Below are 62,389 nucleotides of genomic sequence, written 5' to 3'. Positions count from 1 at the left end.
TCAAGATTCAGAAAGCCACTTAAGTCTTACGTTTTGCAGCAACTGTGGTTTTCTTTGATAACAACAACAACAACAACAACAACAACAACAACAACAACAACAACAACAACAACAACAACAACAACAACAACAACAACAACAATAATAATAATAATAATAATAATAATAATAATAATAAATTTATTTATATATCGCCAACATATTCCGCAGCACTGTACATTTTGTAGGGTTCAAATACAGACAGATACATAACAAAGAACGTCATTTCACACAATGGGACTGAGGGCCCTGCTCACAAGAGCTTACTATCTATGAGGTAGAGGGGGGGTGACACAAGAGGTAGGAGGGGCGGCATTGCTTATACAGGGGTCAGACACTTTTGTAATAGAGGTTACTGTCATTACACAAACAAAACTTTATGAGCCATCACTAGTGGTGTCCTGTAACATGTGGATGGAGCTTGGACAAATAAAGTTATCTGGAAAAAGACATCATATCATGTGGGGTAATGTGGGAGCGGGGACAGAGGAGGGTTAAATTTTGGGGATTCTAATTGGTTAAATTTTGGGATTCTAATTATAGCACGGAAGGGTTTACGTTAGAAATTGTGATAGGCCTGTCTGAAAAGATGTGTCGTTAGTTGCATTTGGAACTGTAGAAATTGGGAGTTAATCTTATTGTCCAGGGTAGAGCATTCCAGAGAAGTGATGCAGCTCGGGAGAAGTCTTGTATACGAGCGTGGGAGGTTCTGATAATAGGGATGTAAGTGTTAGGCCATTGAGTGAACGGAGAGCACGGGTTGGGCAGTAGACGGAGATGAGGGAGGAAATGTAGGGAGGTGCGGCATTATGGAGAGCCTTGTGGAGGAGGATGATAACTTTATATTTTATTCTATAATGAATAGGCAGCCAGTGTAGCAACTGGCACAGACCCGAGGCATCGCTGTAGTGTCTAGCCTGATAGATGAGCCTGGCCGCTGCATTCAGAATAGATTGTAGAGGGGAGAGTTTAGTGAGGGGAAGACCGATTAGTAAGGCGTTACAGTAGTCAAGGCGAGAATGAATCAGAGAGACAATAAGTGTCTTTAGTGTTTCTCTGTGAGGAAAGGGCGTATTCTGGAGATGTTTTTGAGGAGGAGGTGACATGAACGTGCGAGTGATTCAATATGCGGGGTGAAGGAAAGGTCTGCGTCAAACATGACCCCGAGGCAGGCAGGCATGCTGCCTAGGAGTTATAGTAAGGCCTGACACTGCAATGGATATATCAGGGACAGATCTGTTAGATGGTGGAAACAGTAGTAGTTCAGTCTTAGAGAGATTTAGTTTCAGATAGAGCGAGGACATGATATTAGAGACAGCAGAAAGACAGTCACTAGTGTTCTGTATGAGTGCAGGGGTGATGTCACGGGAAGATGTGTATAATTGGGTGTCATCAGCATAAAGATGGTACCTGAAGCCAAATCTGGCGATGGTTTGTCCAATGGGGGCTGTGTAGAGAGAAAAGAGCAGGGGGCCTAGGACCGAGCCCTGAGGACCCCAACAGCAAGGGAAAGAGGGGAAGAAATAGAGCCCGCAAATGATACACTGGAAGTGCGGTCTGAGAGATAAGAGGGGAACCAGGAGAGCGCAGTGGCGTTGAGGCCGACTGAGCGGAGCATAGTGAGGAGGAGAAGATGATGATCAATAGTGTCAAAAGCTGCAGAGAGGTCCAGAAGAATAAGAAGAGAGAAGTCACCATTGGATTTAGCCATTAGGAGATCATTGGAGACTTTTGCGAGAGCCATTTCAGTAGAGTGCAGAGATTGTAAGGGGTCAAGCAGAGAGTTAGCAGAGAGATAGCGGTTTAAACGAGAATAGACCAGGCGTTCCAAAAGTTTAGAGATGAAGGGCGGGTTAGAGATGGGTCGATAGTTAGCAGCACAGGGTGGGGTTTTTCAATAGCGGAGTTATAACAGCATGCTTGAAGGAGGATGGAGAGAGAGAGAGAAAGAGAAAGAGAAGAGAAAGAGAAAGAGAAGAGAAAGAGAAAGGAAAGAGAAGAGAAGAGAGAGAGAGGAAGAGAGAGAGAGAAGAGAGAGAAGGAGAGAGAGAGAGAGAGAGGAGAGAGAGAGAGAGAGAGAGAGAGAGAGAGAGAGAGAGAGAGAGAGAGAGAGAGAGAGAGAGAGAGAGAGAGAGAGAGAGAGATTAAATATTTTAGTAAGGCAAGTCGTGACAGCAGGCGACAGAGGTTGGAGAAGGTGCGAGGGGAAGGGGTCACTACTGCAGGTTGTAGGGCGAGATGAAGAAAGTAGCTGAGAGACTTCCTCTTCTGTAACAGGTTGAAAAGATGAGAAAAGACAGTCTGAAGTGCGGTTGGTGAGGGGATCAGTACTATGGTAGGTGATGGGATCAATGCCACCTGGGGCTTTGGCAGTTATTTCCTGATGGATCTTATCAATTTTATCATGGAAATACGTGGCCAGGTCATCAGCACTAAGGACTGTGAATGGCGTCTGCACCTTGGCTGTGAGTAAGGAGTGAAAAGTTTCAAAAATCCTTTTAGGGTTGCTGGAGAGAGAGAGATGAGGGCGGTGAAGTAGAGTAGAGAACAATCGATGTAATCTTTGTGCAGGGCCAGCTGAGACGTAGTGAGGTCATTATGAGATTTAATTGAAGGATATGCGCTTTCTAGAGTAGAGACTCGACTGTCTATATGATGAAGTTCTGCTCTAATATCCTCAAGTTGCTGAAGAACTGGGTCTAGGGCGGCTGACAGAGCTTGTTGTAGAAATGTTCTTAAGAAGGTGCTATCCTCCAGGCGGTCCTGGTCAATATTACTCTCAGCATCCGAGTCATCACCTGTGTCAGGCTCCCTATTGTGGTCAGGCGCCATTTTCAGCGATCCGGCGGGAGATTGTCGATTTTTCTTTCTAAGATACTTTTGCAAGTCACTTTGGAGTTTAGTTTGATTGGGAGTACCAGCGAGGTCTGTGCCTTTGTCTTTATTTGGTTTAACCATCTTGATGGATGCAATATAAGTGAGGGAGAGGGACGAGGTCAAGACTATAACATCTAGCAAACAGAGAGCATCAGTCTAAATGACAACATAGACAAGAGTGTTCTTGGAGATTCACTTAGGTACAGGGAGGGGAGAGGTCCCCAAATATCAATAGGTAAGGTTGACAATCTCAGCGTCTAGGCAGACAGTCGTCCTCTGCAAGCGAGGTATCAGGTATAATTGGGTTCTACGTCTCTTAGTGCAGTAGTGGGGATGATATTCCTGTAGGTAAGACAGCCTTTCCCAATCTTAACTGCTACGACTAATCCACAGGGGAGGTTCGGATGAGACCCTGTTAGAGAAGGCGGCAGGGGGCTGCAGGGGAGGGCAAGAAAGCCCAGGTGTGGGAGTGCGGAAAGAATGTAGAATAACTCTAGCCGAGGACCGTAGATATCGAGGGTCAGGGACACCACTTATGGGATATGAATGTAAAACTTTCCGGAGAGGAGATATAGGGGAGGAGGGTAGCAGAAGGGTTTATTAAAGCAGACAAGGCCGGAGGACCTGATGGTATAAGCGCAAGAGTTCTTAAAATGTGCAGTGACCAGCTGTGTGGTATTATTACACACATGTACAATACGAGTCTAAAGCTGGGAGTGGTACCTCGACTGTGGAAAACATCTTGTGTGGTGCCAGTCCCAAAGATACCCAACCCGGTGGGCTACAATGACTACCGACCCGTAGCACTGACATCTCACCTGATGAAGGTCCCAGAGAGACTGGTCCTGACACACCTACACCCCCTAGTGAGCTCCGCTCTGGACCCCCTCCAGTTTGCCTATCGGCCGGGCATTGGGGTAGATGACGCCATCATCCACCTTCTTCATAGAGTTCTCTCTCACCTAGAGAAACCCGGGAACACTGTGAGAATATTGTTCTTTGACTTCTCCAGTGCGTTCAACACCATTCAGCAAGGGCTACTGAGGGAAAAGCTGAACCTTGGTGGAGTGGACCATCACCTGTCCAACTGGACCCTAGACTACCTGACAACCCGCCCTCAGTATGTGAGAGCCCGGGACTGTGTGTCTGACACTGTGATCTGTAGTACGGGGGCACCACAAGGTCCAGTTCTTGCCCCATTTCTCTTCACACTGTACACTGCTGACTTCAGGCACAACTCATCCAGCTGTTACTTACAGAAGTACTCCGATGACTCTGCTATAGTCGGCCTTATCACTGATGGCGACGATAGGGAATACAGAGACTTAAACCTGGACTTTGTTGAATGGTGCCAGCGGAACCAGCTCAGTATTAATGCTGGGAAGATCAAGGAGATGGTGGTGGACTTTAGTAAACGGAGAGGTGCTCCGACCCCGGTGGAGATCCAGGGAATATGTATTGAGATAGTCAGGACCTGTAAGTACCTGGGCGTGCTCCTCACTAATAAACTAGACTGGGCTGATCACCTGGAGGCGCTGCACAGAAAGGGCCACAGCAGACTCTACCTGCTCAGGTGGCTGAGGGCCTTCGGAGTCCAGGGGACACTTCTTAGGGCCTTCTTCAACTCTGTGGTTGCCTCAGCCATCTTTTTCGGTGTGGCCTGCTGGGGGTGCAGTCCATCAACCAGGGACAGAAACAGACGTGACAGGCTGATCAGGAGGGCCAGCTCTGTCCTGGGGAGCCCCCTGGACCCAGTACAGGTGGTGGGTGACAGAAGGATACTGTCTGTGGTGACCTCCATGCGGGAGAAGAAATCCCACCCCATGTATGGGACCTTGATGGGACTTGGCAGCACTGTAAGTGACCGTCTGCTTCACCCCAAGTGTGAGAAGAAGCTATCGCAGGTCCTTCCTTCCAACCGCGACCGGGCTGTATAATTTACATCAGACCAAGCGAAGACACTCCGCACAGACAACTAAATGACTATGACGATGACCATGAAGTCTTCCTTCTTTCTCTTCCGTTCCTTAGCTGCCATGGACTCCTAGTATATCTTCTCTTCTCAGCATATGTGTGTCTGCGTCTGTATTATATTACTGTGTATTATCCTGTATTACTAGGCTGCTGTAACATGCTGGAATTTCCCCAATGTAGGACTATTAAAGGATTATCTTATCTTATCATAGGTCCTCAAGTGCAGATTAATGTGGCCTGCTACTGTTTCCAACTCCAGGGGAAGGGAGAAATGCAGATTCGGCTCACCTCCATGTCAGGATACGAGTGGGTTAAACTGAAGGGCAGCTGCAGGCGTCTCAGTGTAGTTGGTCTGTAGCTGCTGCTTCATGCAGAGAGGCAGGCTGCGCTCCAAGATGGGTAGGTCTGGAGCTGGGCGCAAATCACAGCCGGATAGCTGTCCGGCAAGTCACACCCCTTCTTCCGGATCTGGGTTCTGCGTAGAAGTCACATCAGGGGCCGGCCCTTACACTTTAGGCTAGGGATCCTAGTGAGGCCTACTCAAAATGGCTGCCGGGTCTGGGAGAAGAGATCCAGAATCTGAGGTTCCGTACCTCGAAATACCTCCTCTCCAGGCTGCTCCAGAACCAGAAGCAGCTGTGATGTCGCGGGAGATGTCTCCTGCGCTCCGCAGGCCGTGGTGACTCCAGAAGAAGGCAGGCCGCAAAAAAAACAAAATGGCGGTCGTGACTCCTATGATCAGCTGCCCGGTAAAGTAAGAGAGCTGGATGAAGGCAGTAAGTGGCTGGAACGCGCCAGAGGTCCTCTCCTGGGTCGGATGAGCGGTCCAGAGCTGCGAGGGACTACGCCGGGAGCTGGAACAAGTCGGCAGCAGGTAAGTCCAAAAACAAGATGGCGGCCGGGTCCTGTGGGACAGAAGGCCGCAACAGTTTATATCCTCAGGAGCGCTGTAAAAGTGTGAAATAACACCCCAAAATAGCAGACAGAGGCTTGGAGGAGAGCCTCGGGGTTGTTATCTGTATGGATGGCTGAGATCACCGCCGGTAAGAAACGGATGAAAGTGTCCAAGTCAGGAGCTCACAGCAGACGCGACCGCTCTGGTTGCCGGCTAGCCATGCCCCCTCCCCCTCCCACAGTATATCTATCCCTGTCTCACAGTCACATAGTTCACAGTCTCATATGAACCGAATCTGAAATCCCCCATTCATATGAAGCGGAGGTCACCTGATTCAGCCAGCCAATTACTTTTTCTGACTTTTTTTTTTTTTTTCGATGCCGCGGTTGTCGTAGTTCCTGTCCCACCTCCCCTGCACAGTTATTGGTGCAAAAAAAAAAAAAAAAAAAAAAAAAAAAAAAAAAGAAAGAAAAAGCGCCAGGGAAGGTGGGAGGGGATACAAATTTTTAGTGCGTTTGCCGCGTGGTATTCAATTGGAATGGAATATCTTGAGCAGCCTGAATACCAATTCGATGGAACGCTGTTGGCTCATCTCTAATCCCTACTGATCCCTTAGACTGTTAGGACCCCACAGATCAACTGTTTCTCGGAGCAGGCAAATCCCATTATTGTTTAAATGTGGGGCGCTGCTTATTCGCTGTGTTCTTACAACCGCAGTTGTGGGTACTGTAGTTGTACCCTGTTCAAGTGTATGAGATGCCGCTGCAGCACCCATAACCATTTCAAACAAGAATATGTTGTAGGGAGGGGCCCCAGTCAGTAGAACATCCCGTCAGAGGGCCCCCGCATAATATAGTGCCATTCTTAAGTGATATGCAGGTTATTTGGGAGCCACCGCCAAAGGACTGCGAGACAGCACCTGGAATTTGGGACTGTTCTGCTGTATTCAGGAGGGCCGAGAGGGCTCCCTCGCTGCCATAGGGTACAGTTCGGGTTCACTAGTTGTCCTATATTTAAAGTAGTTCTGTGCACAATCCTTTTGGGTGATGTTATTCAGCTCCTGCATATGATGTACAGCATTACCTAGAATCGAACAGGAGGGCTGGTGGAGGATGGAGCAATTGGGGAATATATCATTGCCTGTCAGCCATTGCCTGTTGGAATAATCCAATCGGTATTGGCCTAATGGTCATCAGTCTTTGGGGACGGCATTATGTGGTGCGGAACAGGTCTGTGTAAAATGTAGAGGGGTGCAGCATAAGGCGCGGGGCGCCGTACCAGGCGAGACGACGTAGCAGCATACTGCACTATTTTGCCTTTTCTTTTTTTTTTTTTTTTTCTCCCCTTATTCTGCAGATGACACCTTCTGTACGTAAACCTGAGCTGTAAAGCCGGAGGAGATATAGGCAGTGACGGTGACGGCTCCTACAGGTTTATGTTTGTGTAAAGACAGTCACCACTATTACAATATTGTCTGACCCCTGTATAAGCAATGCCGCCCCTGCTACCTCTTGTGCCACCCCCTTTACCTCACAGATTGTAAGCTCTTGCGAGCAGGGCCCTCAGTCCCATTGTGTGACGTGACTATTTCTTTGTAATGCATTTTTCTCTCTGTATTTGAACCCTACAAGTTGTACAGCGCTGCAGAATACGTTGGCACTATAAAAATAAAATGTATTATTCTATTATTATTCATCATCTGTTTTCCCTTAGTCCTAACAACAGCACAAGCTCCTTTTAGTTCATTCTGTTCATGCCCCTCTTCATGGGGCGTGTAGCACAGCGTCGGATGAGTACGCAAGGCAGAGTGTCAGGAGATGAATATGAAGAGGGGCGTGAAGAGAATTAAGAACTAAGGGGCGGCGAGAGGTTATGACGTGGGGGTGCTCGGAGCAAGAGGGGCAATCCCCCTGAGTTCCATGAGCGGGATTTGCATACTGCAATAAACAGATTTTGACAGAAACAGCAAAGAGGAGAAGAAGAGACTGGAAGGTGGGAGTAGAATGGCCTTTTTAACCCCTTCCCGACATGCGCCGTAATAGTACGGCGCATGTCGGGTCTGTAACTATGGCGACCGCTCGGGAGCCGGGCGGCCGCCATAGCCGCCGGGTGTCTACTGCTTTAAGGCATTAACCCCTGCGGCGCCACGGTCAAAGGCGCCGGAGGCGCCATTTTTCCGGCGACGCATGGGCGCCGCCATTTTGCCGGTGGTCGCCTGCTCCTGGAGCATGCTCCAGGGCCGACGTCACGTTGGCATGACAGCCGGGAGCCTTTACAAGGCTCCCAGGCTTGTCTGCAAATGCTCTCTTTTGCAGGCTGGTCTATGCAGCCTGCAAAAGAAAGGATGATTTTTTGCTTTAGCATTGCAATGCATTAGTGATCAGACCCCCTGGGGTTCAACGCCCGTAGGGGGTCTAATAAATGGGAAAAAAAATCAAATAAATAAAGTTAAAATAAAAATAAAATAATAATAATAAAACATAAAAAGAATTACAAATTCAAATCACTCCCCTTTCCCTAGAACACATATAAAAGTAGTTAAAAACTGTGAAACACATACATGTTAGGTATCCCCGCGTCCAAAATTGCCCGCTCTAAAAATCTATAAAAATATCTTTCCTGTTCGGTAAACGCTGTAGCGGGAAAAATAGTCAAAAGTGCCAAAGTGCCGTTTTTTTTTTTTTTTTTTTTCAGTGTTTTGATTCTGATATAAATTGGAATAAAAAGTGATCAAAGCAATAACATTTCCCGAAAATGGTAGAACTAAAGAGTACACCCGACCCCGCAAAAAAAGACGCCATACACATCTCTGTACACGGACGTATAAAAAAGTTACGGCTGTCGGAATATGGCGACTTTTAGAAAAAAACAAAACAAAACAGTTTTGGAATTTTTTTTAAGGGGTCGAAATTTAAATAAAACCATAGAAATGTGGTATCCCTGGAACCGTACCGAAACACAGAATACAGGGGACATGTCATTTTGGCTGCACAGTGAACGCCGTAAAACCAAAGCCTGTAAGAATGTCGCAGAAATGCATTTTTTTCTTCAAATCCACCCCATTCTGATGGTTTTTCCTGCTTCCCAGTACATTATATAGAATAATTAATGGTGGCATCAGGAAGAAAAATTTGTCCCGCAAAAATTAAGACCTCATATGGCTCTGGGAGCGGAGAAATAAAAAAGTTATGGGGCTTAGAAGGAGGGGAGTAAAAAACGAAACAAAAAAAAAAAAAAAAAATGCCATTGCCGGGAAAGGGTTAAAGACGATCGTCTAACGACAGAATTAGAGCCCCGGTAACCGTCCTATGTAGTATCTGTGCGCCACCTGCTGGCTGGGATCCGTATATACAGGGTCTTTCGAGCTGTGCCGTTTGTTCCCCGCGCCCCCATCTGGATCAGCGTGGAACTGCACAGCCCGCACCCGGGGTTCACTATAACTGCAGCCTCGCGGCGATTACACAAGGATGCCCATAGGGGGCAGAGAGGAGATACCGCAGCCGGGAGAAGAATTAGATCCGGGGAGGAGGGGGTGCGGCTCCGGAATGCAATAGTCCTATTGACAGAGAAGAAGGTCTGGAGCAGTGAGAACAGCGCCCTGCATGTTATCTAGTAGGCCGGCTAGAAGGAGCCGCTGACCGCTGACCCTCGGCAATGGGAGAATGAGCGGGAAATTCAAAGTGATCCATTGTCTTATGTCAGCCAATCAGCGCGAGACAGAGGAGGGGCTTGTAGGAGTCACGCCGAAGAATTACGTCATCAATGCAGGGTTCTCCTTCTGGTCCGACCACTCTCTATATAAAAAGGCGGCTGTGCGGAGGGACGCTTGTTCTAGTCTGTCAGCAGCAGCAGCACAGAAGATGTCTGGTCGCGGTAAAGGAGGGAAAGGTCTCGGCAAGGGCGGTGCCAAGCGGCACAGGAAGGTGCTCCGGGATAACATCCAGGGCATCACCAAGCCTGCCATCCGCCGTCTGGCTCGCAGAGGAGGCGTCAAGCGCATCTCCGGTCTCATCTATGAGGAAACTCGCGGTGTCCTGAAAGTCTTCCTGGAGAACGTCATCCGTGACGCCGTCACCTACACCGAGCACGCCAAGAGGAAGACCGTCACCGCCATGGACGTGGTGTACGCGCTCAAGCGTCAGGGCCGCACTCTCTACGGCTTCGGAGGCTAATTCCGCCGCTCCCCGACTCTCTACTTCATAACCCAAAGGCTCTTCTCAGAGCCGCCACATCCTCCTGAGAACAGAGCTGTCCCCGCCACCCACCTCTCCTCTGCCTTGTAGGTCTGGGGCTGCAGACGCCTCCTGTAGGCTGTAATGTCATCACTGCTGGAATACTGGAGAGAGTAGAAGAAGAAAACGGTCCAAACCTTCGGAATCTAAGCTTTGTGAACAGGTCCCTAGAAGTAGTCCTACTGCGGCTCTGCAGTGTAACCCCCGTGCCGGCAGCTCGGGCCGATAAGTAGCAGCTTAGTTTAACCCTCCAATCGCAGGTGCGTGCAGAGAGCACTGCACCTCGTAGAGATGTCAATGTAGCAAGCCGGAGATTAGAGCTTCTCTTTGGGTGTATAGTAAGTCTAGCAAGTACAAGAAAATAGCTGGAAAGATAGGTTCTGGGTAGAAACACGTGCAGCAGCAGCAGCAGCAAGAAGCCAGAAATGGAGGGCTCAGCAGCTCTAGTGTGGAAGGTGTGGGGGGCTCTTAGAAGAGCCTTTGGGGTGATAGTACAGAGCAGGTGATGGAGCCGATTACTTGGCGCTGGTGTACTTGGTGACGGCCTTGGTGCCCTCGGACACGGCGTGCTTGGCCAACTCTCCGGGCAGCAGCAGGCGCACGGCGGTCTGGATCTCCCGGGAGGTGATGGTGGAGCGCTTGTTGTAGTGAGCCAGGCGGGAGGCTTCTCCTGCGATGCGCTCGAAGATGTCGTTGACGAAGGAATTCATGACGACCATGGCCTTGGAGGAGATACCGGTGTCGGGGTGGACCTGCTTCAGCACCTTGTACACGTAGATGGCATAGCTCTCCTTCCTGGCCCTCTTACGCTTCTTGCCGTCCTTCTTCTGGGCCTTGGTCACGGCTTTCTTGGAGCCCTTCTTGGGCGCTGGGGCAGACTTGGCGGGATCAGGCATGGTATAACACGGAGATCTCTTTCACACGAGAATGAGAGAAAGTAATGTCTGTGCTCCTCCCAGCGCAGCCCTATTTATAGGCGGGCTATGCAAATGAGCGCCGCTGTCTGTGCGCTGTTCTACTGGACCAGCAAACCATGTGACTTTTGCAAGCCCCGCCTGCTGAAGCGGATTGGTGGTTCCACAAATCTGGCCTCTATTGGCGGCTTGAGATGTGTCCAATGAGAGTTGCAGGAGGGCGGGGCAGAACTATATATATAAGGCAGGAGGAGCCGGTACAGGGCAGGATATTCTGTGTTCCATTACAGTAACTGACGATCCACGAACCATGTCTGGACGCGGCAAGCAAGGAGGCAAAGCTCGTGCTAAGGCCAAGACCCGCTCATCCCGGGCGGGACTTCAGTTCCCCGTCGGTCGTGTGCACAGGCTTCTCCGCAAGGGCAACTACGCCGAGAGGGTTGGTGCTGGTGCTCCCGTCTACCTGGCGGCCGTACTGGAGTATCTGACCGCTGAGATCCTGGAGTTGGCTGGTAATGCTGCACGGGACAACAAGAAGACCCGCATCATCCCCCGTCACCTGCAGCTGGCCGTGCGCAATGACGAGGAGCTGAACAAACTGCTGGGTGGCGTGACCATCGCCCAGGGAGGCGTCCTGCCCAACATCCAGGCCGTGCTGCTGCCCAAGAAGACCGAGAGCAGCAAGCCCAGCAAGAGCAAGTGAGCGCCGCTCCCACCCCATCCGTCTATACAAGCAAAGGCTCTTCTAAGAGCCACCACCTTGTCTACAGCAGAGCTGCCTCCTGTCTACAATACGGGCTGTCCGTCTATTCTGAAGCCAACTCCTGGCCCGACCGGCGGCCCTTACAGGGAAGCACCGTGGGGTGACTGAGCGGGAGGAGGATTCACTCTGTAGGGAGATGTGGTGCGGGCGCGGGGTTTTGTGTCAGGTCGGGCTGGTGGTAATCTGCTAATGCTCTCTTCCCAGGCAGGTAGTATAAGCGGAGCTTAGATATAACGAACGGGCGGGCGGGCGGGCGGGCGCGCGCTGATACAAAGCCGAGGTGAGCGCCGGCTCCTCCGGGTGACGCTTTGTCTTTTCTCCCCGCTCACACGGTTGGTGGTTTTGAAATTCCCGCTCAGTCGCAGTGACCGTTACAATCCGCGCGAGAGCCGGCAGCGTCACGTGGCGCAGAGAGAAGGGGCGCGAATTTCAAAACCTCCCCAGAGCTGAGCCCTCTCCCACTGAAGAAGATTCAGCAGCGGACTGGGGCGGCCCTCAGGTTATTGTAGAAGGATGTGCGGAGTAGGCATATACTAGGTACGGAGAGGAGGGAGGGAGATGTGGTTGCGGGCGCAGGGTCTTGTCAGTTAGGGATAGTAATGGCTGTGCTCATCCTAATCCTCTCTCCCCGCCAGGGCACAGCCCACGGTGGCAGGCTTACAAGTGCCGATGAAACGGGCGTTAAAGGGCTGATCCGGGTGAACCTTTGTCTATCTCCCCGCTCACACGGTTGGTGGTTTTGCAATTCCCATTCAGTGACCGTTACAACCCGCGCGAGAGCCGGCAGCGTCACGTGGTGCAGAGAGAATGGGCGCGAATTTCAAACCCTCCCCAACTGAAGAAGATTCAGCGGCGCTCAGGTCATTGTAGAAGGCGCTAGGGAGAGATGCGCGGAGTAGGCACATACTAGCGACGGAGAGGAGGGAGGGAGGGAGATGTGGTGCGGGCGCAGGGTCAGTTAGGGATAGCAATGGCTGTGCTCATCCTAATCCTCTCTCCCCGCCAGGGCACAGCCCACGGTGGCAGGTTTAGAAGTGCCGATGAAACGGGCGTTAAAGGGCTGATCCGGGCGAACCTTTGTCTATCTTCCCGCTCAATCGTAGATTCCCATTCATTCAGTGACCGTTACAACCCGCGCGAGAACCGGCAGCGTCAGGTGGTGCAAAGGGAGAAAGGACGCGAATTTCAAGCCTCCGCCTGTCTATTACATCCTCCGCTGCTGCTGCTGCTGCGAAGTAAGATTGAGTCAGCAGTCAGTGGGGGCGGCGTTCAGGTTACTGTAGAGGGCGCTGCAGTTACATATGTGCCTGTTATACATACAAAGGAGGGAGACGAGATATCGCTAACTCAGTGACTGTAAGGGAAAGGGTAACCTCTCTATTAGCAGCCAGTGAAGGCTTCTCTTCTCCCCTCCCGAGAGGAGAAAGACAACGGCTACAGCTCGTCTGAGGGAGGATTTGGTGGCTCTGAGAAGAGCCTTTGTGTTGTCAGACGGTGCCTGGGCAGATTTAAGCCCTCTCCCCACGAATCCTGCGGGCCAGCTGGATGTCTTTGGGCATGATGGTGACCCTCTTGGCGTGGATGGCGCACAGGTTGGTGTCCTCAAAGAGCCCGACCAGGTAAGCTTCGCTAGCTTCCTGCAGGGCCATGACGGCGGAGCTCTGGAAGCGGAGATCCGTCTTGAAGTCCTGGGCGATCTCTCGAACCAGGCGCTGGAAGGGAAGCTTACGGATCAGCAGCTCGGTGGACTTCTGGTAGCGGCGGATTTCACGCAGAGCGACTGTACCAGGGCGGTAGCGGTGAGGCTTCTTCACTCCGCCGGTGGCGGGAGCGCTCTTCCTGGCGGCCTTAGTGGCCAGCTGCTTGCGGGGAGCTTTCCCTCCGGTGGATTTGCGGGCGGTCTGCTTGGTTCTTGCCATCGCTTCAGTATAGACGTTACTACACAGCGGTGATATGAGCTGAGGAGCGGAAAGAGCGACATATTTATACAGCCGGGGCTCGTCCTCATTGGCTCATGGAAAGCCCGCCCCCTCCATCTCATTGGTTTATTTCTACAGTCCAGCATTAGCGCTCATGCCCCTCCCCCAGACCCCGTGCAGCACGGCGCTGTACAGCCCCCGCCGGCATGCATCAGGCTACACAGGGGACAATCTGTGGCGTTCCCCCCCGCAACATAACGAGGCGATTAGAACCTGTAAACCTGAGGAGAGAAACGGAGGGAAATTCAAACCTGGTGGAAGCGCCAATCAGCTGCGGAGGGCGGGGATTATGATGCTGGCACTGGTCACATGACTTGCTGGTCCAGTAGAACAGCGCGCAGACAGCGGCGCTCATTTGCATAGCCCGCCTATAAATAGGGCTGCGCTGGGAGGAGCACAGACATTATTTTCTCTCATTCTCGTGTGGGAAAAGATCGCCGTGCTACCATGCCTGATCCCGCCAAGTCTGCCCCAGCGCCCAAGAAGGGCTCCAAGAAAGCCGTGACCAAGGCCCAGAAGAAGGACGGCAAGAAGCGTAAGAGGGCCAGGAGGGAGAGCTATGCCATCTACGTGTACAAGGTGCTGAAGCAGGTCCACCCCGACACCGGCATTTCTTCCAAGGCCATGAGCATCATGAATTCCTTCGTCAACGACGTCTTTGAGCGCATCGCAGGAGAAGCCTCCCGCCTGGCTCACTATAACAAGCGCTCCACCATCACCTCCCGGGAGATCCAGACCTCCGTGCGCCTGCTGCTGCCCGGAGAGTTGGCCAAGCACGCCGTGTCCGAGGGCACCAAGGCCGTCACCAAGTACACCAGCGCCAAGTAATCGGCTCCATCACCTGCTCTGTACTATCACCCCAAAGGCTCTTCTAAGAGCCCCCCCACCCCTTCCACACTAGAGCTGCTGAGCCCTTCATTTCTGGCGTTTATTCCCCGGACCAGAGGCTTTATTTATCCCGATCCGTTTTGTCATTGTATTTATGGACGTTACACCGCACTGTTTGTATTATCCTCAAGGCGAAGGAACTTATCCGCCTGATAACCTCGTATCTATCGCGTGTATCTACATCTGCGCACACTGGCAAAGTAAAGGAGAAACTTTAGGCAGTGCACACTGTACAGCGACAGGAACGCTCTTAAGATTTATGCATTTGTTCACACGTTCCCTGAAGCTTAAGAGCGTTTATCTCCACGCTCTCCGGTATTCCTACAGTAGCCGCAGCGACAGCTCCAGCCCTAGAGGGCAGAGGAGAGGTGGGTGGCGGGGACAGCTCTGTTCTCAGGAGGATGTGGCGGCTCTGAGAAGAGCCTTTGGGTTATGTAGTAGAGAGTCGGGGAGCGGCGGAATTAACCTCCGAAGCCGTAGAGAGTGCGGCCCTGGCGCTTGAGCGCGTACACCACGTCCATGGCGGTGACGGTCTTCCTCTTGGCGTGCTCGGTGTAGGTGACGGCGTCACGGATGACGTTCTCCAGGAAGACTTTCAGGACACCGCGAGTCTCCTCATAGATGAGACCGGAGATGCGCTTGACGCCTCCTCTGCGAGCTAGACGGCGGATGGCAGGCTTGGTGATGCCCTGGATGTTATCCCGGAGCACCTTCCTGTGCCGCTTGGCACCGCCCTTGCCGAGACCTTTCCCTCCTTTACCGCGACCGGACATCTTCTGTGCTGCTGCTGACAGACTAGAATAAGCGTCCCTCCGCACAGCCGCCTTTTTATATAGAGAGTGGTCGGGACCAGAAGGAGAACCCTGCTATGATGACGCAATTATTGGGGCGTGTCCTGAAGCCACTCCCCCCCCTCCCCCTGCTTTCCTCCTCTGATTGGCAGAACTTTCACCCGTTAGTGATTCGGAGCTTTCCCGCTCATATCCTACAGTTCTCGCCGCCTCTCCCTGTCCCTGCTGCCGCTCTCAGCTCGGCCCCGGAGACAATGGACGTCTGCCGGCTTTCTCCACCCGCCCCAGTGTCATCACAAACCTACTGCTGGGAGCCGGAGCTCCCCCAGACAAGTCATTCAGCTGCAGCACAGACAGTGCGTTATAAATACAAGAGAACACGCTGAACAGGAGGCAGCAAAGATCCGAGTTTCTGGGTCCAGAAGTGACCCCGAAATAACGGTGTGCGCTCTCAGGGGAGAACGAGCCTGGACGCCGGGAGGTTGTACTGGGGGAGAAGGGGATGAGGCTGGGTGACAAGAGCTCTCAGGGGAGCCCCCTCCTCAGCCTGTGTAGGAACGAGTAGTGTCAGGCGGGGGCTCCCCTGAGAGCGCTTGTCACCCAGCCTCATCCCCCTTCTCCCCCAGTACAACCTCCCGGGCGTCCAGGCTCGTTCCCCGCTGATCTGATACAGACCTGGGAGTATGTATCGTTTGTCCCCCTACCACAAGCACGCACACAGCCGCCCGCCGTACACCGCAGCGACCCCCGGCATCAGGCTGCATTCGGGACTGCAGGGATTGTGTAGCTCAGACATACTGACAATTCCTCCTCCTCCTCCTCCTCCCCCTTTATCCAGACAGAGGCCCCCGCCAGTAACGAGGAGGATGCGCGGCCAATCTACTGGATTACTGCCCCTATAAACCCTCAGCGGCCTCAGCTTTTAGTCCTCATTACTACCCCGCTGGACCGGTCACCTGGAGAAACCTGCGGGGATGTTACCCTGTAGTGACCGCTCATGTGTCGGTGCGGATACGGGAATGGAGCCCTGGTCATAGGATTGCCGTTAATATGACGCCCCCGCCCCCCCGCTGGCTGGGGAGATAGCGATCATACAGCTCTGCCGGGACAAGGTGGTGGCTCTGAGAAGAGCCTTTGTGGGACAAGTACAGGGCGGCTCGGGCTTATTTCTTAGCCGCGGGCTTCTTGGCTTTAGCAGCCTTCTTAGCCGGACTCTTGGCAGCTTTGGGCTTGGCAGCCTTCTTAGCTGGGCTCTTGGCAGCTTTGGGCTTAGCCGCCTTCTTAGCCGGGCTCTTCGTCACCTTCTTGGCTTTAGGAGCCGCCTTCGGCTTCTTGGGGCTCTTGGCCGCCTTCTTGGCGGCCGCGGCAGGCTTCTTGGCTTTCTTCGGGCTCTTGGCCGCGGTCGGCGCCTTCTTAGGAGACTTAGCCGCGGGCTTCTTGGCGGCAGCTTTCTTGGGCTTGGCCGCTGCAGGCTTCTTCTTGGCCGCCTTGTCCTTACTCTCCGCCTGCTTCTTGTTCAGCTTGAAGGAGCCGGAGGCGCCGCTGCCTTTCACCTGGATCAGGGTTCCCTTGGTCACCAGAGCCTTAAGGCCCAGCTTGACACGGCTGCGGTTCTTGTCTGTATCGTAGCCGCCAGCAGCCAGCACCTTCTTCAGGGCGGCCACAGACACCCCACTGCGCTCCTTGGAGGCGGACACGGCTTTGACGATCAGCTCGGACACGGTGGGACCGGAGGATTTCTTGCTCTTCTTGGCGCCCCCTGCGGCTGCTTTCTTCGGCTGCTTCTTGGATTTGGCGGCCGGTTCGGCGGGAGGGGGAGCAGCGGCAGCGGCGGGCGCGGTTTCTGCCATGATACGAATCGAGCTCTAATTCCTTTCCTAGACGGGAAAACACTGGGGCCGAAGCAGCCGCCGCCTCTTATATGCACAGCGGTGCGCACTGATTGGCTGCTGAGCGGCCTCGGCCTCACCTCCTATTGGCTGTCACTCAGCACAGGGCCAGAGTCAAGCTCCGCTCTCCCCGTGTGCTTCCCTGCCCGGGATCAGAGCCCATTACCGGCTAGAACCGGACAGGAGAGCTTCCATTCTTCGTGTCTCCCCACTCCCCGACATCCTCCCTAACAGTCCCTGGCCGTCACTGGCGGAGGTGCGGGGGTGGTGCGGAGAGGAGGCCCCGGGATTTCCGCCATAGCACCCCCACATCTGTCCATCACTATCTATGCAGGAAGATGAAACCGCTGCGGGAGCTGCCCCCTTCTATTCCCGGCGCTTGTCACCATCCCCGGGATCTTTACCACAAGCTCTATGCTACAGGAAGCTGATTGTACGATGCGGGGACAAGCTGGAGCTGCTGAGAGCCGGGGAGGGTAACACAGGCGGCGGCTCCGCTCACTGCCGGCTCCCTGTCCTCACATCAGATAGATATATATACTGCAGACAGGGGGGCCGCTTCTCATGGGGCTCTGCCCTGCAGCAATGTCTATACACCGGGCAGAATAGAAAAGCGGGGACATTGTGTATATACAGCTGTCTGCACAGAGGCGTGTAGGATGGGATGATGGCTGGAGGTGATTTCAGTCTCCTGCAGTTACACGTATTATATAGGATGGGATGCATACAAGGTGATAGTGATCCAAACCTGACAATCACTACCATCATGAACTATTGAAAAGTTTGTCTTTGCTTCAATGTGTCAGTTTAGACCCTGTGCGATCTGTATGGCAATTACAATCCACAACCAACAGCACAGTAAGACACATTACAGATAGACACACGGCCATACAGCAAGTCGTTGTGTGGGGATTGCAGTCAGAAGTAGCAGCTCCAGGTGTCAGTGTGAAAGCGTGACTGCCCAAAAACTGGAAATAAAATATGATGACATCAATGACATTTCCGCCATATTTATGTTTTTATGACCATCCAGACGCCAGCAGATGATCCAGAAACCCTAACTATGTAGGAACCCTAAAATATGCTGGATATTGGCCAAGTGTCCCCAAGGGTTGCATCTGGGAATGGAGTATCATTGAAGCTGCAGGTCTGGCGTACCCCGACTTCTCAAAGCATTTGGGATCTCTTGTTAGGCACATTACACCGATATGTTTTATTCCCGGGAGTTATGGCGTATTCACAAAAGATGTATGATCAGATGGATCGGAGGGGCGGCTTATTAGCCTGTAGATCGATAGAACTACATCCTGCTGACAACCTCTGCCAGGCTAGAAAAAGGTCTGATTGATTTTATTTCCATATTCAGACAGATATGATCTTTGCTCCTGTCTATCTTATTGTGCCACATGTGGTCACAGCTCCCACCACTGCCCCTACTCAGCCAGACATGCCCTGAAACTAGTGGACATAAAACAGTGACAGCAGGTCCGCCAATAGGCCAGTACTACTGCTACTGGTGTCAGGGGCCCGGCCAGAGGACGCAGATCTGAGTTGAGCACATACGCGGCTGAAGCGAGGAGCTGACACAGGTCAGCTCCTCGCTTCGCCGCTGCCGCCTGTCTCGCTGACACATATGCGGCTGAAGAGAGGAGCTGACCTGTGTCAGCTCCTGACTTCGCCGCTGCCGCCTCTCTCGCTGACACATATGCGGCTGAGCCGGTGTCAGCTCCTCACTTCGCCGCTGCCGCCTCTCTCGGTGACACATATGCGGCTGAGCCGGAACCCGGCTCAGCCGCATATGTGTCAGCGAGAGAGACACCCAGCGGCGAAGCGTGGAGCTGACCCGTGTCAGCTCCTTCCTTCAGCCGCATGTGTCAACGAGAGAGACGCGCAGAGAGCGGCGAGGGAGCGGAGGAGAAGGTAAGTTTAATGTGGAGGTGGAACGTGAATCTGGGGGCAGATGAAGAAGAGGACGGCATGACACTGTGGGGACATGAATCTGGGGACAGATGAAAGAGAGGACGGAATGACACTGGGGCAGATGAAGGAGGGGACGGCATGACACTGTGGGGACATGAATCTGGGGGCAGAGATGGGGACATGAATCTGGGGGCAGAGATGGAGGGGACATGAAACTGGGGGCAGAGATGTGGGGACATGAATCCCTGGGCAGAGATGGAAGGGGGACATGAAACTGGGGGCAGATGAAGGGTGTATATGAAACTGGGGGAGAGATAGAGGGGGGACATATAATTTACGGGTGACTGTAGGAGGATTATACTGTGTGTGGGCACATGAAAAATTAATGAGTGGGCGGAGTCAACACAAAAGTGGGTGGGGCTAAATTTGTTGCGGCGCGCTAAGCGCGCCACACATTTTGTCCCTCTTTTAGCTCTTCAAAAGTTGGGAGGTATGGAGATGGGGGGACATGAATCTGGGGGCAGAGATGGAGGGACATGAATCTGTGGGCAGAAATGTGGGGACATGAATCGGGGGGCAGAGATGGAGGGGACATGAATCTGGGGGCAGAGATGGAGGGGACATGAATCTGGGGGCAGAGATGGAGGGGACATGAATCTGAGGGCAGATGAAGGGTGTATATGAAGCTAGGGGAGAGACGGAGGGGGACATATAATTTACGGGTGACTGTAGGAGGATTATACAGTGTGCGGGCAAATGGGAAATTAATGAGTAGGCGGAGTCAACATAACAGTGGGTGGGGCTAAATTTCTCGCGGCGCGCAAAGCAAAAATGGCAGGGGGGGGGGGGCAGACACTTAGGCTTTATGGGGCCCCAAAATTCCTGATGGCGGCCCTGAGTGACAGGATGTATCATTCGCAGTGGCAGGGCTGTTGGGTACCATCACATGGTGCAGGAGGATTCAATGGTATGGGCTGTATTCTGTGATACTCCTTAGGATATGTGATATTCTCTACATAGTTCATACCATCACCAATAGACAGATAAGCCAATGTGGACAGCAAGAGCCCCGGGGCCAGGCACCAATTCCAACATGGCAGCAGACTAGTGGTTATAAGCCAAGTTGCTCATCTGAAGAGTCTGACTTTCCCTATGCCTATCCCGAAACACGCCATCAGGTATATTCTGTTACCCTAGACCATCCAGACTTCAGGGCTACTGGGTGTCAGATTAGCAGAACGCACTGTACTGTCATTTATGTGAGGCTTGTACTAGAACTAGAACAGTCATAGCGACTAGAGATGAGCGAACAGTGTTCTATCGAACACATGTTCGATCGGATATCAGGCTGTTCGATGTGTTCGATTCGAATCGAACATCACGTGGCAAACTCCAAAAAAAATTGATTCCCCTCCCACCTTCCCTGGCGCATTTTTTTGCACCAATAACAGCGCAGGGGAGGTGGGACAGGAACTACGACAACGGGGGCATTGAAAAAAATCGGAAAAAGTCATTGGCTGCCGAAATCAGGTGACCTCCATTTTAGACGAATAGTGGATTTCAAATCCGGGTCATATGAGAATGTGAACTGTGTGAGTAAGAGACAGGGATAGCTGTACAGGCAGGGATAGCTAGGGATAACCTTTATTTAGGTAGGAATGTTATTAAAAATAACTTTTTGGGGCTCTATCGGGTGTGTAATTGTGATTTTTGTGAGATAAACCTTTTCCCATAGGAATGCATTGGACAGCGCTGATTGGCCAGAGTACGGAATTTGACCAATCAGCGCTGGCTCTGCTGGAGGAGGAGGAGTCTAAGATCACTCCACACCAGTCTCCATTCTGGTCCGACCTTAGACTCCGCCTCCTCCAGCAGAGCCAGCGCTGATTGGTCGAATTCCGTACTCTGGCCAATCTGCGCTGGCCAATGCATTCTATTAGCCTGATGAAGTAGAGCTGAATGTGTGTGCTTAGCTCAACTACGCTGGTGGAGTAGTTGAGCTAAGCACACACATTCAGCTCTGCTTCATCAGGCTTATAGAATGCATTGGCCAATCAGCGCTGGCCAATGCATTCTATTAGCGTGAGCTGAGTGTGCACAAGGGTTCTAGTGCACCCTCGGCTCTGTTACATCTGATGGGCTGACCAGCACACGGTGTAGTTGAGCAGAACTGGCTCAACACAGCTGAGTCTCTGCATACCCATAGGAATGCATTGGCCAGCCTTCGGCCAATCAGTGCTGGCTCTGCCGAAGGAGGCGGAGTCTAAGGTCGGACCTGAATGGAATACGGAATTCGACCAATCAGCGCTGTCCAATGCATTCCTATGGGAAAAAGTTAGCTTGCGAAAACCGCAAGCTGACAGGGATTTCCATGAAATAAAGTGACTTTTATGCCCCTAGACATGCTGTCCCAGTGTCATTTCAAGGTGTTGGTATCATTTCCTGGGGTGTCATAGTGGACTTGGTGACCCTCCAGACACGGATTTGGGTTTCCCCCTTAACGAGTATATGTTCCCCATAGCCTATAATGGGGTTTGAAACCCGTTCGAACACTCGAACAGTGAGCGGCTGTTCGAATCGGATTTCGAACCTCGAACATTTTAGTGTTCGCTCATCTCTAATAGCGACCCCTCGCTCCACCTTACTTAAGTCTATGTAAAGGAAACGGATACCTCCTGGGAGCTAAAGAGGAAATGAAGGTGGAGAAGTCAGGACTGCAAAAGTGTTATAACCTGAGCTGTGCCTACCAGGCAATAAGGCAATCTTTAGAAATCATGACAGATAAAGATTTATGACCGGAGCAGCCATTGACACAGGCAAGCCAAATACATAGTCCTCTCTCCTCGTAGGATTTTATAACTAGCCCACGAAAAATGAAGAATAGTGGTCGCCTTAGGCAAGGGTGATGTCATCAGGATTCGGCGCAATCAGTTCTTCTTCATCCGTCTCGGGTTTCTAAAAGATAGCAATTGTATGTAAGGTTATCGTACCATGACAGAGATATCCAATACATGGAAGCCCAGGCACAGGGCGGACAAGTCACATTTCCAGGCATAAGTCACGGTTGGGCGGACAAGTCACATTTCCAGGCATAAGTCACGGTTGGGCGGACAAGTCACATTTGCCGGCATAAGTCACAGTTGGGCGGACAAGTCACATTTGCCAGCATAAGTCACGGTTGGGCGGACAAGTCACATTTGCCAGCATAAGTCACAGTTGGGCGGACAAGTCACATTTGCCAGCATAAGTCACGGTTGGGCGGACAAGTCACATTTGCCAGCATAAGTCACATTTGCCAGCATAAGTCACATTTGCCAGCATAAGTCACATTTGCCAGCATAAGTCACATTTGCCAGCATAAGTCACATTTGCCAGCATAAGTCACATTTCCCGGCATAAGTCACATTTCCCGGCATAAGTCACGGTTGGGCTTAATAGTCGGGCCCAGAGAGATTACCATGAGTGCTATCTCTGGCAGTGGGCTTAATAGTCGGCCCCGGAGGGTCGGCGGTGGGGCTTAATAGTCGGGCCCGGAGAGAGTTCCAGGGATGGCTGTTTGTCAGGGGGCTTAATGGTGGGGTCCGATCCGCCTCCCGTGGAAGCCTGCCTGGGGGAGCGGTGAGGACTCTCGAGGGCCAGCGGAAGGAAGAGGTAGTGCTGTTTTTGACTCCGGCGGAAAGTGCCGGGAGATGTGGAGTTGGAGGGTTGCCCCGAGGCGAGGTCTGCAGGGAGAACCGGGTTCCGGACCGGGCGGGCCTAGGGGAGGCAAGTCGGGCCGGGGCTCACCCTCCTGGGCAGGGTCCGAGGGGAGCTTCCCCCTGAGAGAACTTCCACTTCCGCAGACACTTTGAAAAAAAATCGGAGCCCCCGAGGAGGCCTTCCTGCAGCGAGCGCCAGACCGGGATGGGGCTCACCCTCCTGGGCAGGGCCGAGGGGAGCTTCCCCCTGAGAGAATTTCCACTTCCGTAGACACTTTGTCAAAATTTCAACTTTCAAAATACTTCCGCGGGCCAGATTTCACTCCGGCGATCGGCGGCGTCATGCCTGCGGCGGTGCACCTCGGGCGGTACAAGTCTACCTTGTCTGCTTTAATCCTCTTGATTTCCCGGCACACCAGAGACTCCTTGAGGATCAGACATTCGGATTGCAATTTACTGCAAAGCCTCATTAGCACAAGATTCAGAAAGCCACTTAAGTCTTACGTTTTGCAGCAACTGTGGTTTTCTTTGATAATAATAATAATAATAACAACAACAACAACAACAACAACAACAACAACAACAACAACAACAACAACAACAACAATAATAATAATAATAATAATAATAATAATAATAATAATAAATTTATTTATATATCGCCAACATATTCCGCAGCACTGTACATTTTGTAGGGTTCAAATACAGACAGATACATAACAAAGAACGTCATTTCACACAATGGGACTGAGGGCCCTGCTCACAAGAGCTTACTATCTATGAGGTAGAGGGGGGGTGACACAAGAGGTAGGAGGGGCGGCATTGCTTATACAGGGGTCAGACACTTTTGTAATAGAGGTTACTGTCATTACACAAACAAAACTTTATGAGCCATCACTAGTGGTGTCCTGTAACATGTGGATGGAGCTTGGACAAATAAAGTTATCTGGAAAAGACATCATATCATGTGGGGTAATGTGGGAGCGGGGACAGAGGAGGGTTAAATTTTGGGGATTCTAATTATAGCATGGAAGGGTTTACGTTAGAAATTGTGATAGGCCTGTCTGAAAAGATGTGTCGTTAGTTTGCATTTGGAACTGTAGAAATTGGGAGTTAATCTTATTGTCCAGGGTAGAGCATTCCAGAGAAGTGATGCAGCTCGGGAGAAGTCTTGTATACGAGCGTGGGAGGTTCTGATAATAGGGGATGTAAGTGTTAGGCCATTGAGTGAACGGAGAGCACGGGTTGGGCAGTAGACGGAGATGAGGGAGGAAATGTAGGGAGGTGCGGCATTATGGAGAGCCTTGTGGAGGAGGATGATAACTTTATATTTTATTCTATAATGAATAGGCAGCCAGTGTAGCAACTGGCACAGACCCGAGGCATCGCTGTAGTGTCTAGCCTGATAGATGAGCCTGGCCGCTGCATTCAGAATAGATTGTAGAGGGGAGAGTTTAGTGAGGGGAAGACCGATTAGTAAGGCGTTACAGTAGTCAAGGCGAGAATGAATCAGAGAGACAATAAGTGTCTTTAGTGTTTCTCTGGTGAGGAAAGGGCGTATTCTGGAGATGTTTTTGAGGAGGAGGTGACATGAACGTGCGAGTGATTCAATATGCGGGGTGAAGGAAAGGTCTGCGTCAAACATGACCCCGAGGCAGCAGGCATGCTGCCTAGGAGTTATAGTAAGGCCTGACACTGCAATGGATATATCAGGGACAGATCTGTTAGATGGTGGAAACAGTAGTAGTTCAGTCTTAGAGAGATTTAGTTTCAGATAGAGCGAGGACATGATATTAGAGACAGCAGAAAGACAGTCACTAGTGTTCTGTATGAGTGCAGGGGTGATGTCACGGGAAGATGTGTATAATTGGGTGTCATCAGCATAAAGATGGTACCTGAAGCCAAATCTGGCGATGGTTTGTCCAATGGGGGCTGTGTAGAGAGAAAAGAGCAGGGGGCCTAGGACCGAGCCCTGAGGAACCCCAACAGCAAGGGAAAGAGGGGAAGAAACAGAGCCCGCAAATGATACACTGGAAGTGCGGTCTGAGAGATAAGAGGGGAACCAGGAGAGCGCAGTGGCGTTGAGGCCGACTGAGCGGAGCATAGTGAGGAGGAGAAGATGATGATCAATAGTGTCAAAAGCTGCAGAGAGGTCCAGAAGAATAAGAAGAGAGAAGTCACCATTGGATTTAGCCATTAGGAGATCATTGGAGACTTTTGCGAGAGCCATTTCAGTAGAGTGCAGAGATTGTAAGGGGTCAAGCAGAGAGTTAGCAGAGAGATAGCGGTTTAAACGAGAATAGACCAGGCGTTCCAAAAGTTTAGAGATGAAGGGCGGGTTAGAGATGGGTCGATAGTTAGCAGCACAGGGTGGGGTTTTTCCAATAGCGGAGTTATAACAGCATGCTTGAAGGAGGATGGAGAGAGAGAGAGAGAAAGAGAGAGAGAAAGAGAAAGAGAAAGAGAAAGAGAAAGAGAAAGAGAGAGAGAGAGAGAGAGAGAGAGAGAGAGAGAGAGAGAGAGAGAGAGAGAGAGAGAGAGAGAGAGAGAGAGAGAGAGAGAGAGAGAGAGATTAAATATTTTAGTAAGGCAAGTCGTGACAGCAGGCGACAGAGGTTGGAGAAGGTGCGAGGGGAAGGGGTCACTACTGCAGGTTGTAGGGCGAGATGAAGAAAGTAGCTGAGAGACTTCCTCTTCTGTAACAGGTTGAAAAGATGAGAAAAGACAGTCTGAAGTGCGGTTGGTGAGGGGATCAGTACTATGGTAGGTGATGGGATCAATGCCACCTGGGGCTTTGGCAGTTATTTCCTGATGGATCTTATCAATTTTATCATGGAAATACGTGGCCAGGTCATCAGCACTAAGGACTGTGAATGGCGTCTGCACCTTGGCTGTGAGTAAGGAGTGAAAAGTTTCAAAAATCCTTTTAGGGTTGCTGGAGAGAGAAGAGATGAGGGCGGTGAAGTAGAGTAAGAGAACAATCGATGTAATCTTTGTGCAGGGCCAGCTGAGACGTAGTGAGGTCATTATGAGATTTAATTGAAGGATATGCGCTTTCTAGAGTAGAGACTCGACTGTCTATATGATGAAGTTCCGCTCTAATATCCTCAAGTTGCTGAAGAACTGGGTCTAGGGCGGCTGACAGAGCTTGTTGTAGAAATGTTCTTAAGAAGGTGCTATCCTCCAGGCGGTCCTGGTCAATATTACTCTCAGCATCCGAGTCATCACCTGTGTCAGGCTCCCTATTGTGGTCAGGCGCCATTTTCAGCGATCCGGCGGGAGATTGTCGATTTTTCTTTCTAAGATACTTTTGCAAGTCACTTTGGAGTTTAGTTTGATTGGGAGTACCAGCGAGGTCTGTGCCTTTGTCTTTATTTGGTTTAACCATCTTGATGGATGCAATATAAGTGAGGGAGAGGGACGAGGTCAAGACTATAACATCTAGCAAACAGAGAGCATCAGTCTAAATGACAACATAGACAAGAGTGTTCTTGGAGATTCACTTAGGTACAGGGAGGGGAGAGGTCCCCAAATATCAATAGGTAAGGTTGACAATCTCAGCGTCTAGGCAGACAGTCGTCCTCTGCAAGCGAGGTATCAGGTATAATTGGGTTCTACGTCTCTTAGTGCAGTAGTGGGGATGATATTCCTGTAGGTAAGACAGCCTTTCCCAATCTTAACTGCTACGACTAATCCACAGGGGAGGTTCGGATGAGACCCTGTTAGAGAAGGCGGCAGGGGGCTGCAGGGGAGGGCAAGAAAGCCCAGGTGTGGGAGTGCGGAAAGAATGTAGAATAACTCTAGCCGAGGACCGTAGATATCGAGGGTCAGGGACACCACTTATGGGATATGAATGTAAAACTTTCCGGAGAGGAGATATAGGGGAGGAGGGTAGCAGAAGGGTTTATTAAAGCAGACAAGGCCGGAGGACCTGATGGTATAAGCGCAAGAGTTCTTAAAATGTGCAGTGACCAGCTGTGTGGTATTATTACACACATGTACAATACGAGTCTAAAGCTGGGAGTGGTACCTCGACTGTGGAAAACATCTTGTGTGGTGCCAGTCCCAAAGATACCCAACCCGGTGGGCTACAATGACTACCGACCCGTAGCACTGACATCTCACCTGATGAAGGTCCCAGAGAGACTGGTCCTGACACACCTACACCCCCTAGTGAGCTCCGCTCTGGACCCCCTCCAGTTTGCCTATCGGCCGGGCATTGGGGTAGATGACGCCATCATCCACCTTCTTCATAGAGTTCTCTCTCACCTAGAGAAACCCGGGAACACTGTGAGAATATTGTTCTTTGACTTCTCCAGTGCGTTCAACACCATTCAGCAAGGGCTACTGAGGGAAAAGCTGAACCTTGGTGGAGTGGACCATCACCTGTCCAACTGGACCCTAGACTACCTGACAACCCGCCCTCAGTATGTGAGAGCCCGGGACTGTGTGTCTGACACTGTGATCTGTAGTACGGGGGCACCACAAGGTCCAGTTCTTGCCCCATTTCTCTTCACACTGTACACTGCTGACTTCAGGCACAACTCATCCAGCTGTTACTTACAGAAGTCCTCCGATGACTCTGCTATAGTCGGCCTTATCACTGATGGCGACGATAGGGAATACAGAGACTTAAACCTGGACTTTGTTGAATGGTGCCAGCGGAACCAGCTCAGTATTAATGCTGGGAAGATCAAGGAGATGGTGGTGGACTTTAGTAAACGGAGAGGTGCTCCGACCCCGGTGGAGATCCAGGGAATATGTATTGAGATAGTCAGGACCTGTAAGTACCTGGGCGTGCTCCTCACTAATAAACTAGACTGGGCTGATCACCTGGAGGCGCTGCACAGAAAGGGCCACAGCAGACTCTACCTGCTCAGGTGGCTGAGGGCCTTCGGAGTCCAGGGGACACTTCTTAGGGCCTTCTTCAACTCTGTGGTTGCCTCAGCCATCTTTTTCGGTGTGGCCTGCTGGGGGTGCAGTCCATCAACCAGGGACAGAAACAGACGTGACAGGCTGATCAGGAGGGCCAGCTCTGTCCTGGGGAGCCCCCTGGACCCAGTACAGGTGGTGGGTGACAGAAGGATACTGTCTGTGGTGACCTCCATGCGGGAGAAGAAATCCCACCCCATGTATGGGACCTTGATGGGACTTGGCAGCACTGTAAGTGACCGTCTGCTTCACCCCAAGTGTGAGAAGAAGCTATCGCAGGTCCTTCCTTCCAACCGCGACCGGGCTGTATAATTTACATCAGACCAAGCGAAGACACTCCGCACAGACAACTAAATGACTATGACGATGACCATGAAGTCTTCCTTCTTTCTCTTCCGTTCCTTAGCTGCCATGGACTCCTAGTATATCTTCTCTTCTCAGCATATGTGTGTCTGCGTCTGTATTATATTACTGTGTATTATCCTGTATTACTAGGCTGCTGTAACATGCTGGAATTTCCCCAATGTAGGACTATTAAAGGATTATCTTATCTTATCATAGGTCCTCAAGTGCAGATTAATGTGGCCTGCTACTGTTTCCAACTCCAGGGGAAGGGAGAAATGCAGATTCGGCTCACCTCCATGTCAGGATACGAGTGGGTTAAACTGAAGGGCAGCTGCAGGCGTCTCAGTGTAGTTGGTCTGTAGCTGCTGCTTCATGCAGAGAGGCAGGCTGCGCTCCAAGATGGGTAGGTCTGGAGCTGGGCGCAAATCACAGCCGGATAGCTGTCCGGCAAGTCACACCCCTTCTTCCGGATCTGGGTTCTGCGTAGAAGTCACATCAGGGGCCGGCCCTTACACTTTAGGCTAGGGATCCTAGTGAGGCCTACTCAAAATGGCTGCCGGGTCTGGGAGAAGAGATCCAGAATCTGAGGTTCCGTACCTCGAAATACCTCCTCTCCAGGCTGCTCCAGAACCAGAAGCAGCTGTGATGTCGCGGGAGATGTCTCCTGCGCTCCGCAGGCCGTGGTGACTCCAGAAGAAGGCAGGCCGCAAAAAAAACAAAATGGCGGTCGTGACTCCTATGATCAGCTGCCCGGTAAAGTAAGAGAGCTGGATGAAGGCAGTAAGTGGCTGGAACGCGCCAGAGGTCCTCTCCTGGGTCGGATGAGCGGTCCAGAGCTGCGAGGGACTACGCCGGGAGCTGGAACAAGTCGGCAGCAGGTAAGTCCAAAAACAAGATGGCGGCCGGGTCCTGTGGGACAGAAGGCCGCAACAGTTTATATCCTCAGGAGCGCTGTAAAAGTGTGAAATAACACCCCAAAATAGCAGACAGAGGCTTGGAGGAGAGCCTCGGGGTTGTTATCTGTATGGATGGCTGAGATCACCGCCGGTAAGAAACGGATGAAAGTGTCCAAGTCAGGAGCTCACAGCAGACGCGACCGCTCTGGTTGCCGGCTAGCCATGCCCCCTCCCCCTCCCACAGTATATCTATCCCTGTCTCACAGTCACATAGTTCACAGTCTCATATGAACCGAATCTGAAATCCCCCATTCATATGAAGCGGAGGTCACCTGATTCAGCCAGCCAATTACTTTTTCTGACTTTTTTTTTTTCGATGCCGCCGTTGTCGTAGTTCCTGTCCCACCTCCCCTGCACAGTTATTGGTGCAAAAAAAAAAAAAGAAAGAAAGAAAGAAAAAGCGCCAGGGAAGGTGGGAGGGGATACAAATATTTAGTGCGTTTGCCGCGTGGTATTCAATTGGAATGGAATATCTTGAGCAGCCTGAATACCAATTCGATGGAACGCTGTTGGCTCATCTCTAATCCCTACTGATCCCTTAGACTGTTAGGACCCCACAGATCAACTGTTTCTCGGAGCAGGCAAATCCCATTATTGTTTAAATGTGGGGGAAAAATGAAGAATAGTGGTCGCCTTAGGCAAGGGTGATGTCATCAGGATTCGGCACAATCAGTTCTTCTTCATCCGTCTCGGGTTTCTAAAAGATAGCAATTGTATGTAAGGTTATCGTACCATGACAGAGATATCCAATACATGGAAGCCCAGGCACAGGGCGGACAAGTCACATTTCCAGGCATAAGTCACGGTTGGGCGGACAAGTCACATTTGCCGGCATAAGTCACAGTTGGGCGGACAAGTCACATTTGCCAGCATAAGTCACGGTTGGGCGGACAAGTCACATTTGCCAGCATAAGTCACATTTGCCAGCATAAGTCACATTTGCCAGCATAAGTCACATTTCCCGGCATAAGTCACATTTCCCGGCATAAGTCACGGTTGGGCTTAATAGTCGGGCCCAGAGAGATTACCATGAGTGCTATCTCTGGCAGTGGGCTTAATAGTCGGCCCCGGAGGGTCGGCGGTGGGGCTTAATAGTCGGGCCCGGAGAGAGTTCCAGGGACGGCTGTTTGTCAGGGGGCTTAATGGTGGGGTCCGATCCGCCTCCCGTGGAAGCCTGCCTGGGGGAGCGGTGAGGACTCTTGAGGGCCAGCGGAAGGAAGAGGTAGTGCTGTTTTTGACTCCGGCGGAAAGTGCCGGGAGATGTGGAGTTGGAGGGTTGCCCCGAGGCGAGGTCTGCAGGGAGAACCGGGTTCCGGACCGGGCGGGCCTAGGGGAGGCAAGTCGGGCCGGGGCTCACCCTCCTGGGCAGGGTCCGAGGGGAGCTTCCCCCTGAGAGAACTTCCACTTCCGCAGACACTTTGAAAAAAAATCGGAGCCCCCGGGGAGGCCTTCCTGCGGCGAGCGCCAGGCCGGGCTGGGGCTCACCCTCCTGGGCAGGGCCGAGGGGAGCTTCCCCCTGAGAGAATTTCCACTTCCGTAGACACTTTGTCAAAATTTCTACTTTCAAAATACTTCCGCGGGCCAGATTTCACTCCGGCGATCGGCGGCGTCATGCCTGCGGCGGTGCACCTCGGGCGGTACAAGTCTACCTTGTCTGCTTTAATCCTCTTGATTTCCCGGCACACCAGAGACTCCTTGAGGATCAGACATTCGGATTGCAATTTACTGCAAAGCCTCATTAGCACAAGATTCAGAAAGCCACTTAAGTCTTACGTTTTGCAGCAACTGTGGTTTTCTTTGATAATAACAACAACAACAACAACAACAACAACAACAACAACAACAACAACAACAACAACAACAACAACAACAACAACAACAATAATAATAATAATAATAATAATAATAATAATAAATTTATTTATATATCGCCAACATATTCCGCAGCACTGTACATTTTGTAGGGTTCAAATACAGACAGATACATAACAAAGAACGTCATTTCACACAATGGGACTGAGGGCCCTGCTCACAAGAGCTTACTATCTATGAGGTAGAGGGGGGGTGACACAAGAGGTAGGAGGGGCGGCATTGCTTATACAGGGGTCAGACACTTTTGTAATAGAGGTTACTGTCATTACACAAACAAAACTTTATGAGCCATCACTAGTGGTGTCCTGTAACATGTGGATGGAGCTTGGACAAATAAAGTTATCTGGAAAAGACATCATATCATGTGGGGTAATGTGGGAGCGGGGACAGAGGAGGGTTAAATTTGGGGGATTCTAATTATAGCACGGAAGGGTTTACGTTAGAAATTGTGATAGGCCTGTCTGAAAAGATGTGTCGTTAGTTTGCATTTGGAACTGTAGAAATTGGGAGTTAATCTTATTGTCCAGGGTAGAGCATTCCAGAGAAGTGATGCAGCTCGGGAGAAGTCTTGTATACGAGCGTGGGAGGTTCTGATAATAGGGGATGTAAGTGTTAGGCCATTGAGTGAACGGAGAGCACGGGTTGGGCAGTAGACGGAGATGAGGGAGGAAATGTAGGGAGGTGCGGCATTATGGAGAGCCTTGTGGAGGAGGATGATAACTTTATATTTTATTCTATAATGAATAGGCAGCCAGTGTAGCAACTGGCACAGACCCGAGGCATCGCTGTAGTGTCTAGCCTGATAGATGAGCCTGGCCGCTGCATTCAGAATAGATTGTAGAGGGGAGAGTTTAGTGAGGGGAAGACCGATTAGTAAGGCGTTACAGTAGTCAAGGCGAGAATGAATCAGAGAGACAATAAGTGTCTTTAGTGTTTCTCTGGTGAGGAAAGGGCGTATTCTGGAGATGTTTTTGAGGAGGAGGTGACATGAACGTGCGAGTGATTCAATATGCGGGGTGAAGGAAAGGTCTGCGTCAAACATGACCCCGAGGCAGCAGGCATGCTGCCTAGGAGTTATAGTAAGGCCTGACACTGCAATGGATATATCAGGGACAGATCTGTTAGATGGTGGAAACAGTAGTAGTTCAGTCTTAGAGAGATTTAGTTTCAGATAGAGCGAGGACATGATATTAGAGACAGCAGAAAGACAGTCACTAGTGTTCTGTATGAGTGCAGGGGTGATGTCACGGGAAGATGTGTATAATTGGGTGTCATCAGCATAAAGATGGTACCTGAAGCCAAATCTGGCGATGGTTTGTCCAATGGGGGCTGTGTAGAGAGAAAAGAGCAGGGGGCCTAGGACCGAGCCCTGAGGAACCCCAACAGCAAGGGAAAGAGGGGAAGAAACAGAGCCCGCAAATGATACACTGGAAGTGCGGTCTGAGAGATAAGAGGGGAACCAGGAGAGCGCAGTGGCGTTGAGGCCGACTGAGCGGAGCATAGTGAGGAGGAGAAGATGATGATCAATAGTGTCAAAAGCTGCAGAGAGGTCCAGAAGAATAAGAAGAGAGAAGTCACCATTGGATTTAGCCATTAGGAGATCATTGGAGACTTTTGCGAGAGCCATTTCAGTAGAGTGCAGAGATTGTAAGGGGTCAAGCAGAGAGTTAGCAGAGAGATAGCGGTTTAAACGAGAATAGACCAGGCGTTCCAAAAGTTTAGAGATGAAGGGCGGGTTAGAGATGGGTCGATAGTTAGCAGCACAGGGTGGGGTTTTTCCAATAGCGGAGTTATAACAGCATGCTTGAAGGAGGATGGAGAGAGAGAGAGAAAGAGAAAGAGAAAGAGAAAGAGAAAGAGAAAGAGAAAGAGAAAGAGAAAGAGAAGAGAGAGAGAGAGAGAGAGAGAGAGAGAGAGAGAGAGAGAGAGAGAGAGAGAGAGAGAGAGAGAGAGAGAGAGAGAGAGAGAGAGAGAGAGAGAGAGAGAGAGAGAGAGAGAGAGAGAGAGAGAGATTAAATATTTTAGTAAGGCAAGTCGTGACAGCAGGCGACAGAGGTTGGAGAAGGTGCGAGGGGAAGGGGTCACTACTGCAGGTTGTAGGGCGAGATGAAGAAAGTAGCTGAGAGACTTCCTCTTCTGTAACAGGTTGAAAAGATGAGAAAAGACAGTCTGAAGTGCGGTTGGTGAGGGGATCAGTACTATGGTAGGTGATGGGATCAATGCCACCTGGGGCTTTGGCAGTTATTTCCTGATGGATCTTATCAATTTTATCATGGAAATACGTGGCCAGGTCATCAGCACTAAGGACTGTGAATGGCGTCTGCACCTTGGCTGTGAGTAAGGAGTGAAAAGTTTCAAAAATCCTTTTAGGGTTGCTGGAGAGAGAAGAGATGAGGGCGGTGAAGTAGAGTAAGAGAACAATTGATGTAATCTTTGTGCAGGGCCAGCTGAGACGTAGTGAGGTCATTATGAGATTTAATTGAAGGATATGCGCTTTCTAGAGTAGAGACTCGACTGTCTATATGATGAAGTTCCGCTCTAATATCCTCAAGTTGCTGAAGAACTGGGTCTAGGGCGGCTGACAGAGCTTGTTGTAGAAATGTTCTTAAGAAGGTGCTATCCTCCAGGCGGTCCTGGTCAATATTACTCTCAGCATCCGAGTCATCACCTGTGTCAGGCTCCCTATTGTGGTCAGGCGCCATTTTCAGCGATCCGGCGGGAGATTGTCAATTTTTCTTTCTAAGATACTTTTGCAAGTCACTTTGGAGTTTAGTTTGATTGGGAGTACCAGCGAGGTCTGTGCCTTTGTCTTTATTTGGTTTAACCATCTTGATGGATGCAATATAAGTGAGGGAGAGGGACGAGGTCAAGACTATAACATCTAGCAAACAGAGAGCATCAGTCTAAATGACAACATAGACAAGAGTGTTCTTGGAGATTCACTTAGGTACAGGGAGGGGAGAGGTCCCCAAATATCAATAGGTAAGGTTGACAATCTCAGCGTCTAGGCAGACAGTCGTCCTCTGCAAGCGAGGTATCAGGTATAATTGGGTTCTACGTCTCTTAGTGCAGTAGTGGGGATGATATTCCTGTAGGTAAGACAGCCTTTCCCAATCTTAACTGCTACGACTAATCCACAGGGGAGGTTCGGATGAGACCCTGTTAGAGAAGGCGGCAGGGGGCTGCAGGGGAGGGCAAGAAAGCCCAGGTGTGGGAGTGCGGAAAGAATGTAGAATAACTCTAGCCGAGGACCGTAGATATCGAGGGTCAGGGACACCACTTATGGGATATGAATGTAAAACTTTCCGGAGAGGAGATATAGGGGAGGAGGGTAGCAGAAGGGTTTATTAAAGCAGACAAGGCCGGAGGACCTGATGGTATAAGCGCAAGAGTTCTTAAAATGTGCAGTGACCAGCTGTGTGGTATTATTACACACATGTACAATACGAGTCTAAAGCTGGGAGTGGTACCTCGACTGTGGAAAACATCTTGTGTGGTGCCAGTCCCAAAGATACCCAACCCGGTGGGCTACAATGACTACCGACCCGTAGCACTGACATCTCACCTGATGAAGGTCCCAGAGAGACTGGTCCTGACACACCTACACCCCCTAGTGAGCTCCGCTCTGGACCCCCTCCAGTTTGCCTATCGGCCGGGCATTGGGGTAGATGACGCCATCATCCACCTTCTTCATAGAGTTCTCTCTCACCTAGAGAAACCCGGGAACACTGTGAGAATATTGTTCTTTGACTTCTCCAGTGCGTTCAACACCATTCAGCAAGGGCTACTGAGGGAAAAGCTGAACCTTGGTGGAGTGGACCATCACCTGTCCAACTGGACCCTAGACTACCTGACAACCCGCCCTCAGTATGTGAGAGCCCGGGACTGTGTGTCTGACACTGTGATCTGTAGTACGGGGGCACCACAAGGTCCAGTTCTTGCCCCATTTCTCTTCACACTGTACACTGCTGACTTCAGGCACAACTCATCCAGCTGTTACTTACAGAAGTCCTCCGATGACTCTGCTATAGTCGGCCTTATCACTGATGGCGACGATAGGGAATACAGAGACTTAAACCTGGACTTTGTTGAATGGTGCCAGCGGAACCAGCTCAGTATTAATGCTGGGAAGATCAAGGAGATGGTGGTGGACTTTAGTAAACGGAGAGGTGCTCCGACCCCGGTGGAGATCCAGGGAATATGTATTGAGATAGTCAGGACCTGTAAGTACCTGGGCGTGCTCCTCACTAATAAACTAGACTGGGCTGATCACCTGGAGGCGCTGCACAGAAAGGGCCACAGCAGACTCTACCTGCTCAGGTGGCTGAGGGCCTTCGGAGTCCAGGGGACACTTCTTAGGGCCTTCTTCAACTCTGTGGTTGCCTCAGCCATCTTTTTCGGTGTGGCCTGCTGGGGGTGCAGTCCATCAACCAGGGACAGAAACAGACGTGACAGGCTGATCAGGAGGGCCAGCTCTGTCCTGGGGAGCCCCCTGGACCCAGTACAGGTGGTGGGTGACAGAAGGATACTGTCTGTGGTGACCTCCATGCGGGAGAAGAAATCCCACCCCATGTATGGGACCTTGATGGGACTTGGCAGCACTGTAAGTGACCGTCTGCTTCACCCCAAGTGTGAGAAGAAGCTATCGCAGGTCCTTCCTTCCAACCGCGACCGGGCTGTATAATTTACATCAGACCAAGCGAAGACACTCCGCACAGACAACTAAATGACTATGACGATGACCATGAAGTCTTCCTTCTTTCTCTTCCGTTCCTTAGCTGCCATGGACTCCTAGTATATCTTCTCTTCTCAGCATATGTGTGTCTGCGTCTGTATTATATTACTGTGTATTATCCTGTATTACTAGGCTGCTGTAACATGCTGGAATTTCCCCAATGTAGGACTATTAAAGGATTATCTTATCTTATCATAGGTCCTCAAGTGCAGATTAATGTGGCCTGCTACTGTTTCCAACTCCAGGGGAAGGGAGAAATGCAGATTCGGCTCACCTCCATGTCAGGATACGAGTGGGTTAAACTGAAGGGCAGCTGCAGGCGTCTCAGTGTAGTTGGTCTGTAGCTGCTGCTTCATGCAGAGAGGCAGGCTGCGCTCCAAGATGGGTAGGTCTGGAGCTGGGCGCAAATCACAGCCGGATAGCTGTCCGGCAAGTCACACCCCTTCTTCCGGATCTGGGTTCTGCGTAGAAGTCACATCAGGGGCCGGCCCTTACACTTTAGGCTAGGGATCCTAGTGAGGCCTACTCAAAATGGCTGCCGGGTCTGGGAGAAGAGATCCAGAATCTGAGGTTCCGTACCTCGAAATACCTCCTCTCCAGGCTGCTCCAGAACCAGAAGCAGCTGTGATGTCGCGGGAGATGTCTCCTGCGCTCCGCAGGCCGTGGTGACTCCAGAAGAAGGCAGGCCGCAAAAAAAACAAAATGGCGGTCGTGACTCCTATGATCAGCTGCCCGGTAAAGTAAGAGAGCTGGATGAAGGCAGTAAGTGGCTGGAACGCGCCAGAGGTCCTCTCCTGGGTCGGATGAGCGGTCCAGAGCTGCGAGGGACTACGCCGGGAGCTGGAACAAGTCGGCAGCAGGTAAGTCCAAAAACAAGATGGCGGCCGGGTCCTGTGGGACAGAAGGCCGCAACAGTTTATATCCTCAGGAGCGCTGTAAAAGTGTGAAATAACACCCCAAAATAGCAGACAGAGGCTTGGAGGAGAGCCTCGGGGTTGTTATCTGTATGGATGGCTGAGATCACCGCCGGTAAGAAACGGATGAAAGTGTCCAAGTCAGGAGCTCACAGCAGATGCGACCGCTCTGGTTGCCGGCTAGCCATGCCCCCTCCCCCTCCCACAGTATATCTATCCCTGTCTCACAGTCACATAGTTCACAGTCTCATATGAACCGAATCTGAAATCCCCCATTCATATGAAGCGGAGGTCACCTGATTCAGCCAGCCAATTACTTTTTCTGACTTTTTTTTTTTTTTTCGATGCCGCGGTTGTCGTAGTTCCTGTCCCACCTCCCCTGCACAGTTATTGGTGCAAAAAAAAAAAAAAAAAAAAAAAAAAAAAGAAAGAAAAAGCGCCAGGGAAGGTGGGAGGGGATACAAATTTTTAGTGCGTTTGCCGCGTGGTATTCAATTGGAATGGAATATCTTGAGCAGCCTGAATACCAATTCGATGGAACGCTGTTGGCTCATCTCTAATCCCTACTGATCCCTTAGACTGTTAGGACCCCACAGATCAACTGTTTCTCGGAGCAGGCAAATCCCATTATTGTTTAAATGTGGGGCGCTGCTTATTCGCTGTGTTCTTACAACCGCAGTTGTGGGTACTGTAGTTGTACCCTGTTCAAGTGTATGAGATGCCGCTGCAGCACCCATAACCATTTCAAACAAGAATATGTTGTAGGGAGGGGCCCCAGTCAGTAGAACATCCCGTCAGAGGGCCCCCGCATAATATAGTGCCATTCTTAAGTGATATGCAGGTTATTTGGGAGCCACCGCCAAAGGACTGCGAGACAGCACCTGGAATTTGGGACTGTTCTGCTGTATTCAGGAGGGCCGAGAGGGCTCCCTCGCTGCCATAGGGTACAGTTCGGGTTCACTAGTTGTCCTATATTTAAAGTAGTTCTGTGCACAATCCTTTTGGGTGATGTTATTCAGCTCCTGCATATGATGTACAGCATTACCTAGAATCGAACAGGAGGGCTGGTGGAGGATGGAGCAATTGGGGAATATATCATTGCCTGTCAGCCATTGCCTGTTGGAATAATCCAATCGGTATTGGCCTAATGGTCATCAGTCTTTGGGGACGGCATTATGTGGTGCGGAACAGGTCTGTGTAAAATGTAGAGGGGTGCAGCATAAGGCGCGGGGCGCCGTACCAGGCGAGACGACGTAGCAGCATACTGCACTATTTTGCCTTTTCTTTTTTTTTTTTTTTTTTCTCCCCTTATTCTGCAGATGACACCTTCTGTACGTAAACCTGAGCTGTAAAGCCGGAGGAGATATAGGCAGTGACGGTGACGGCTCCTACAGGTTTATGTTTGTGTAAAGACAGTCACCACTATTACAATATTGTCTGACCCCTGTATAAGCAATGCCGCCCCTGCTACCTCTTGTGCCACCCCCTTTACCTCACAGATTGTAAGCTCTTGCGAGCAGGGCCCTCAGTCCCATTGTGTGACGTGACTATTTCTTTGTAATGCATTTTTCTCTCTGTATTTGAACCCTACAAGTTGTACAGCGCTGCAGAATACGTTGGCACTATAAAAATAAAATGTATTATTCTATTATTATTCATCATCTGTTTTCCCTTAGTCCTAACAACAGCACAAGCTCCTTTTAGTTCATTCTGTTCATGCCCCTCTTCATGGGGCGTGTAGCACAGCGTCGGATGAGTACGCAAGGCAGAGTGTCAGGAGATGAATATGAAGAGGGGCGTGAAGAGAATTAAGAACTAAGGGGCGGCGAGAGGTTATGACGTGGGGGTGCTCGGAGCAAGAGGGGCAATCCCCCTGAGTTCCATGAGCGGGATTTGCATACTGCAATAAACAGATTTTGACAGAAACAGCAAAGAGGAGAAGAAGAGACTGGAAGGTGGGAGTAGAATGGCCTTTTTAACCCCTTCCCGACATGCGCCGTAATAGTACGGCGCATGTCGGGTCTGTAACTATGGCGACCGCTCGGGAGCCGGGCGGCCGCCATAGCCGCCGGGTGTCTACTGCTTTAAGGCATTAACCCCTGCGGCGCCACGGTCAAAGGCGCCGGAGGCGCCATTTTTCCGGCGACGCATGGGCGCCGCCATTTTGCCGGTGGTCGCCTGCTCCTGGAGCATGCTCCAGGGCCGACGTCACGTTGGCATGACAGCCGGGAGCCTTTACAAGGCTCCCAGGCTTGTCTGCAAATGCTCTCTTTTGCAGGCTGGTCTATGCAGCCTGCAAAAGAAAGGATGATTTTTTGCTTTAGCATTGCAATGCATTAGTGATCAGACCCCCTGGGGTTCAACGCCCGTAGGGGGTCTAATAAATGGGAAAAAAAATCAAATAAATAAAGTTAAAATAAAAATAAAATAATAATAATAAAACATAAAAAGAATTACAAATTCAAATCACTCCCCTTTCCCTAGAACACATATAAAAGTAGTTAAAAACTGTGAAACACATACATGTTAGGTATCCCCGCGTCCAAAATTGCCCGCTCTAAAAATCTATAAAAATATCTTTCCTGTTCGGTAAACGCTGTAGCGGGAAAAATAGTCAAAAGTGCCAAAGTGCCGTTTTTTTTTTTTTTTTTTTTTCAGTGTTTTGATTCTGATATAAATTGGAATAAAAAGTGATCAAAGCAATAACATTTCCCGAAAATGGTAGAACTAAAGAGTACACCCGACCCCGCAAAAAAAGACGCCATACACATCTCTGTACACGGACGTATAAAAAAGTTACGGCTGTCGGAATATGGCGACTTTTAGAAAAAAACAAAACAAAACAGTTTTGGAATTTTTTTTAAGGGGTCGAAATTTAAATAAAACCATAGAAATGTGGTATCCCTGGAACCGTACCGAAACACAGAATACAGGGGACATGTCATTTTGGCTGCACAGTGAACGCCGTAAAACCAAAGCCTGTAAGAATGTCGCAGAAATGCATTTTTTTCTTCAAATCCACCCCATTCTGATGGTTTTTCCTGCTTCCCAGTACATTATATAGAATAATTAATGGTGGCATCAGGAAGAAAAATTTGTCCCGCAAAAATTAAGACCTCATATGGCTCTGGGAGCGGAGAAATAAAAAAGTTATGGGGCTTAGAAGGAGGGGAGTAAAAAACGAAACAAAAAAAAAAAAAAAAAAATGCCATTGCCGGGAAAGGGTTAAAGACGATCGTCTAACGACAGAATTAGAGCCCCGGTAACCGTCCTATGTAGTATCTGTGCGCCACCTGCTGGCTGGGATCCGTATATACAGGGTCTTTCGAGCTGTGCCGTTTGTTCCCCGCGCCCCCATCTGGATCAGCGTGGAACTGCACAGCCCGCACCCGGGGTTCACTATAACTGCAGCCTCGCGGCGATTACACAAGGATGCCCATAGGGGGCAGAGAGGAGATCCCGCAGCCGGGAGAAGAATTAGATCCGGGGAGGAGGGGGTGCGGCTCCGGAATGCAATAGTCCTATTGACAGAGAAGAAGGTCTGGAGCAGTGAGAACAGCGCCCTGCATGTTATCTAGTAGGCCGGCTAGAAGGAGCCGCTGACCGCTGACCCTCGGCAATGGGAGAATGAGCGGGAAATTCAAAGTGATCCATTGTCTTATGTCAGCCAATCAGCGCGAGACAGAGGAGGGGCTTGTAGGAGTCACGCCGAAGAATTACGTCATCAATGCAGGGTTCTCCTTCTGGTCCGACCACTCTCTATATAAAAAGGCGGCTGTGCGGAGGGACGCTTGTTCTAGTCTGTCAGCAGCAGCAGCACAGAAGATGTCTGGTCGCGGTAAAGGAGGGAAAGGTCTCGGCAAGGGCGGTGCCAAGCGGCACAGGAAGGTGCTCCGGGATAACATCCAGGGCATCACCAAGCCTGCCATCCGCCGTCTGGCTCGCAGAGGAGGCGTCAAGCGCATCTCCGGTCTCATCTATGAGGAAACTCGCGGTGTCCTGAAAGTCTTCCTGGAGAACGTCATCCGTGACGCCGTCACCTACACCGAGCACGCCAAGAGGAAGACCGTCACCGCCATGGACGTGGTGTACGCGCTCAAGCGTCAGGGCCGCACTCTCTACGGCTTCGGAGGCTAATTCCGCCGCTCCCCGACTCTCTACTTCATAACCCAAAGGCTCTTCTCAGAGCCGCCACATCCTCCTGAGAACAGAGCTGTCCCCGCCACCCACCTCTCCTCTGCCTTGTAGGTCTGGGGCTGCAGACGCCTCCTGTAGGCTGTAATGTCATCACTGCTGGAATACTGGAGAGAGTAGAAGAAGAAAACGGTCCAAACCTTCGGAATCTAAGCTTTGTGAACAGGTCCCTAGAAGTAGTCCTACTGCGGCTCTGCAGTGTAACCCCCGTGCCGGCAGCTCGGGCCGATAAGTAGCAGCTTAGTTTAACCCTCCAATCGCAGGTGCGTGCAGAGAGCACTGCACCTCGTAGAGATGTCAATGTAGCAAGCCGGAGATTAGAGCTTCTCTTTGGGTGTATAGTAAGTCTAGCAAGTACAAGAAAATAGCTGGAAAGAAAGGTTCTGGGTAGAAACACGTGCAGCAGCAGCAGCAAGAAGCCAGAAATGGAGGGCTCAGCAGCTCTAGTGTGGAAGGTGTGGGGGGCTCTTAGAAGAGCCTTTGGGGTGATAGTACAGAGCAGGTGATGGAGCCGATTACTTGGCGCTGGTGTACTTGGTGACGGCCTTGGTGCCCTCGGACACGGCGTGCTTGGCCAACTCTCCGGGCAGCAGCAGGCGCACGGCGGTCTGGATCTCCCGGGAGGTGATGGTGGAGCGCTTGTTGTAGTGAGCCAGGCGGGAGGCTTCTCCTGCGATGCGCTCGAAGATGTCGTTGACGAAGGAATTCATGACGACCATGGCCTTGGAGGAGATACCGGTGTCGGGGTGGACCTGCTTCAGCACCTTGTACACGTAGATGGCATAGCTCTCCTTCCTGGCCCTCTTACGCTTCTTGCCGTCCTTCTTCTGGGCCTTGGTCACGGCTTTCTTGGAGCCCTTCTTGGGCGCTGGGGCAGACTTGGCGGGATCAGGCATGGTATAACACGGAGATCTCTTTCACACGAGAATGAGAGAAAGTAATGTCTGTGCTCCTCCCAGCGCAGCCCTATTTATAGGCGGGCTATGCAAATGAGCGCCGCTGTCTGTGCGCTGTTCTACTGGACCAGCAAACCATGTGACTTTTGCAAGCCCCGCCTGCTGAAGCGGATTGGTGGTTCCACAAATCTGGCCTCTATTGGCTGCTTGAGATGTGTCCAATGAGAGTTGCAGGAGGGCGGGGCAGAACTATATATATAAGGCAGGAGGAGCCGGTACAGGGCAGGATATTCTGTGTTCCATTACAGTAACTGACGATCCACGAACCATGTCTGGACGCGGCAAGCAAGGAGGCAAAGCTCGTGCTAAGGCCAAGACCCGCTCATCCCGGGCGGGACTTCAGTTCCCCGTCGGTCGTGTGCACAGGCTTCTCCGCAAGGGCAACTACGCTGAGAGGGTTGGTGCTGGTGCTCCCGTCTACCTGGCGGCCGTACTGGAGTATCTGACCGCTGAGATCCTGGAGTTGGCTGGTAATGCTGCACGGGACAACAAGAAGACCCGCATCATCCCCCGTCACCTGCAGCTGGCCGTGCGCAATGACGAGGAGCTGAACAAACTGCTGGGTGGCGTGACCATCGCCCAGGGAGGCGTCCTGCCCAACATCCAGGCCGTGCTGCTGCCCAAGAAGACCGAGAGCAGCAAGCCCAGCAAGAGCAAGTGAGCGCCGCTCCCACCCCATCCGTCTATACAAGCAAAGGCTCTTCTAAGAGCCACCACCTTGTCTACAGCAGAGCTGCCTCCTGTCTACAATACGGGCTGTCCGTCTATTCTGAAGCCAACTCCTGGCCCGACCGGCGGCCCTTACAGGGAAGCACCGTGGGGTGACTGAGCGGGAGGAGGATTCACTCTGTAGGGAGATGTGGTGCGGGCGCGGGGTTTTGTGTCAGGTCGGGCTGGTGGTAATCTGCTAATGCTCTCTTCCCAGGCAGGTAGTATAAGCGGAGCTTAGATATAACGGGCGGGCGGGCGCGCGCTGATACAAAGCCGAGGTGAGCGCCGGCTCCTCCGGGTGACGCTTTGTCTTTTCTCCCCGCTCACACGGTTGGTGGTTTTGAAATTCCCGCTCAGTCGCAGTGACCGTTACAATCCGCGCGAGAGCCGGCAGCGTCACGTGGCGCAGAGAGAAGGGGCGCGAATTTCAAAACCTCCCCAGAGCTGAGCCCTCTCCCACTGAAGAAGATTCAGCAGCGGACTGGGGCGGCCCTCAGGTTATTGTAGAAGGATGTGCGGAGTAGGCATATACTAGGTACGGAGAGGAGGGAGGGAGATGTGGTTGCGGGCGCAGGGTCTTGTCAGTTAGGGATAGTAATGGCTGTGCTCATCCTAATCCTCTCTCCCCGCCAGGGCACAGCCCACGGTGGCAGGCTTACAAGTGCCGATGAAACGGGCGTTAAAGGGCTGATCCGGGTGAACCTTTGTCTATCTCCCCGCTCACACGGTTGGTGGTTTTGCAATTCCCATTCAGTGACCGTTACAACCCGCGCGAGAGCCGGCAGCGTCACGTGGTGCAGAGAGAATGGGCGCGAATTTCAAACCCTCCCCAACTGAAGAAGATTCAGCGGCGCTCAGGTCATTGTAGAAGGCGCTAGGGAGAGATGCGCGGAGTAGGCACATACTAGCGACGGAGAGGAGGGAGGGAGGGAGATGTGGTGCGGGCGCAGGGTCAGTTAGGGATAGCAATGGCTGTGCTCATCCTAATCCTCTCTCCCCGCCAGGGCACAGCCCACGGTGGCAGGTTTAGAAGTGCCGATGAAACGGGCGTTAAAGGGCTGATCCGGGCGAACCTTTGTCTATCTTCCCGCTCAATCGTAGATTCCCATTCATTCAGTGACCGTTACAACCCGCGCGAGAACCGGCAGCGTCAGGTGGTGCAAAGGGAGAAAGGACGCGAATTTCAAGCCTCCGCCTGTCTATTACATCCTCCGCTGCTGCTGCTGCTGCGAAGTAAGATTGAGTCAGCAGTCAGTGGGGGCGGCGCTCAGGTTACTGTAGAGGGCGCTGCAGTTACATATGTGCCTGTTATACATACAAAGGAGGGAGACGAGATATCGCTAACTCAGTGACTGTAAGGGAAAGGGTAACCTCTCTATTAGCAGCCAGTGAAGGCTTCTCTTCTCCCCTCCCGAGAGGAGAAAGACAACGGCTACAGCTCGTCTGAGGGAGGATTTGGTGGCTCTGAGAAGAGCCTTTGTGTTGTCAGACGGTGCCTGGGCAGATTTAAGCCCTCTCCCCACGAATCCTGCGGGCCAGCTGGATGTCTTTGGGCATGATGGTGACCCTCTTGGCGTGGATGGCGCACAGGTTGGTGTCCTCAAAGAGCCCGACCAGGTAAGCTTCGCTAGCTTCCTGCAGGGCCATGACGGCGGAGCTCTGGAAGCGGAGATCCGTCTTGAAGTCCTGGGCGATCTCTCGAACCAGGCGCTGGAAGGGAAGCTTACGGATCAGCAGCTCGGTGGACTTCTGGTAGCGGCGGATTTCACGCAGAGCGACTGTACCAGGGCGGTAGCGGTGAGGCTTCTTCACTCCGCCGGTGGCGGGAGCGCTCTTCCTGGCGGCCTTAGTGGCCAGCTGCTTGCGGGGAGCTTTCCCTCCGGTGGATTTGCGGGCGGTCTGCTTGGTTCTTGCCATCGCTTCAGTATAGACGTTACACAGCGGTGATATGAGCTGAGGAGCGGAAAGAGCGACATATTTATACAGCCGGGGCTCGTCCTCATTGGCTCATGGAAAGCCCGCCCCCTCCATCTCATTGGTTTATTTCTACAGTCCAGCATTAGCGCTCATGCCCCTCCCCCAGACCCCGTGCAGCACGGCGCTGTACAGCCCCCGCCGGCATGCATCAGGCTACACAGGGGACAATCTGTGGCGTTCCCCCCCGCAACATAACGAGGCGATTAGAACCTGTAAACCTGAGGAGAGAAACGGAGGGAAATTCAAACCTGGTGGAAGCGCCAATCAGCTGCGGAGGGCGGGGATTATGATGCTGGCACTGGTCACATGACTTGCTGGTCCAGTAGAACAGCGCGCAGACAGCGGCGCTCATTTGCATAGCCCGCCTATAAATAGGGCTGCGCTGGGAGGAGCACAGACATTATTTTCTCTCATTCTCGTGTGGGAAAAGATCGCCGTGCTACCATGCCTGATCCCGCCAAGTCTGCCCCAGCGCCCAAGAAGGGCTCCAAGAAAGCCGTGACCAAGGCCCAGAAGAAGGACGGCAAGAAGCGTAAGAGGGCCAGGAGGGAGAGCTATGCCATCTACGTGTACAAGGTGCTGAAGCAGGTCCACCCCGACACCGGCATTTCTTCCAAGGCCATGAGCATCATGAATTCCTTCGTCAACGACGTCTTTGAGCGCATCGCAGGAGAAGCCTCCCGCCTGGCTCACTATAACAAGCGCTCCACCATCACCTCCCGGGAGATCCAGACCTCCGTGCGCCTGCTGCTGCCCGGAGAGTTGGCCAAGCACGCCGTGTCCGAGGGCACCAAGGCCGTCACCAAGTACACCAGCGCCAAGTAATCGGCTCCATCACCTGCTCTGTACTATCACCCCAAAGGCTCTTCTAAGAGCCCCCCCACCCCTTCCACACTAGAGCTGCTGAGCCCTTCATTTCTGGTGTTTATTCCCCGGACCAGAGGCTTTATTTATCCCGATCCGTTTTGTCATTGTATTTATGGACGTTACACCGCACTGTTTGTATTATCCTCAAGGCGAAGGAACTTATCCGCCTGATAACCTCGTATCTATCGCGTGTATCTACATCTGCGCACACTGGCAAAGTAAAGGAGAAACTTTAGGCAGTGCACACTGTACAGCGACAGGAACGCTCTTAAGATTTATGCATTTGTTCACACGTTCCCTGAAGCTTAAGAGCGTTTATCTCCACGCTCTCCGGTATTCCTACAGTAGCCGCAGCGACAGCTCCAGCCCTAGAGGGCAGAGGAGAGGTGGGTGGCGGGGACAGCTCTGTTCTCAGGAGGATGTGGCGGCTCTGAGAAGAGCCTTTGGATTATGTAGTAGAGAGTCGGGGAGCGGCGGAATTAACCTCCGAAGCCGTAGAGAGTGCGGCCCTGGCGCTTGAGCGCGTACACCACGTCCATGGCGGTGACGGTCTTCCTCTTGGCGTGCTCGGTGTAGGTGACGGCGTCACGGATGACGTTCTCCAGGAAGACTTTCAGGACACCGCGAGTCTCCTCATAGATGAGACCGGAGATGCGCTTGACGCCTCCTCTGCGAGCTAGACGGCGGATGGCAGGCTTGGTGATGCCCTGGATGTTATCCCGGAGCACCTTCCTGTGCCGCTTGGCACCGCCCTTGCCGAGACCTTTCCCTCCTTTACCGCGACCGGACATCTTCTGTGCTGCTGCTGACAGACTAGAATAAGCGTCCCTCCGCACAGCCGCCTTTTTATATAGAGAGTGGTCGGACCAGAAGGAGAACCCTGCTATGATGACGCAATTATGGGGCGTGTCCTGAAGCCACTCCCCCCCTCCCCTGCTTTCCTCCTCTGATTGGCAGAACTTTCACCCGTTAGTGATTCGGAGCTTTCCCGCTCATATCCTACAGTTCTCGCCGCCTCTCCCTGTCCCTGCTGCCGCTCTCAGCTCGGCCCCGGAGACAATGGACGTCTGCCGGCTTTCTCCACCCGCCCCAGTGTCATCACAAACCTACTGCTGGGAGCCGGAGCTCCCCCAGACAAGTCATTCAGCTGCAGCACAGACAGTGCGTTATAAATACAAGAGAACACGCTGAACAGGAGGCAGCAAAGATCCGAGTTTCTGGGTCCAGAAGTGACCCCGAAATAACGGTGTGCGCTCTCAGGGGAGAACGAGCCTGGACGCCGGGAGGTTGTACTGGGGGAGAAGGGGATGAGGCTGGGTGACAAGAGCTCTCAGGGGAGCCCCCTCCTCAGCCTGTGTAGGAACGAGTAGTGTCAGGCGGGGGCTCCCCTGAGAGCGCTTGTCACCCAGCCTCATCCCCCTTCTCCCCCAGTACAACCTCCCGGGCGTCCAGGCTCGTTCCCCGCTGATCTGATACAGACCTGGGAGTATGTATCGTTTGTCCCCCTACCACAAGCACGCACACAGCCGCCCGCCGTACACCGCAGCGACCCCCGGCATCAGGCTGCATTCGGGACTGCAGGGATTGTGTAGCTCAGACATACTGACAATTCCTCCTCCTCCTCCTCCTCCCCCTTTATCCAGACAGAGGCCCCCGCCAGTAACGAGGAGGATGCGCGGCCAATCTACTGGATTACTGCCCCTATAAACCCTCAGCGGCCTCAGCTTTTAGTCCTCATTACTACCCCGCTGGACCGGTCACCTGGAGAAACCTGCGGGGATGTTACCCTGTAGTGACCGCTCATGTGTCGGTGCGGATACGGGAATGGAGCCCTGGTCATAGGATTGCCGTTAATATGACGCCCCCGCCCCCCGCTGGCTGGGGAGATAGCGATCATACAGTTCTGCCGGGACAAGGTGGTGGCTCTGAGAAGAGCCTTTGTGGGACAAGTACAGGGCGGCTCGGGCTTATTTCTTAGCCGCGGGCTTCTTGGCTTTAGCAGCCTTCTTAGCCGGACTCTTGGCAGCTTTGGGCTTGGCAGCCTTCTTAGCTGGGCTCTTGGCAGCTTTGGGCTTAGCCGCCTTCTTAGCCGGGCTCTTCGTCACCTTCTTGGCTTTAGGAGCCGCCTTCGGCTTCTTGGGGCTCTTGGCCGCCTTCTTGGCGGCCGCTGCAGGCTTCTTGGCTTTCTTCGGGCTCTTGGCCGCGGTCGGCGCCTTCTTAGGAGACTTAGCCGCGGGCTTCTTGGCGGCAGCTTTCTTGGGCTTGGCCGCTGCAGGCTTCTTCTTGGCCGCCTTGTCCTTACTCTCCGCCTGCTTCTTGTTCAGCTTGAAGGAGCCGGAGGCGCCGCTGCCTTTCACCTGGATCAGGGTTCCCTTGGTCACCAGAACCTTAAGGCCCAGCTTGACACGGCTGCGGTTCTTGTCTGTATCGTAGCCGCCAGCAGCCAGCACCTTCTTCAGGGCGGCCACAGACACCCCACTGCGCTCCTTGGAGGCGGACACGGCTTTGACGATCAGCTCGGACACGGTGGGACCGGAGGATTTCTTGCTCTTCTTGGCGCCCCCTGCGGCTGCTTTCTTCGGCTGCTTCTTGGATTTGGCGGCCGGTTCGGCGGGAGGGGGAGCAGCGGCAGCGGCGGGCGCGGTTTCTGCCATGATACGAATCGAGCTCTAATTCCTTTCCTAGACGGGAAAACACTGGGGCCGAAGCAGCCGCCGCCTCTTATATGCACAGCGGTGCGCACTGATTGGCTGCTGAGCGGCCTCGGCCTCACCTCCTATTGGCTGTCACTCAGCACAGGGCCAGAGTCAAGCTCCGCTCTCCCCGTGTGCTTCCCTGCCCGGGATCAGAGCCCATTACCGGCTAGAACCGGACAGGAGAGCTTCCATTCTTCGTGTCTCCCCACTCCCCGACATCCTCCCTAACAGTCCCTGGCCGTCACTGGCGGAGGTGCGGGGGTGGTGCGGAGAGGAGGCCCCGGGATTTCCGCCATAGCACCCCCACATCTGTCCATCACTATCTATGCAGGAAGATGAAACCGCTGCGGGAGCTGCCCCCTTCTATTCCCGGCGCTTGTCACCATCCCCGGGATCTTTACCACAAGCTCTATGCTACAGGAAGCTGATTGTACGATGCGGGGACAAGCTGGAGCTGCTGAGAGCCGGGGAGGGTAACACAGGCGGCGGCTCCGCTCACTGCCGGCTCCCTGTCCTCACATCAGATAGATATATATACTGCAGACAGGGGGGCCGCTTCTCATGGGGCTCTGCCCTGCAGCAATGTCTATACACCGGGCAGAATAGAAAAGCGGGGACATTGTGTATATACAGCTGTCTGCACAGAGGCGTGTAGGATGGGATGATGGCTGGAGGTGATTTCAGTCTCCTGCAGTTACACGTATTATATAGGATGGGATGCATACAAGGTGATAGTGATCCAAACCTGACAATCACTACCATCATGAACTATTGAAAAGTTTGTCTTTGCTTCAATGTGTCAGTTTAGACCCTGTGCGATCTGTATGGCAATTACAATCCACAACCAACAGCACAGTAAGACACATTACAGATAGACACACGGCCATACAGCAAGTCGTTGTGTGGGGATTGCAGTCAGAAGTAGCAGCTCCAGGTGTCAGTGTGAAAGCGTGACTGCCCAAAAACTGGAAATAAAATATGATGACATCAATGACATTTCCGCCATATTTATGTTTTTATGACCATCCAGACGCCAGCAGATGATCCAGAAACCCTAACTATGTAGGAACCCTAAAATATGCTGGATATTGGCCAAGTGTCCCCAAGGGTTGCATCTGGGAATGGAGTATCATTGAAGCTGCAGGTCTGGCGTACCCCGACTTCTCAAAGCATTTGGGATCTCTTGTTAGGCACATTACACCGATATGTTTTATTCCCGGGAGTTATGGCGTATTCACAAAAGATGTATGATCAGATGGATCGGAGGGGCGGCTTATTAGCCTGTAGATCGATAGAACTACATCCTGCTGACAACCTCTGCCAGGCTAGAAAAAGGTCTGATTGATTTTATTTCCATATTCAGACAGATATGATCTTTGCTCCTGTCTATCTTATTGTGCCACATGTGGTCACAGCTCCCACCACTGCCCCTACTCAGCCAGACATGCCCTGAAACTAGTGGACATAAAACAGTGACAGCAGGTCCGCCAATAGGCCAGTACTACTGCTACTGGTGTCAGGGGCCCGGCCAGAGGACGCAGATCTGAGTTGAGCACATACGCGGCTGAAGCGAGGAGCTGACACAGGTCAGCTCCTCGCTTCGCCGCTGCCGCCTGTCTCGCTGACACATATGCGGCTGAAGAGAGGAGCTGACCTGTGTCAGCTCCTGACTTCGCCGCTGCCGCCTCTCTCGCTGACACATATGCGGCTGAGCCGGTGTCAGCTCCTCACTTCGCCGCTGCCGCCTCTCTCGGTGACACATATGCGGCTGAGCCGGAACCCGGCTCAGCCGCATATGTGTCAGCGAGAGAGACACCCAGCGGCGAAGCGTGGAGCTGACCCGTGTCAGCTCCTTCCTTCAGCCGCATGTGTCAACGAGAGAGACGCGCAGAGAGCGGCGAGGGAGCGGAGGAGAAGGTAAGTTTAATGTGGAGGTGGAACGTGAATCTGGGGGCAGATGAAGAAGAGGACGGCATGACACTGTGGGGACATGAATCTGGGGACAGATGAAAGAGAGGACGGAATGACACTGGGGCAGATGAAGGAGGGGACGGCATGACACTGTGGGGACATGAATCTGGGGGCAGAGATGGGGACATGAATCTGGGGGCAGAGATGGAGAGGGGACATGAATCTGGGGGGACATGAATCTGGGGGCAGAGATGGAGGGGACATGAAACTGGGGGCAGAGATGTGGGGACATGAATCCCTGGGCAGAGATGGAAGGGGGACATGAAACTGGGGGCAGATGAAGGGTGTATATGAAACTGGGGGAGAGATAGAGGGGGGACATATAATTTACGGGTGACTGTAGGAGGATTATACTGTGTGTGGGCACATGAAAAATTAATGAGTGGGCGGAGTCAACACAAAAGTGGGTGGGGCTAAATTTGTTGCGGCGCGCTAAGCGCGCCACACATTTTGTCCCTCTTTTAGCTCTTCAAAAGTTGGGAGGTATGGAGATGGGGGGACATGAATCTGGGGGCAGAGATGGAGGGACATGAATCTGTGGGCAGAAATGTGGGGACATGAATCGGGGGGCAGAGATGGAGGGGACATGAATCTGGGGGCAGAGATGGAGGGGACATGAATCTGGGGGCAGAGATGGAGGGGACATGAATCTGAGGGCAGATGAAGGGTGTATATGAAGCTAGGGGAGAGACGGAGGGGGACATATAATTTACGGGTGACTGTAGGAGGATTATACAGTGTGCGGGCAAATGGGAAATTAATGAGTAGGCGGAGTCAACATAACAGTGGGTGGGGCTAAATTTCTCGCGGCGCGCAAAGCAAAAATGGCAGGGGGGGGGGGGGCAGACACTTAGGCTTTATGGGGCCCCAAAATTCCTGATGGCGGCCCTGAGTGACAGGATGTATCATTCGCAGTGGCAGGGCTGTTGGGTACCATCACATGGTGCAGGAGGATTCAATGGTATGGGCTGTATTCTGTGATACTCCTTAGGATATGTGATATTCTCTACATAGTTCATACCATCACCAATAGACAGATAAGCCAATGTGGACAGCAAGAGCCCCGGGGCCAGGCACCAATTCCAACATGGCAGCAGACTAGTGGTTATAAGCCAAGTTGCTCATCTGAAGAGTCTGACTTTCCCTATGCCTATCCCGAAACACGCCATCAGGTATATTCTGTTACCCTAGACCATCCAGACTTCAGGGCTACTGGGTGTCAGATTAGCAGAACGCACTGTACTGTCATTTATGTGAGGCTTGTACTAGAACTAGAACAGTCATAGCGACTAGAGATGAGCGAACAGTGTTCTATCGAACACATGTTCGATCGGATATCAGGCTGTTCGATGTGTTCGATTCGAATCGAACATCACGTGGCAAACTCCAAAAAAAATTGATTCCCCTCCCACCTTCCCTGGCGCATTTTTTTGCACCAATAACAGCGCAGGGGAGGTGGGACAGGAACTACGACAACGGGGGCATTGAAAAAAATCGGAAAAAGTCATTGGCTGCCGAAATCAGGTGACCTCCATTTTAGACGAATAGTGGATTTCAAATCCGGGTCATATGAGAATGTGAACTGTGTGAGTAAGAGACAGGGATAGCTGTACAGGCAGGGATAGCTAGGGATAACCTTTATTTAGGTAGGAATGTTATTAAAAATAACTTTTTGGGGCTCTATCGGGTGTGTAATTGTGATTTTTGTGAGATAAACCTTTTCCCATAGGAATGCATTGGACAGCGCTGATTGGCCAGAGTACGGAATTTGACCAATCAGCGCTGGCTCTGCTGGAGGAGGAGGAGTCTAAGATCACTCCACACCAGTCTCCATTCTGGTCCGACCTTAGACTCCGCCTCCTCCAGCAGAGCCAGCGCTGATTGGTCGAATTCCGTACTCTGGCCAATCTGCGCTGGCCAATGCATTCTATTAGCCTGATGAAGTAGAGCTGAATGTGTGTGCTTAGCTCAACTACGCTGGTGGAGTAGTTGAGCTAAGCACACACATTCAGCTCTGCTTCATCAGGCTTATAGAATGCATTGGCCAATCAGCGCTGGCCAATGCATTCTATTAGCGTGAGCTGAGTGTGCACAAGGGTTCTAGTGCACCCTCGGCTCTGTTACATCTGATGGGCTGACCAGCACACGGTGTAGTTGAGCAGAACTGGCTCAACACAGCTGAGTCTCTGCATACCCATAGGAATGCATTGGCCAGCCTTCGGCCAATCAGTGCTGGCTCTGCCGAAGGAGGCGGAGTCTAAGGTCGGACCTGAATGGAATACGGAATTCGACCAATCAGCGCTGTCCAATGCATTCCTATGGGAAAAAGTTAGCTTGCGAAAACCGCAAGCTGACAGGGATTTCCATGAAATAAAGTGACTTTTATGCCCCTAGACATGCTGTCCCAGTGTCATTTCAAGGTGTTGGTATCATTTCCTGGGGTGTCATAGTGGACTTGGTGACCCTCCAGACACGGATTTGGGTTTCCCCCTTAACGAGTATATGTTCCCCATAGCCTATAATGGGGTTTGAAACCCGTTCGAACACTCGAACAGTGAGCGGCTGTTCGAATCGGATTTCGAACCTCGAACATTTTAGTGTTCGCTCATCTCTAATAGCGACCCCTCGCTCCACCTTACTTAAGTCTATGTAAAGGAAACGGATACCTCCTGGGAGCTAAAGAGGAAATGAAGGTGGAGAAGTCAGGACTGCAAAAGTGTTATAACCTGAGCTGTGCCTACCAGGCAATAAGGCAATCTTTAGAAATCATGACAGATAAAGATTTATGACCGGAGCAGCCATTGACACAGGCAAGCCAAATACATAGTCCTCTCTCCTCGTAGGATTTTATAACTAGCCCACGAAAAATGAAGAATAGTGGTCGCCTTAGGCAAGGGTGATGTCATCAGGATTCGGCGCAATCAGTTCTTCTTCATCCGTCTCGGGTTTCTAAAAGATAGCAATTGTATGTAAGGTTATCGTACCATGACAGAGATATCCAATACATGGAAGCCCAGGCACAGGGCGGACAAATCACATTTCCAGGCATAAGTCACGGTTGGGCGGACAAGTCACATTTCCAGGCATAAGTCACGGTTGGGCGGACAAGTCACATTTGCCGGCATAAGTCACAGTTGGGCGGACAAGTCACATTTGCCAGCATAAGTCACGGTTGGGCGGACAAGTCACATTTGCCAGCATAAGTCACAGTTGGGCGGACAAGTCACATTTGCCAGCATAAGTCACGGTTGGGCGGACAAGTCACATTTGCCAGCATAAGTCACAGTTGGGCGGACAAGTCACATTTGCCAGCATAAGTCACGGTTGGGCGGACAAGTCACATTTGCCAGCATAAGTCACATTTGCCAGCATAAGTCACATTTGCCAGCATAAGTCACATTTGCCAGCATAAGTCACATTTGCCAGCATAAGTCACATTTGCCAGCATAAGTCACATTTGCCAGCATAAGTCACATTTCCCGGCATAAGTCACATTTCCCGGCATAAGTCACGGTTGGGCTTAATAGTCGGGCCCAGAGAGATTACCATGAGTGCTATCTCTGGCAGTGGGCTTAATAGTCGGCCCCGGAGGGTCGGCGGTGGGGCTTAATAGTCGGGCCCGGAGAGAGTTCCAGGGATGGCTGTTTGTCAGGGGGCTTAATGGTGGGGTCCGATCCGCCTCCCGTGGAAGCCTGCCTGGGGGAGCGGTGAGGACTCTCGAGGGCCAGCGGAAGGAAGAGGTAGTGCTGTTTTTGACTCCGGCGGAAAGTGCCGGGAGATGTGGAGTTGGAGGGTTGCCCCGAGGCGAGGTCTGCAGGGAGAACCGGGTTCCGGACCGGGCGGGCCTAGGGGAGGCAAGTCGGGCCGGGGCTCACCCTCCTGGGCAGGGTCCGAGGGGAGCTTCCCCCTGAGAGAACTTCCACTTCCGCAGACACTTTGAAAAAAAATCGGAGCCCCCGAGGAGGCCTTCCTGCAGCGAGCGCCAGACCGGGATGGGGCTCACCCTCCTGGGCAGGGCCGAGGGGAGCTTCCCCCTGAGAGAATTTCCACTTCCGTAGACACTTTGTCAAAATTTCAACTTTCAAAATACTTCCGCGGGCCAGATTTCACTCCGGCGATCGGCGGCGTCATGCCTGCGGCGGTGCACCTCGGGCGGTACAAGTCTACCTTGTCTGCTTTAATCCTCTTGATTTCCCGGCACACCAGAGACTCCTTGAGGATCAGACATTCGGATTGCAATTTACTGCAAAGCCTCATTAGCACAAGATTCAGAAAGCCACTTAAGTCTTACGTTTTGCAGCAACTGTGGTTTTCTTTGATAATAATAACAACAACAACAACAACAACAACAACAACAACAACAACAACAACAACAACAACAACAACAACAACAACAACAACAACAACAACAACAACAATAATAATAATAATAATAATAATAATAATAATAATAATAATAAATTTATTTATATATCGCCAACATATTCCGCAGCACTGTACATTTTGTAGGGTTCAAATACAGACAGATACATAACAAAGAACGTCATTTCACACAATGGGACTGAGGGCCCTGCTCACAAGAGCTTACTATCTATGAGGTAGAGGGGGGGTGACACAAGAGGTAGGAGGGGCGGCATTGCTTATACAGGGGTCAGACACTTTTGTAATAGAGGTTACTGTCATTACACAAACAAAACTTTATGAGCCATCACTAGTGGTGTCCTGTAACATGTGGATGGAGCTTGGACAAATAAAGTTATCTGGAAAAGACATCATATCATGTGGGGTAATGTGGGAGCGGGGACAGAGGAGGGTTAAATTTTGGGGATTCTAATTATAGCATGGAAGGGTTTACGTTAGAAATTGTGATAGGCCTGTCTGAAAAGATGTGTCGTTAGTTTGCATTTGGAACTGTAGAAATTGGGAGTTAATCTTATTGTCCAGGGTAGAGCATTCCAGAGAAGTGATGCAGCTCGGGAGAAGTCTTGTATACGAGCGTGGGAGGTTCTGATAATAGGGGATGTAAGTGTTAGGCCATTGAGTGAACGGAGAGCACGGGTTGGGCAGTAGACGGAGATGAGGGAGGAAATGTAGGGAGGTGCGGCATTATGGAGAGCCTTGTGGAGGAGGATGATAACTTTATATTTTATTCTATAATGAATAGGCAGCCAGTGTAGCAACTGGCACAGACCCGAGGCATCGCTGTAGTGTCTAGCCTGATAGATGAGCCTGGCCGCTGCATTCAGAATAGATTGTAGAGGGGAGAGTTTAGTGAGGGGAAGACCGATTAGTAAGGCGTTACAGTAGTCAAGGCGAGAATGAATCAGAGAGACAATAAGTGTCTTTAGTGTTTCTCTGGTGAGGAAAGGGCGTATTCTGGAGATGTTTTTGAGGAGGAGGTGACATGAACGTGCGAGTGATTCAATATGCGGGGTGAAGGAAAGGTCTGCGTCAAACATGACCCCGAGGCAGCAGGCATGCTGCCTAGGAGTTATAGTAAGGCCTGACACTGCAATGGATATATCAGGGACAGATCTGTTAGATGGTGGAAACAGTAGTAGTTCAGTCTTAGAGAGATTTAGTTTCAGATAGAGCGAGGACATGATATTAGAGACAGCAGAAAGACAGTCACTAGTGTTCTGTATGAGTGCAGGGGTGATGTCACGGGAAGATGTGTATAATTGGGTGTCATCAGCATAAAGATGGTACCTGAAGCCAAATCTGGCGATGGTTTGTCCAATGGGGGCTGTGTAGAGAGAAAAGAGCAGGGGGCCTAGGACCGAGCCCTGAGGAACCCCAACAGCAAGGGAAAGAGGGGAAGAAACAGAGCCCGCAAATGATACACTGGAAGTGCGGTCTGAGAGATAAGAGGGGAACCAGGAGAGCGCAGTGGCGTTGAGGCCGACTGAGCGGAGCATAGTGAGGAGGAGAAGATGATGATCAATAGTGTCAAAAGCTGCAGAGAGGTCCAGAAGAATAAGAAGAGAGAAGTCACCATTGGATTTAGCCATTAGGAGATCATTGGAGACTTTTGCGAGAGCCATTTCAGTAGAGTGCAGAGATTGTAAGGGGTCAAGCAGAGAGTTAGCAGAGAGATAGCGGTTTAAACGAGAATAGACCAGGCGTTCCAAAAGTTTAGAGATGAAGGGCGGGTTAGAGATGGGTCGATAGTTAGCAGCACAGGGTGGGGTTTTTCCAATAGCGGAGTTATAACAGCATGCTTGAAGGAGGATGGAGAGAGAGAGAGAGAGAAAGAGAAAGAGAGAAGAGAGAGAGAGAGAGAGAGAGAGAGAGAGAGAGAGAGAGAGAGAGAGAGAGAGAGAGAGAGAGAGAGAGAGAGAGAGAGAGAGAGAGAGAGAGAGAGAGAGAGAGAGAGAGAGAGAGAGAGAGAGAGAGAGAGAGAGAGAGAGATTAAATATTTTAGTAAGGCAAGTTGTGACAGCAGGCGACAGGGTTTGGAGAAGTTGCGAGGGGAAGGGGTCACTACTGCAGGTTGTAGGGCGAGATGAAGAAAGTAGCTGAGAGACTTCCTCTTCTGTAACAGGTTGAAAAGATGAGAAAAGACAGTCTGAAGTGCGGTTGGTGAGGGGATCAGTACTATGGTAGGTGATGGGATCAATGCCACCTGGGGCTTTGGCAGTTATTTCCTGATGGATCTTATCAATTTTATCATGGAAATACGTGGCCAGGTCATCAGCACTAAGGACTGTGAATGGCGTCTGCACCTTGGCTGTGAGTAAGGAGTGAAAAGTTTCAAAAATCCTTTTAGGGTTGCTGGAGAGAGAAGAGATGAGGGCGGTGAAGTAGAGTAAGAGAACAATCGATGTAATCTTTGTGCAGGGCCAGCTGAGACGTAGTGAGGTCATTATGAGATTTAATTGAAGGATATGCGCTTTCTAGAGTAGAGACTCGACTGTCTATATGATGAAGTTCCGCTCTAATATCCTCAAGTTGCTGAAGAACTGGGTCTAGGGCGGCTGACAGAGCTTGTTGTAGAAATGTTCTTAAGAAGGTGCTATCCTCCAGGCGGTCCTGGTCAATATTACTCTCAGCATCCGAGTCATCACCTGTGTCAGGCTCCCTATTGTGGTCAGGCGCCATTTTCAGCGATCCGGCGGGAGATTGTCGATTTTTCTTTCTAAGATACTTTTGCAAGTCACTTTGGAGTTTAGTTTGATTGGGAGTACCAGCGAGGTCTGTGCCTTTGTCTTTATTTGGTTTAACCATCTTGATGGATGCAATATAAGTGAGGGAGAGGGACGAGGTCAAGACTATAACATCTAGCAAACAGAGAGCATCAGTCTAAATGACAACATAGACAAGAGTGTTCTTGGAGATTCACTTAGGTACAGGGAGGGGAGAGGTCCCCAAATATCAATAGGTAAGGTTGACAATCTCAGCGTCTAGGCAGACAGTCGTCCTCTGCAAGCGAGGTATCAGGTATAATTGGGTTCTACGTCTCTTAGTGCAGTAGTGGGGATGATATTCCTGTAGGTAAGACAGCCTTTCCCAATCTTAACTGCTACGACTAATCCACAGGGGAGGTTCGGATGAGACCCTGTTAGAGAAGGCGGCAGGGGGCTGCAGGGGAGGGCAAGAAAGCCCAGGTGTGGGAGTGCGGAAAGAATGTAGAATAACTCTAGCCGAGGACCGTAGATATCGAGGGTCAGGGACACCACTTATGGGATATGAATGTAAAACTTTCCGGAGAGGAGATATAGGGGAGGAGGGTAGCAGAAGGGTTTATTAAAGCAGACAAGGCCGGAGGACCTGATGGTATAAGCGCAAGAGTTCTTAAAATGTGCAGTGACCAGCTGTGTGGTATTATTACACACATGTACAATACGAGTCTAAAGCTGGGAGTGGTACCTCGACTGTGGAAAACATCTTGTGTGGTGCCAGTCCCAAAGATACCCAACCCGGTGGGCTACAATGACTACCGACCCGTAGCACTGACATCTCACCTGATGAAGGTCCCAGAGAGACTGGTCCTGACACACCTACACCCCCTAGTGAGCTCCGCTCTGGACCCCCTCCAGTTTGCCTATCGGCCGGGCATTGGGGTAGATGACGCCATCATCCACCTTCTTCATAGAGTTCTCTCTCACCTAGAGAAACCCGGGAACACTGTGAGAATATTGTTCTTTGACTTCTCCAGTGCGTTCAACACCATTCAGCAAGGGCTACTGAGGGAAAAGCTGAACCTTGGTGGAGTGGACCATCACCTGTCCAACTGGACCCTAGACTACCTGACAACCCGCCCTCAGTATGTGAGAGCCCGGGACTGTGTGTCTGACACTGTGATCTGTAGTACGGGGGCACCACAAGGTCCAGTTCTTGCCCCATTTCTCTTCACACTGTACACTGCTGACTTCAGGCACAACTCATCCAGCTGTTACTTACAGAAGTCCTCCGATGACTCTGCTATAGTCGGCCTTATCACTGATGGCGACGATAGGGAATACAGAGACTTAAACCTGGACTTTGTTGAATGGTGCCAGCGGAACCAGCTCAGTATTAATGCTGGGAAGACCAAGGAGATGGTGGTGGACTTTAGTAAACGGAGAGGTGCTCCGACCCCGGTGGAGATCCAGGGAATATGTATTGAGATAGTCAGGACCTGTAAGTACCTGGGCGTGCTCCTCACTAATAAACTAGACTGGGCTGATCACCTGGAGGCGCTGCACAGAAAGGGCCACAGCAGACTCTACCTGCTCAGGTGGCTGAGGGCCTTCGGAGTCCAGGGGACACTTCTTAGGGCCTTCTTCAACTCTGTGGTTGCCTCAGCCATCTTTTTCGGTGTGGCCTGCTGGGGGTGCAGTCCATCAACCAGGGACAGAAACAGACGTGACAGGCTGATCAGGAGGGCCAGCTCTGTCCTGGGGAGCCCCCTGGACCCAGTACAGGTGGTGGGTGACAGAAGGATACTGTCTGTGGTGACCTCCATGCGGGAGAACAAATCCCACCCCATGTATGGGACCTTGATGGGACTTGGCAGCACTGTAAGTGACCGTCTGCTTCACCCCAAGTGTGAGAAGAAGCTATCGCAGGTCCTTCCTTCCAACCGCGACCGGGCTGTATAATTTACATCAGACCAAGCGAAGACACTCCGCACAGACAACTAAATGACTATGACGATGACCATGAAGTCTTCCTTCTTTCTCTTCCGTTCCTTAGCTGCCATGGACTCCTAGTATATCTTCTCTTCTCAGCATATGTGTGTCTGCGTCTGTATTATATTACTGTGTATTATCCTGTATTACTAGGCTGCTGTAACATGCTGGAATTTCCCCAATGTAGGACTATTAAAGGATTATCTTATCTTATCATAGGTCCTCAAGTGCAGATTAATGTGGCCTGCTACTGTTTCCAACTCCAGGGGAAGGGAGAAATGCAGATTCGGCTCACCTCCATGTCAGGATACGAGTGGGTTAAACTGAAGGGCAGCTGCAGGTGTCTCAGTGTAGTTGGTCTGTAGCTGCTGCTTCATGCAGAGAGGCAGGCTGCGCTCCAAGATGGGTAGGTCTGGAGCTGGGCGCAAATCACAGCCGGATAGCTGTCCGGCAAGTCACACCCCTTCTTCCGGATCTGGGTTCTGCGTAGAAGTCACATCAGGGGCCGGCCCTTACACTTTAGGCTAGGGATCCTAGTGAGGCCTACTCAAAATGGCTGCCGGGTCTGGGAGAAGAGATCCAGAATCTGAGGTTCCGTACCTCGAAATACCTCCTCTCCAGGCTGCTCCAGAACCAGAAGCAGCTGTGATGTCGCGGGAGATGTCTCCTGCGCTCCGCAGGCCGTGGTGACTCCAGAAGAAGGCAGGCCGCAAAAAAAAACAAAATGGCGGTCGTGACTCCTATGATCAGCTGCCCGGTAAAGTAAGAGAGCTGGATGAAGGCAGTAAGTGTCTGGAACGCGCCAGAGGTCCTCTCCTGGGTCGGATGAGCGGTCCAGAGCTGCGAGGGACTACGCCGGGAGCTGGAACAAGTCGGCAGCAGGTAAGTCCAAAAACAAGATGGCGGCCGGGTCCTGTGGGACAGAAGGCCGCAACAGTTTATATCCTCAGGAGCGCTGTAAAAGTGTGAAATAACACCCCAAAATAGCAGACAGAGGCTTGGAGGAGAGCCTCGGGGTTGTTATCTGTATGGATGGCTGAGATCACCGCCGGTAAGAAAACGGATGAAAGTGTCCAAGTCAGGAGCTCACAGCAGATGCGACCGCTCTGGTTGCCGGCTAGCCATGCCCCCTCCCCCTCCCACAGTATATCTATCCCTGTCTCACAGTCACATAGTTCACAGTCTCATATGAACCGAATCTGAAATCCCCCATTCATATGAAGCGGAGGTCACCTGATTCAGCCAGCCAATTACTTTTTCTGACTTTTTTTTTTTTCGATGCCGCGGTTGTCGTAGTTCCTGTCCCACCTCCCCTGCACAGTTATTGGTGCAAAAAAAAAAAAAAAAAAAAAAAAGAAAGAAAAAGCGCCAGGGAAGGTGGGAGGGGATACAAATTTTTAGTGCGTTTGCCGCGTGGTATTCAATTGGAATGGAATATCTTGAGCAGCCTGAATACCAATTCGATGGAACGCTGTTGGCTCATCTCTAATCCCTACTGATCCCTTAGACTGTTAGGACCCCACAGATCAACTGTTTCTCGGAGCAGGCAAATCCCATTATTGTTTAAATGTGGGGCGCTGCTTATTCGCTGTGTTCTTACAACCGCAGTTGTGGGTACTGTAGTTGTACCCTGTTCAAGTGTATGAGATGCCGCTGCAGCACCCATAACCATTTCAAACAAGAATATGTTGTAGGGAGGGGCCCCAGTCAGTAGAACATCCCGTCAGAGGGCCCCCGCATAATATAGTGCCATTCTTAAGTGATATGCAGGTTATTTGGGAGCCACCGCCAAAGGACTGCGAGACAGCACCTGGAATTTGGGACTGTTCTGCTGTATTCAGGAGGGCCGAGAGGGCTCCCTCGCTGCCATAGGGTACAGTTCGGGTTCACTAGTTGTCCTATATTTAAAGTAGTTCTGTGCACAATCCTTTTGGGTGATGTTATTCAGCTCCTGCATATGATGTACAGCATTACCTAGAATCGAACAGGAGGGCTGGTGGAGGATGGAGCAATTGGGGAATATATCATTGCCTGTCAGCCATTGCCTGTTGGAATAATCCAATCGGTATTGGCCTAATGGTCATCAGTCTTTGGGGACGGCATTATGTGGTGCGGAACAGGTCTGTGTAAAATGTAGAGGGGTGCAGCATAAGGCGCGGGGCGCCGTACCAGGCGAGACGACGTAGCAGCATACTGCACTATTTTGCCTTTTCTTTTTTTTTTTTTTTTTTTCTCCCCTTATTCTGCAGATGACACCTTCTGTACGTAAACCTGAGCTGTAAAGCCGGAGGAGATATAGGCAGTGACGGTGACGGCTCCTACAGGTTTATGTTTGTGTAAAGACAGTCACCACTATTACAATATTGTCTGACCCCTGTATAAGCAATGCCGCCCCTGCTACCTCTTGTGCCACCCCCTTTACCTCACAGATTGTAAGCTCTTGCGAGCAGGGCCCTCAGTCCCATTGTGTGACGTGACTATTTCTTTGTAATGCATTTTTCTCTCTGTATTTGAACCCTACAAGTTGTACAGCGCTGCAGAATACGTTGGCACTATAAAAATAAAATGTATTATTCTATTATTATTCATCATCTGTTTTCCCCTTAGTCCCTAACAACAGCACAAGCTCCTTTTAGTTCATTCTGTTCATGCCCCTCTTCATGGGGCGTGTAGCACAGCGTCGGATGAGTACGCAAGGCAGAGTGTCAGGAGATGAATATGAAGAGGGGCGTGAAGAGAATTAAGAACTAAGGGGCGGCGAGAGGTTATGACGTGGGGGTGCTCGGAGCAAGAGGGGCAATCCCCCTGAGTTCCAATGAGCGGGATTTGCATACTGCAATAAACAGATTTTGACAGAAACAGCAAAGAGGAGAAGAAGAGACTGGAAGGTGGGAGTAGAATGGCCTTTTTAACCCCCTTCCCGACATGCGCCGTAATAGTACGGCGCATGTCGGAGTCTGTAACTATGGCGACCGCTCGGGAGCCGGGCGGCTGCCATAGCCGCCCGGGGTGTCTACTGCTTTAAGGCATTAACCCCTGCGGCGCCACGGTCAAAGGCGCCGGAGGCGCCATTTTTTCCGGCGACGCATGGGCGCCGCCATTTTGCCGGTGGTCGCCTGCTCCTGGAGCATGCTCCAGGGCCGACGTCACGTTGGCATGACAGCCGGGAGCCTTTACAAGGCTCCCAGGCTTGTCTGCAAATGCTCTCTTTTGCAGGCTGGTCTATGCAGCCTGCAAAAGAAAGGATGATTTTTTGCTTTAGCATTGCAATGCATTAGTGATCAGACCCCA

General features: G+C 51.5%; 10 protein-coding genes across 11 annotated transcripts; 4 read left to right on the top strand and 6 right to left on the bottom strand.

Moving 5' to 3' along the window:
- Positions 1-10,469: 10,469 nt before the first annotated feature.
- Positions 10,470-10,944, bottom strand: LOC142188759 (histone H2B type 1-O-like). The gene has a single exon (XM_075261987.1). The coding sequence runs from the start codon at positions 10,911-10,913 to the stop codon at positions 10,533-10,535; it is 381 nt and encodes a 126-aa protein (XP_075118088.1). The 5' UTR covers positions 10,914-10,944; the 3' UTR covers positions 10,470-10,532.
- A 249-nt stretch (positions 10,945-11,193) lies between these two features.
- LOC142188758 (histone H2A type 2-B) lies at positions 11,194-11,745 on the top strand. The gene has a single exon (XM_075261986.1). The coding sequence runs from the start codon at positions 11,242-11,244 to the stop codon at positions 11,632-11,634; it is 393 nt and encodes a 130-aa protein (XP_075118087.1). The 5' UTR covers positions 11,194-11,241; the 3' UTR covers positions 11,635-11,745.
- Positions 11,746-13,056: 1,311 nt separating this feature from the next.
- On the bottom strand, positions 13,057-13,620 carry LOC142188760 (histone H3). Its single transcript, XM_075261988.1, has one exon. The coding sequence runs from the start codon at positions 13,611-13,613 to the stop codon at positions 13,203-13,205; it is 411 nt and encodes a 136-aa protein (XP_075118089.1). The 5' UTR covers positions 13,614-13,620; the 3' UTR covers positions 13,057-13,202.
- A 470-nt stretch (positions 13,621-14,090) lies between these two features.
- LOC142188762 (histone H2B type 1-O-like) lies at positions 14,091-14,571 on the top strand. Its single transcript, XM_075261989.1, has one exon. The coding sequence runs from the start codon at positions 14,121-14,123 to the stop codon at positions 14,499-14,501; it is 381 nt and encodes a 126-aa protein (XP_075118090.1). The 5' UTR covers positions 14,091-14,120; the 3' UTR covers positions 14,502-14,571.
- Positions 14,572-16,493: 1,922 nt separating this feature from the next.
- LOC142188752 (histone H1.03-like) lies at positions 16,494-17,221 on the bottom strand. Its single transcript, XM_075261979.1, has one exon. The coding sequence runs from the start codon at positions 17,200-17,202 to the stop codon at positions 16,516-16,518; it is 687 nt and encodes a 228-aa protein (XP_075118080.1). The 5' UTR covers positions 17,203-17,221; the 3' UTR covers positions 16,494-16,515.
- Positions 17,222-41,259: 24,038 nt separating this feature from the next.
- LOC142188751 (histone H2B type 1-O-like) lies at positions 41,260-41,733 on the bottom strand. Its single transcript, XM_075261978.1, has one exon. The coding sequence runs from the start codon at positions 41,701-41,703 to the stop codon at positions 41,323-41,325; it is 381 nt and encodes a 126-aa protein (XP_075118079.1). The 5' UTR covers positions 41,704-41,733; the 3' UTR covers positions 41,260-41,322.
- A 254-nt stretch (positions 41,734-41,987) lies between these two features.
- Positions 41,988-42,569, top strand: LOC142188753 (histone H2A type 2-B). Its single transcript, XM_075261980.1, has one exon. The coding sequence runs from the start codon at positions 42,032-42,034 to the stop codon at positions 42,422-42,424; it is 393 nt and encodes a 130-aa protein (XP_075118081.1). The 5' UTR covers positions 41,988-42,031; the 3' UTR covers positions 42,425-42,569.
- Positions 42,570-43,758: 1,189 nt separating this feature from the next.
- On the bottom strand, positions 43,759-44,401 carry LOC142188756 (histone H3). The gene has a single exon (XM_075261983.1). It carries the CDS (start codon positions 44,389-44,391, stop codon positions 43,981-43,983), a length of 411 nt encoding a protein of 136 aa, XP_075118084.1. The 5' UTR covers positions 44,392-44,401; the 3' UTR covers positions 43,759-43,980.
- A 464-nt stretch (positions 44,402-44,865) lies between these two features.
- LOC142188757 (histone H2B type 1-O-like) lies at positions 44,866-45,357 on the top strand. Its single transcript, XM_075261985.1, has one exon. The coding sequence runs from the start codon at positions 44,896-44,898 to the stop codon at positions 45,274-45,276; it is 381 nt and encodes a 126-aa protein (XP_075118086.1). The 5' UTR covers positions 44,866-44,895; the 3' UTR covers positions 45,277-45,357.
- Positions 45,358-47,263: 1,906 nt separating this feature from the next.
- Positions 47,264-47,991, bottom strand: LOC142188755 (histone H1.03-like). Of its 2 annotated transcripts, XM_075261982.1 has the most exons (2): positions 47,358-47,991; positions 47,268-47,324 (listed from the first exon to the last, which is right to left on the bottom strand). In XM_075261982.1, exons 1-2 carry the CDS (start codon positions 47,970-47,972, stop codon positions 47,286-47,288), a joined length of 654 nt encoding a protein of 217 aa, XP_075118083.1. In that variant the 5' UTR covers positions 47,973-47,991; the 3' UTR covers positions 47,268-47,285. The 2 variants fall into 2 exon arrangements, with proteins under 2 accessions (XP_075118082.1, XP_075118083.1); XM_075261981.1 differs by having other exon boundaries at positions 47,264-47,991.
- Positions 47,992-62,389: the final 14,398 nt, after the last annotated feature.

This window comes from Leptodactylus fuscus, unplaced genomic scaffold (assembly GCF_031893055.1).
Source record: "Leptodactylus fuscus isolate aLepFus1 unplaced genomic scaffold, aLepFus1.hap2 HAP2_SCAFFOLD_745, whole genome shotgun sequence".
NCBI classification, from domain to species: Eukaryota; Metazoa; Chordata; class Amphibia; order Anura; family Leptodactylidae; genus Leptodactylus; species Leptodactylus fuscus.
Note: the sequence above shows the minus strand (reverse complement) of the source record. Positions and strands in the feature narration are given on the sequence as shown.

Coding starts and splice junctions, on each gene's coding strand:
- LOC142188759 (XM_075261987.1), bottom strand. CDS start 10,913: ATGCCTGATCCCGCCAAGTCTGCCCCAGCGCCCAAGAAGGGCTCCAAG.
- LOC142188758 (XM_075261986.1), top strand. CDS start 11,242: ATGTCTGGACGCGGCAAGCAAGGAGGCAAAGCTCGTGCTAAGGCCAAG.
- LOC142188760 (XM_075261988.1), bottom strand. CDS start 13,613: ATGGCAAGAACCAAGCAGACCGCCCGCAAATCCACCGGAGGGAAAGCT.
- LOC142188762 (XM_075261989.1), top strand. CDS start 14,121: ATGCCTGATCCCGCCAAGTCTGCCCCAGCGCCCAAGAAGGGCTCCAAG.
- LOC142188752 (XM_075261979.1), bottom strand. CDS start 17,202: ATGGCAGAAACCGCGCCCGCCGCTGCCGCTGCTCCCCCTCCCGCCGAA.
- LOC142188751 (XM_075261978.1), bottom strand. CDS start 41,703: ATGCCTGATCCCGCCAAGTCTGCCCCAGCGCCCAAGAAGGGCTCCAAG.
- LOC142188753 (XM_075261980.1), top strand. CDS start 42,032: ATGTCTGGACGCGGCAAGCAAGGAGGCAAAGCTCGTGCTAAGGCCAAG.
- LOC142188756 (XM_075261983.1), bottom strand. CDS start 44,391: ATGGCAAGAACCAAGCAGACCGCCCGCAAATCCACCGGAGGGAAAGCT.
- LOC142188757 (XM_075261985.1), top strand. CDS start 44,896: ATGCCTGATCCCGCCAAGTCTGCCCCAGCGCCCAAGAAGGGCTCCAAG.
- LOC142188755 (XM_075261981.1), bottom strand. CDS start 47,972: ATGGCAGAAACCGCGCCCGCCGCTGCCGCTGCTCCCCCTCCCGCCGAA.